This window comes from Rattus rattus, chromosome 2 (genome assembly GCF_011064425.1).
Source record: "Rattus rattus isolate New Zealand chromosome 2, Rrattus_CSIRO_v1, whole genome shotgun sequence".
Classification (NCBI taxonomy): domain Eukaryota; kingdom Metazoa; phylum Chordata; class Mammalia; order Rodentia; family Muridae; genus Rattus; species Rattus rattus.
In genome coordinates, this window is record NC_046155.1 from 169,220,494 (window position 1) to 169,281,071 (window position 60,578).

Genomic DNA, 60,578 nt, shown 5'->3' on the forward strand with positions numbered 1-60,578 from the left:
AAATGAGTCTCGCGACCAAAGGTCCAGCCAACATGCAAAGTGTCTGTCTGCTCTCAGTCCAAGCCGTGCACTCATGGGACAAAGGGGGGGGCCATGGTTACAGAGGCCATGCAGGGCTGCTGGTCTCACCTGCCCTACTCCTTCTGCTGCCTTTTTGGGTTCCTTTGCCTGGAAGCTGAGTGAAATCAAAGACCCAGATGACATTGAATTCACAGTTCCATTTGTGTGGAGACATATGGACTCCCCTGTCTTTGAGACCTTGGGATTCCTTCCTCTGTTACCCCGCTCTTTGGGGACTGCACACCACTGTACTTTCTTCTGTTATGTCTATGCTAATCTAACTCAGACACTTGCTGGAGAAATAAAGGGGTAGCTGTTTTTTTTTTTTTTTATTTGCACCCCATGCGCTCATGCCCTGGTGAGATATGGGCTCATTTTATGGAGCTGAGCGCATCCCACAGTCCAAAAGAAACCAAGTGGCTTTGTTGCCATCTTGGCTGTTGCCTTCATTAAGGTAGAGGTGACCATGTGACCTGGCCATTAGCCTGGCTAGCAACATTATCAAAACGGTGACAACTGCGATGTTTTCCAGTATCACAGAGCCCTCAGAGGATCACTGCATCCCTGGGACTTCCTGTGCCACCGGCAATCAGACACACGTCCTGATCCTTCACTGTGTTTCCCGTTTTATTTCATCTCCCTGTGGAGATGGGATTCCTAATGGGATCATGGGATTGGGGGACCCGGAAGAGACTCCGACATGGGCTCTATCACCACATGACAAGAGTCAAACATTTCCTGTATAGTTGAAGGGAGCAGTAACACAATCGTTTTGGGATGGTGCACTGTTTTGCATGATGTATTTACTGCTTTCTAGAGAAGACTTAAGATTGTTTTCCCAGCCATCTGCCTCCAACATGAGGCAGCTACCAACAGGAACTGACACTTTCAAATGACTAAACCTGGGAAGACATTTTTAGCAGCGGACAAACCAAGTGCACAGGACCCAAAGGATACCCAGACACCAGACAAGTTGCTGCTAGTGGGCACCCCAGTGCAAAGATGGATCAGCCTGCTTAGGCAGCAGGCTTAAGGCATTGACTTTGCACATGCTGGCGAGGATGTGGAGAAAGGAGGACACTCCTCCATTGCTGGTGGGATGGCAAACTTGTACAACCACTCTATAAATCAATCTGGTGGTTTTTCAGAAAATTGGAAATGGTTCTGCCTCAAGACCAAGATATACCACTCCTGGGCATACACCCAAAAGAAACTCCACCATCCCCCCAGGGCACGTTCTCTACTATGCTCATAGCAGCTTTATTTGTAATAGCTGGAAACTGAAAACAACCCAGATGTCCCCCAAAAGAAGAACGGATACAGAAAATGTGGTTCATTGGCACTATGAACACTTTACTATTCAGCTCTTAAAAACGAGGACATCATGAATTTCGCCAGCGAATAGATGGAACTAGAAAATATCATATTGAGTGAAGTAATCCAGACCCAAAAGGACGTGCATGGTATGTACTCATGATAGAAGACCCAAAGAAGATAAGTGAGAAGGAAGGCCCAAGCAAGGATGGTCGAATCACACTTAGAAGGGGAAACAAAACAGTTACAGGGGGCGGATGGAGGGAGGACTGGGAGGGAAAGGGGAGGAGGAGGAGAAGGAGAAGGAGGGAGGATGGGTAGCCAGGATCAGATTCAGGGAAAGACAGGAGAGAGGCCCAGAGGGCCAGAAGAATGAGTAGAAATCTGGAGCTGTGTGTATGGAGGGCGGTGTCTCTAGGGAGTCCAGAGACCTGGGATAGGGGAGGCTCCCAGGAGTCCATGAGGGTGACCTTAGCAGAGAAGCCTAACATTGGGACCATGGAACCTGAAAAGGCCACCTCTCGTAGCCAGGCAGGAACCCAATGGAGATAAGAACACCAACCCATTAATAAAATTTTTGACCCTAAATTTTATCCTGTCAAAAAGAAGTGCAGGGATGGAGCAGAGACCAAATGAAAGGACAACTAATAACCGGGCCAGCTCAACACCCATCCCACGGACCAGCACCAATCCCTGCATTATTTTTTTTTCTTCTTTTCTTTTTTTTCAGAGCTGGGGACCGAACCCAGGGCCTTGCGCTTGCTAGGCAAGCGCTCTACCACTGAGCTAAATCCCCAACCCCGCAATCCCTGTATTATTAATGATACTTTGTTACTGACCAAGCCAGCCCAGTCAGCAAACAGGGTCTCAAGGGAGGGAGTGAGGAAGAGAAAGAGAGAGAATTAGACAACATTATAACATGACTTCAGCCAGTTCTGAGGCTGAAGCGGGTTTTTTTTCCCCCAGTCTGCTTTTATACCATTCTAGGTACATACAAAGTACAGGGTCAGTTCCTAGATCAATGACAAAGTGGTCAAGGAACAAACAAAGCAGTCAAACAAGGCCATAAACAAAGTCCCATCAGGATGATCAACATAAAAGGAACATGATACATTCCTCGGCTGTATTTACCTTGAGCCTTGTATTAGCCCAATGTAAACATTCCTATCTGAGCCACTTCCTTGTCCTCCTTGACCAAAGTAAATATTCTTGCCAATGTCCTCGAAGCAGCACCAAGGGCTCTCCATGTGTTATGCTTGCAGACAGGAGCCTAGCGAAACTGTTCTAAAGAGAAGCTCTACCCAGCAGCTGGCTGAAACAGATGCAGATACCCAGTCAGCATTAACAAAGTTGGGGACGTTTATGGAAGAGATGGGGGAGGAGTTGAAGGCCCTGAAGTAGATGAGAACCCTACAGGGAGACAAATAGAATTAACAAATCTCTGAGCCACCAACCGAAGAACATGTGTGGGCTGGAATAAGGCCCCAGGCACATGTGTAGCAGACAGATAGTTCAGTCTTCACGGCTGCCTTGTCTGGTCTCAGCGGGAGAGGATGCACCGAATCTGGCAGAGACTTGATGTGCCAGGGTGGGGAAATACCCAGGGGAAGGAGCCCACCCTCTCAGAGGAGATGGGGGAGGGACGAGGGACTCTGTGAGGAAGGGACCAGGAAGGAGAGCATCGTTTGGGAGGTAAATAAATTGACAAATTTAAAACAAGGTACTGGCTCTGCTACATCTTAAAGTCTGCTCTTTCTGCTCTGATTTTCTCTAAGGTGAAATATTCTTTACATTCTCAAGACTCCTATGTTCTGCATGGATTGACTGTTTTTGTTTCTTTCTTTCTTTCTTTCTTTCTTTCTTTTATTTATTCTTTTTTTCGGAGCTGGGGACCGAACCCAGGGCCTTGCACTTGCTAGGCAAGCGCTCTACCACTGAGCTGAATCCCCAACCCCCTGTTTTTGTTTCTGTTGCCTCCCTGTGAACCCTCAGTACCCTTGTGTCTCAGTCACTGTCCTACTGCTGTCAAGAGACACCATGACCAAGATGACCCTTGTAAAAGAAAGCATTTAATTGGGCCTTGCTGACAGTTTCAGATGTTAGTCCGTTAGCGTTCTACACCCTGACTGATAGGCAGGAAGAAAGGCACTGGGTTTGGCATGGGCTTTTGAACCCTCAAAGCTCACCTCCAGAAACACACTTCCTCCCACAAAGCGGGAGCTCCTAATCCTTCTAATCCTTTTTAACAATGCCACTCTCTGGTGAGTAAACATTTAAAAACATGAGCCTTCCAGGACCGTTCTCATTCAAACCACCACACCTAGCTTCTGTTTTACTTTACAATGACATCACAGGCTCAGGAAAGAAAAGTCTGCTGGTTGATTTTTTTTCTTTCAGATGTTGCTTTTTGTGTTCTGTAGTCTCTGAATTACAAGTAGTAAATAAATAATAATCAAATTAAATGACTGTTGACAGTCACTCCATGGAGAGGATACTGAGAGAACCGTCCTACTAGAAAAATCAGAACATGGCTAATAAATGTCACAATAAAAACTTGGACACTTATAGAAATGTAAATAATGATAATAATAATAATAATATTAATAATAAATGAAAATAATCACTCTCATAACTTTTGAAGAGGAATGGGAGGCCAGGAATTTTTTCCTGTGGATCCTACCAGGAACTTCTGATAGATTTAAGCATGAACCAGAGGTGGAGAAAATGACTTTTCTTCATGGGGCTAGGCATTCATCTCTATTGTAATTTAAACGAAGGGAACACATGCCTTCTATGAGCTAAAACTGCAATTATAGTTAACCTGTTAGTATTTTTCAGTCTATGTGCCTCAGGGTTTCCACTGCTGTGAAGAGACACCGTGACCAAGGCAACTCGTATAAGGACAACATTGAATCGGGGCTGGCTTACAGGTTCCGAGGTTCAGTCCGTCATCATCAAGGCAGGAGCATGGCAGCATGCAGGCAGACACGGCACTGGAGGAGCTGAGAGTTCCACATCTTGTTCCAGAGGCAAACAGGAGAAGACTGACTCTTCCACACGGGGCAGAGCTTCAAAGCCCACCCCACAGCGACACAGTTCCTTCAGCAAGGTCACTAAGAGCGGCACTCCCTGTGGGGTAGGCACACTGAAACCCCCACATCCTGTGTGCCTTCTTGTCTACCTTTTGTTGACAACGTCATATGATATTTATGGCACACGTACATGTTTTAAAATATGCACATGTGGCACATTTGATAACGTGCCAAGGCTCTTACTAAAATATGAACATTTTTTTTTCTCTAATTCTCAGGTTCTTTGAGACCACAAAACTGGGATATAAAACTCCAAGCGAAGGGTGTTACCTCCTACTTGCATCAGAGGAAGCTTGGTGACTAAAGTGTGTTGGAGGCCATCTTAATGTGTTACAAGAATCTACCATATAGTTTGGATTCCGCTTTCTTTTAGAAGGAGGTGTTGCACAGGGCTCTCTTCTGAGCCCTTTCCAGATCCATGACTGTTTGGAAGAGACAAGCAGCCGGGCTCGTTGGGAGCTGGTTCTGTGAGAGGACAGACAAGATGGACAGACCCTTGGCTCAACCAACCAGAAGGAAGAAAGAGAGAACCCAAATGAATAGAATCACAAATGAATAAGGAAACATCGCAATAGACATCAAAGAAATTCAGAACGTTATAAGGGAGTACTTTAAAAATCTGTACCCCATCAAGTTGGAAAAGTCTAAAAGAAATGGGTGGATTTCTAAATTCACCTGCAGCACCATATTTAAACCAAGAAGAGATCAGTCAATGTAACCAGACTTGTAACAACAGGGTAGGATTCTCTGTAATGGCAATTTTAAAAAGTTCTTCTCTACCCATGGCTAGCTCCTAAATGAATGAGACGGAGATAATTAGATTTATTTAACCAAGCTTTACTGCATAATACCTGGGTAGTTATTGATCTATTTTAATCCTCTGAGATAATCTGGCTGCCAGCCAACCCCACCCCCCAGTATTTACATGTTAGTACTTGTCTGGCTTTCTGTGTTTCAGATGGGCTTTCCATATCTCTCTCCTCACCCTCCTCATGGCTGGATATCCCTTACTCTTCTCAGTCTCCTTCTACCCAGCCATTGGCTAATCAGCTTTTATTGACAAGGCGTAGAATAAGTGGTAAACATAGTTTACATTAACTTGAAACAGGAAATATTTGGAATGAGCATTACAATGCCGTGTCCAGATTGCAACAGGTTATGAGGACAGAGAGGTCAGCATTTGATTGTCTTTACATAGGGCACAAACACATCATGCCTGCATTGGCCCCTTTGTGTCCAATAAAAGACTCTCACTCAGATAATAATGATCTATACACAATAATAACTATTATGAAGACTATCAGGTAAGATTGATATAATAATATCTAGTACACATGTATTTGGTAATTTTACTACTATCTATACTATTGGTGAGTATTCTACTATCTATACTATTGGTGAGTTCAGAGTTCTGTACCTAAATAATTTTCTAATCATAAGTTGCATTACTAAACGAAAAACATCTATTTAAATCTTTAAAAACTTAAATTTCTATATGAGACTATAACTATAGAGTCTTCAATCCTGTCATAGATTTGAGAAGGAATAAAATTATCTGAGTATGCAGGAAGTGCAGAGCAAGCAGCTTCCAAAACTATAGAAATGAGAGCTATAGCTGACCGTCTGAACAGTCTCCCACAAATGTCGCTATAACGCTGGACCATCTGTCTTCATCCTTGTGGCCTAGAATATCTGATAGACCTGTTTGTGTAGCAAGAATTATGAAGGACTGCTTACCGTGTCTTGTCAAAGCTCAGCAGTTGACTTCCCTGCATTCTGTTTGTCCAGTTTGGACTGCATTCTGTCTGCAGCTGAATCAAGGGGCAGTTTTCTGCCCAGTGGCTGCTGGCCACATTTGAAGTGAACTCTGGAAATTCATCTCCTTTGAAGTGGACTGGGAGTACTGCCAGGATCGACCTGTCTCATAACAAAAAAGAGGTTTTAATAATAAAACAACTTTAAATACCATAGTCTGTGGATCTCTGAGGTTTTTACAAACCATCTATAGTATATCTGAATTGTCAAACATTGTTTGCTCTTAACTACTTACTATCTTAATAGCCTTAGAAACACCTTACTGTAATTAACTAGACTAGAATCCAACATAACCATGAGCTTGATTATTTGACTGTTAACTTGCATTTCTTACTTATCCTCAACAGTTTACAATAGCAGCTTTCAAGAGGACTAGAACTTTACATTTTTAAGAATTCTATAGATACAATACCTCAAATAAAATTGAAAACATATACATAGTATGTTGAGGTAAAATATAACCTCAATTTTGTATCAACATACAAAGGTCTATACGAATGTAACAAGAAATAATCTTGGTATATATCAATACACAAAGATCGATACAAATGTGGCATTTATGGCTTATTAATGCAGTTTAGACTGAAAGTAGATTCAATAATCTAGCCATTACTTTTATAGTTCCATAATTATTCTATATCCCCCTTTTTCTTTTTATCCTTTCTGCCCCCTTCTCCCCTAGCACTAGACAGGAGAGAAAAGATGAAGAAGAGAAAAGGAAATCCCTAAATCTAACCTCTCTATTTTATTTCCTCCCTGTCTAAGAACTTGTGACCATCCCCCTCAAACCATCACAAAAGTCCAGCACCCGTTGAACGACCAAAAGTCATCTCCCCAACTTCTTGGGAATGGGACATAGTTCTCTTAAAATTGCTTCCTGCTAATTCGGAACATTACTTCTCTTTGTTGGGGAGGCAAGAAATTGGGAAAATTGTTAGTCCTTAAGAAAGTTAGCTGTAATAGCTGTTGTTCAGTCTCTGTATGCTGTGAATATGCAGGCTTAAATGAAGTCCTGATCGGAACAGTCTGAAAGGCTCGACCAAGTGTGCTAGCCGCTTTGAAGCTGTCCCAGAAGCAAGTCTTTTGAGTTAATAGCGTTGAGGCCGTGTGAGGTAGGATCAGGCAGCATGCTGGAACGATATGCCTCAGCGTTTCATTCTCTGAGAGTGAAACTTCTCAGGGCTGTATTGACTTCATTGGTGTCTGTAAGCATATACAGTCTCATAAGTAATATACAGGTCTGCATTAACATATGTATAAGGTGTGCAACATGCACGATTCAGGTAAGGAGGATTTTTTTGCTCTTTTATATGAACAGGAAATGCATGTGTCTTTTTTTATAGGTTAGCTTGGATTATACAACCAAACTACAACCTGCATTCTGATCTATGCCATTCGTGAGGACAGCACGATAAGTTCTGAGGATATTGTAGCCAAAGATTCACTAGCTATGCACAGCTGAGGCTCTGGTTGGAGACATTGTTATGCCTCAGTCAGCTTCAGAGTTGTTCCCACAGGAAGGGGTCAGCAAAGTATGTGACCCGTTCTTTTTTATTTATTTCTTCTTGTCTGTAGCCAAGGGGGGTCTCCCGGGGGTCTTCCTCTGTCATATCTAATTTTTGTTAATTTAGAAGGACTCCAATTTTTTTCTTCTGTGAACATATGCAAAACCCTCTCCCCAATGCAGCACATTTCCTGCTTCCCACTCTGATGTTAGACATCTTTAAAACGAGCAGGTCGATTTGATTCAGCTTTTTTTCTTCTATAATCCGATGGCTCTCAGCAGCTGTTGTTTTACATCATCAGCATTCAAGAAACTTAAAGTCACTCAAGCGTTATGCAATCTGCTTTTCAGGGTCTTTGACAGCCCTCTCTGTTAAGCATCTCTTTTAACGTACGATTGGATCTCTCAACAACTGCCATTCCCGTAGGACTGTGTGGTGTGCCTGTAACATGTTTCATGTTACAATATGTAAAAATGTCTCGTTAAGCGACATATGCTGGAGCGCTGTCAGCCTTAATTTGTTTAGGTGTTCCCACAATTGCCATGACTTCTAACAAATGTGTGATTGCAGAATTGGCCGTCTCAGAACTGAAAGCACTTGTCCACTGAAATCCGGAATCTGCCTTTACAGAATGACGCACGTATTTCAGTTTACCAAACTCTGCAAAATGAAACACATCTGTCTGATCAAGTTTCCTTTCTCTGGTTACCTTTAGGCTTATTTCCTGCAGACAGTACAGTTTGGTTAGATAGAGAACGGGTAGGACATTTCTTTACAGTTTCCTTGGCTTCTTGCCACGTGATAGTAAAACTTTTCTATAGACCTTTCCTGTTAACACGGTGGCTTTTTATAAAATTTTGAAGCCTCTAGCACACTCCCTCGCAATGGCTGATCAATCTCATCATTATCTTGTTCCAGAAGGCCCAGTAGACCCACATGTATCTGACATGTGTTATGTACAGGAGATAATTTTTTTTTTTCTTTTTTTCGGAGCTGGGGACCGAACCCAGGACCTTGTGCTTGCTAGGCAAGCGCTTTACCACTGAGCTAAATTCCCCAACCCCAGGAGATAATTTCTATTTCTGACCATTTGTTGTGGTTGAAAATACAGTGAATTTAATTTGGAATCAGCTCAGAAGTTCCTATAGGCAACCGACTAACTTTCTGCAGGTCAGGAGTCTGGCACTGTATTAAGAGATTCTTGAAAATCTAATAATACCGTAAGAATGGCATATGGCTTTGGTTTTTTGAACCCAATCATAAGGACTCTTGACCACTTATAAAGGAATTGCGAAAAAGCAATCCTTTATTTAAATTATTATGATAGGCCATTCCAAATTTGGCATTGGCCGAGTAATTTTATTAATTGCTCTCAGAGCTGTCAACATCCTCCATTTGCCAGACTACTTTTTAATGACAAATACAGGAGAATTCCAAGGCTGGTGGATTTTCCTACACGATGAGCCTCCAGCTGTCCTTGGATTAGTGTCTGCAAATCTTCCTTAGTCAAAGATCCTTGTTCAGTCCAAATCAGCTGCCCTTAACCACCTTAACGGCAAGGCTGTTGGTGTGTTCCCAGCAGTAGCTACCCAGGGTCAACTTGAAGAGTCGGCATCCGAGGGGCTCTGTTCATGGACAGCTTAGATAACTTGTAGCCGTCTTTAATAACATTTTTACTTTTTTAAAGTTAGAACTATCATTAATTTTAATGGCCCCTCAAGTTGGAGGGATGCTAATTTGTGTTTTCCATTGCTGTAATCGATCTCTTCCCTGTAAGTTTTTGGCTATATATGGCCATGTATGGCCTTCGTTTTTTCTTTTTTTTTTTTTTTTGGTTCTTTTTTTCGAGCTGGGGACCAACCTAGGGCCTTGCGCTTTCCAGGCAAGCGCTCTACCACTGAGCTAAATCCCCAACCCCTGGCCTTCGTTTTTCTATTTGACATTCTGGCCCTGTACATTTAAGCCATCTGACACGTTGCTTCATCTGGGATAAAGTTCTAACCCCTTGACACTGGACATCTATCTCTTGAAGTGGCCTAGATTATTCTGGAGAGATAATATGTACATCTGCTCCACTGTCGACCACTCCTTCAATTTCAATATTATTTATAAATTCCTTTAGTCTTGGCCTCTGGTTATAAAAGTTTGCCAAACTATTCATTTTTGGCCCTTACTGTTTTTTGTTTGTTTTTGTTTGTTTGTTTGTTTTTAACCTATGGAAGTTGCTCTGACTTTGATATCTGGGTTTTTAATGTCTTATTTCCAGAGTAGTGGTGTTTAATTGTTTTATGGACGAGTATCTCTGATGTTTAGCATTGGGGCCTATGAGAACCCCCCTCTGGGCCGTTATTGATAAGGGGCTGCTCCATCTGTCGTTGATCTACACTCGCTAGTCCACTATCAGCCTTTGCCACATCTTTTGCATATTACAGAAAACAGATGCTTTTGTTTGGAATTTTTTCAGTTCTTTCTGAAACAACCTTTACTCACCAGAGTTAAGACATTTGAGAGTTTGGATCTTCTCAAAACCTATTGATGGCTTCTTATTGATGGTCATCTCAGGTGAGTGAGGTCTAATATCAATTTTATTTCTAATCCATTCATCGATAGGTAACGACCTTGCCCTTAGCGGTCTGACCACCTCTTTGCGCTCGACATTAGCATTTTCAAAAGCCAGTGGTTGAGTTAATGCCTTCCTAGCTAGTGGATCTGATTTCTTTCCATCTACGGCTGAAGTTAATCTTTAGAAAGTCAAGCGAATGTTTCTTTTGGACCTTGTATAACCTAGGTCCATTTCTTCAATCTCGTCCCAGGCATTTAAGGCTGCCACTGCCAAGCAACACAATGCCACGGTTTCTTCGTCACCTGTGACCGGCATCTCTGTCTCCGCGTGTCGCGCTCCAGGTGGTATTTGGAAATGTGAGCGGCCCTGGCTCTACCTTTCTGTGCTGTCTCCCTGGCTGCTTCTCGCCACCACGAGCGCCATCGTAACTGCGGCTCAGGCTCTAATATTGCTCTTCTTGCAAATTTCAGGTCTTGCGGGATTATTCTATTTTTGAGCATCAAAGTAGTCAAGATTTGTTGTATGAGCGGGGAGCGTATTCAAAATTTTTAACATTTTCTTTAAATTTTCAAAAACCCAGCACACGCGCAGGGTGCCATTCATATTCTCTATAAATGTGCACCCTTCGTTGTGCGCTGACCGATAAGCTAAGGTTGGTTCCCTTCTTACCTCCTGTCTCTACCCGAGCGTTTTCCTGATTTCTTATTTATTAATATTTTAAGCTCCTCTCTAAAGATATGGGTCCATATTTCGTACCTTTCTTGTGCTTGTATCTCCCATCCTAGCATTTTGTTCAGCCTGATTTATTATAATTTTGTAACTTCTTGTCTTCCTGTCTCATTTCTCTGTTATTCATTTTGATCTGTAAGTTTTTGTACCTTCTGTTCTTTTTTTTTTTTTTTTTTTTTTTTTTTTGATGGGGATTTTAACCCAGGGCCTTGCGCTTCCTTTATTTTGATTTCTACCATGAGCTAAATCCCCAGCCCCGTCTTCTGTTCTAAGTCTGCTTCCATATTTTTTCTTTTTCGTATCTCTGATATTTTAATTCCTTCTTTATTTTGATTTATTAATTTTAGTATGGTCTCCTCTAAGCCTTGCCCTCATATTTTCTCTCTCTCTCTCTCTCTCTCTCTCTCTCTCTCTCTCTCTCTCTCTCTCTCTGCTGCTCATCTGACCTGTAAACCTCTTCCACTTTTCTCCCAAGGCTTGTCTTATTCTTTCATATTTCTCCCTTTCTTCTTCATTTTTAATTATAAAATTTTTAAAACTTTTCCCAAGGCTCTTTGTTTTAAAAGGCACAGAGGGTTGGGGATTTAGCTCAGTGGTAGAGCGCTTGCCTAGCAAGCACTTTGTTCGGTTCCGGAAAAAAAAAAAAAAAGAAGGCACAGAAAACCATTTATGATTCTCAAGCGTTACTAACATGGCAATATTCCTAAATGACAAATGTCCATCTCAGCCAAGTCACCCCTTTTGTCTCCATCCCGAAGCCACCTAAAACGACATTGTTTAAAGCTCTGAATCTCTGTACCATCGTGTCTTTCCCCTTCCTTTCTTCCATCTGTGCGTTTGTTTTTAATTATAAATTTCTAAGTATTTATATTAATTATGATGTTTCCTACTTCGTTCCTTTTGGTTTCAGCATAGAAGCACGATTTTTAAACAATTTTATCAAGTCAGCAGTTCAGCGGCTTTGGATTGCTTCTGTGCGTCTTTTCTCAGTGTGTGTTTGTGGTTCAGCTCAGAGGCTGTGCTGGGCTTGGCCTTGTCCCTGTCTCTCAGCTCACAGACAAGAGGTGTTTCCGTCTTCCACTACTTCCAGCTACTCTTGTGTCTTATACAAAGATAGAGAAAAGCCAGGGATATATTTGGTGGAAGCGCGGTATGGTGAGGTGGAACGGGGTGTCTCTGTGAGCCCATGCTGAGACATCCCTTCCTCCTGGGGGAGCAGCCACATGGTGGTATAGTATAGACTAGGAGGAGGGGGGGGGAGAGGGAGGGAGGAGGAACAGGAGGAGGGGAAGAGGAGGGAAGGGGGAGGAGGAGGGGAGAGGGAGGGGGAGGAAGAGGAGGAGGAGGAGGAGGAGGAGGGGAGGAGGGGAATGGGAAGAGAGGAGGAAGAGGGTAGGGGACCAGGAGAAAAAGGAGAAGGGTCGAGCAAGAGAGTGAGTAGGTGGCAAGCAGCCCCTTTTATAGTGACTTAGGCACACCTAGGCGCACCTGGGGTGGAGACAGACAAAATGCAACAGCTCCCTCATTGGATCAGATCCTGACTCCTCTGCTCTGGGAAGTTGTCAGACCTTGGTGTTTTGTCCTCTGGCCAACATAAGTCCCCTCAGCTGGGGTCTAACAAGCGGCTTTTGCCCTGCTCAGGTAAACTTTTGGCCCAAGACAGCAGCTCCATCAACCTCCCACCCCACCCTCCAACCCCCACAGGCGACAGTTAAAAAGCCGGGATTTGTTGGCTGTTGTTGCAGCCTCTTTTGGGTTACTACAGTTCTTCTCTGGCAGACACCTTGCTGCACCTCGAGAAGTCAGTTCTATAAGCCCCGGAGCGATTGGCCTTTGAGAAACAGTAGTTGCTAGGTAACCGCCGCTTTGCGCACGGCAGGAGTCTCTTCTGCGGTCACGTGCTTGATCCCTCCTTTTGCAGCGCGCAGGCCTCTCTGCTTGGTATCTCTCCAAAGGGAGCAAATCGCCTAGTTCCATGCCAGCTGTCAGCCTAACTCTGTCGAGCAGGCAAGGCCCTAGCACGTAGGCTGTTGCAGCTCGGTATCCCACGTGCAATCCCGCCCAGTGGCAGCAGGCTGTGGGCGTTCCCAGGCCCAGGCTGCAGCAAATGGCTCGAGGCCTCTTATCTCGGCATGAGCTCTGCCTTCTCTGCTTTCTACCCCGAACTCTTGTCTAATATTCTGAACATGGATTTTAAAGGTATGGCTAATATGCCCCATGCTGGGCACCAAATATACTGGCAAGTTTAAAAGTCGTCTAGTTTTGTTTTGTTTTTTGTCTTCTATTCATTCTCCCACAGGAATTCTTATGCAGAGATTAGGTAATATCTTAGAATGCATATTTTTTTTAGCACACAGAGTTAGAAATTAAAGACCTATGGAGAAAGGTTTCTGAATTGATTCAGAGAGAGAGAGAGAGAGAGAGAGAGAGAGAGAGAGAGAGAGAGAGAGAGAGAGAGAGATCATCAAATTAGCAGAAAACAGGCCCAGCAAAAATTGTGGTACCATAGGGCTGGAGAGATGGCTCAGTGGTTAAGAGCACTGACTGCTCTTCTAGAGGTCCTGAGTTCAATTCCCAGCAACCATACGGTGGCTCACAACCTTCTATAACGGGATGCAGTACCCTCTTCTGGTGTGTCTGAAGACAACGACAGTGTACCCACATACAATTAAAAAAAAATCATGGAGTTGGGGATTTAGCTCAGCGGTAGAGCGCTTGCCTAGCAAACACAAGGCCCTGGGTTCGGTCCTCAGCTCCGGGAAAAAAAAAAAAAAGAGAGAGAGAAAAAAATCATAACAGTTAATAGTAGAAAACAGGTTGTAGACCTGTTTAGCAGTAGTTCTTTGGGACAATTCCAATCTTAATTGTCAGCAGCCCAGTCCTCCAGCAAAACACCAGCTGTGTCAGACACCAGCATGTATCAGCAGCTGCAGTCCATTTTGTAGCCTTGTGGTCTGAGTCTGCAGAAGCAGCAAGAAGCCACAGGAATATCACGAGACGTTCTTTGGCAAGTTACTCTACCCAGACACAACAAGGGAAGACTGCCCTGGTTCCTGAGGCCAGCCACCAGCCAGGCTGCTCGCACTTCCCAGGCCGTCCACCCCCTGTGGCTAGCCTGCAGAAAGCCAGCTACGGCTAGCTCAGATCCCCTGAGCCCAGTAAAATGCTAACTCCAGAGACTTGTGGTATGCCAGCCAGTCTTACAACGGTAAATCTCCAACCCCCAAATGCCCACACAAAGAACACAAAACTCAATTGATATAAATTCAAGCTGCACACCTAGACTGGACAAATGAATCCTACATTACTCTATCGCCCATCTATGAACTCCCCAGTTACTTATGGCTCCTAGGGTCACGTGGCTCCAGTTCATCATCTTCTCCTGGTTCCGTCTTGTCTCTCCCATCTCTGACTCATCAGACCTCTACCTCCTTTTTCCCCTCTCTGGAACTTTCCGATTTGCCCCCTCCTTCCACTGCCCAATCACAGGCTTGAGCCTTATCTGATCCATTATGATTTCACCTGAGAACAGGCACCCTTTTGAGGGAGCAAAGAAAAAGAATACAGCGATCCACATAAGACTCTAGAAGTTCGAACCGACACAGTCGTGTTGAACAGGATTTCCATCTTGCCTCACACTGAACATTACTCCGCTGGCCGTGGTGATCGCAGAGACCCCCACGGCCTGTAGACAAATCTGTGGTGTGTTTTCTTGACTTATAATCGATGTCATGTGGCCTTGAATTGTATAAAAAAAGGAGTTTGAACAAGCCTTGGGAACAAGCCAGAAAGCAGCAGTCTCCCATGGCCCGTGCTTCAGTTTCTGCTATGACCTCCGTTCAAAATGGACTGTAAGACCCTTCTTACCCTAGTGGCTTTGCTCGTGGGGTTTATCACAGCAATAGAAACGAGGACACCTCGTTTTCAACAGTCCCAATGGCTAGAGGCATCTCTCACAAGCTTACCCTGGCATGGCCTCCTTCCCGGGTCTCTGAGGATATTATATTACTTTGCAGTCACTCACAAGAAAAGACAGGGTGATCACAGGGAAGTCACCTAGACAAATGACAAAGATGTCCCAGAAAGGTCAAGAGGACGAGAACAGACCCCAGCTACAGTTCAATCCGCACAGGAAGTTAGTATGTCTCCCTGAGACCATTCACAGGATGGAGAAGTCCACGTTCTCTTGGTAGGACACACAAGTCACCTCCTCCTGACCATCCAGGACATGAAACTTCTAAGACAACTGTTCCTGGGCTTCTATTCCCGAATCAGAAACTACTTGGTGACACGGGTGACACCCCCTTTCCATTCATCTCTCAGCTGGCCCCTGTCCAGCCCTCCCAGACATCTCTGTCACCTTCCTGCTGGGAGTAGGTCCCACCTTCCCAGAACACTGAGAGTACAGGGCAGACTGGGCTCACAAGAGGAAATAAACCACTGGGTTTAGGAAGCACAGGGGCTCCCTCTGAGGCTAACAGGACCGGGGCCAAGATACGGCCGAGGTCAGCCCTGGGGTAAGCTGTTCTCGCAGGTCAAGTGATCCTGATTAACCTTTCTACTCGAAGTGTTTTCTAGAGGACTGGGCCACGAAAAGAGAAAGGGAGAGACGACTGGAAGGCCACACTGAGAGCCGAAGAGGTTAGGGACACAGACCCTGCCTTCAACCCATGTGACTATGGGAGGTGCTGCTGCCTGCCTGAAATTTCAGCTTCAAAGAAGGACAACAAACTCCACACCAGAGCAGCAGGGCATAGGAGCGGTGCTGGAACTGAAGTGTTTCTCTACAGAAAGAGGACAGATCAAGCAGAAGAGACCATGCCATTCCTGTCTTTCAACCCCATGGCGCACTGAGTGTGTCCCCTACCAGGGACTCCCACTCACAAATGAAGGGTTTATCCACTGGAAATGGTTGGAAGAAGGAAGCAGAGAGCCTGGGGCCTCCTAGGAAGGACAAGAACCTGAGAGGGAACACAGGGCTTTTGTATGGGGTTAAGAGCACCGACTGCTCTCCCAGAGGTCCTGAGTTCAATTCCCAGCAACCACATGGTGGCTCACAACCATCTGTAATGAGGCATCAAGGGAGATGAGACAGAGGAACAGAGGCTCGGGCAAGAGGAAGCCCTCACAGACAAGGGATTGGTATGGGGAGGAGTTTTCTCTCTTTTGCCGGAATAAAGACCATGACCAAAAGCAACTTGATGGGGAAGGGTTTGTTTGGCTCACATATATCAAGGCATACCTCTCCTCTGAGAGAGCCTGGAGGCAGAACTGAAGCAGAGGCCACAGGGGAGTACTGCTTACTGGCTTGCTCCTTCTAGCTTACTCAGTCTGCTTTCTTTAACAACCCAAGACCCGGGCAGCACTGAGCCCTTTCACACATCAGCTATTAAAAAAAAAAAATGCCCCTGGGGTTGGGGATTTAGCTCAGTGGTAGAGCGCTTGCCTAGCATGCGCAAGGCCCTGAGTTCGGTCCCCAGCTCCGGAAAAAAAGAAAAAAGAAAAAACAAACAAACAAAATGCCCCTGCAACTTGCCTATAGGCAAATCTTAGGCCTTTCCTCGGTTTCCTGATGAATTTAGTGACAGAGAACCAAGCAGCACAGGGAGGAGCAGCACAGGGAGGGGCCAGTGACCCGATTCTGTCTGGGTAACTCTCCACACAAAGCAAACTTGGGTATAAAACATTCTCCGTGGGTACCACCTAAGAAACGGGTAAATAAACTCCTTGAAACTCAGAGTTCTGGACCACTCATTTGTGGGGCAATGGACTGGGCCAGGAAACTTGGTAAGGCTGAGTGGGAAACCATGGCACCACGTACCTGAAAATGGTAGGTGTTTCATCCACTCCTGACCAGATTCCTGGCCTGGAATATGGGACCCCCAACTCTCCATATAAAGAATGTGACCCCTGGTTAGGTAGCACACAACACAAGAGTTTTCCGTGCTAATGAGGTGTCTTTCCCGGACACCCCTCCCTGAAGAAGGTACTTAATCTCTGGTCCAACCCTGAGGAAGTTGTATGGAACCAAGGACCGTCTCTCTCATCAAGAACCGCTGTGGAAGGAAGCCTTCGTCATACAGAAGGCCCCTCCATACTCCCAGACATTCAGCCCTGTAGCGTGTAATTTTAAACACTCGCTAGCTCTTTCGAGAGCTCTTTCCGTGCTTCTGGCTAGGCTCTGTGATCAGCAGCCGCCCACCTCACCCGGCCCTGCCATGGTTAGCTTTGTCAGTCTGCCCAGTCTCACTCAGCCCCGCCAGTTGCCAGCTGGCATTTTCCCGAGAACCCCGCCCGTTCCTCCGGCTGGCTTTGCCAAGCTGCCACCAACCACCCTTCCGGAAAACGCTGGGAGCTGCTGTTTGCGTACTACCTGCTACCCACTCTCTTCTCCTGCCCCTTTTAACCCTGAAGAAGAAAAACACTAGAGATTTTTATTATTTTAAAACTGACCAGATAACTCAATGGCTGGGCAAAGAATTTCCTGTCCTAATCTTAACCTTTTCCATCCGCCTTGGCCTCTGCTAGTGGCAAAGGCTACATACTATAGGTGCCAGGAGAGACCTACATGTCCGCCACTTCCTATCCGCTCAACAGCCTGGTCCGACCCCACCCTTCCCCCTCCTCTTCCTCCTGGGACCCGGAAATCCCGCCTTTTCTCTTTGCCCAGCAATTGGCTTCTGCCATGTTTATTGGCATAATCAAGAAACAATTAGGGAACCAGACTTTAATATCAGCCCCTTCCCCTCCACACCCCCTAAGCTAAGCTGGAGTTCCCCATCTCCACCCACCTCCTGCTAGAGGCCCGTCCTCATCGCAGGCCTGCAAACCCCGCCTTGTTCCGGACTCCACGTGGTTTCCAGTGGGATCTGGACTCCCAGGAGACTGGAAACCCCTGACTCTTCAGCCTCAGCCTATGCTGTTTCTCACCCAGGCTGGAGGCCCCATCTTAGGCTGTGTTTTCCCACCCCCTGAGTGTTGTCTCAGCGCTTCCCACAAGCCCTGCTTCCCACAAGCCCAACCCCTGCTGGCAGTGTAGGGTAAAACCCGAGCACCCCAGCAGACGGAACACAGAACCACACTCATTCATTCACCCATAGAGTCTGAGCCTGCTGTAGACAGTAGCTTCGATAACGATCAGACCAGTGCTGTCCTCACAAAGCCAGAGTTCTAGTAGACAGGAAGGCCATCTGGAGGGTGAGGTCAGGGGTTGACAAGAATCATGGTGGGAAGAACAAGGAGAGCTCAGGATAGAACACTAAAGGCTCCAGATGAGGAGGCCAAGGAAGGTATTCTCTAACCTGACATACGGCTCAAACATTCTGGGTGTGAGCAGGGATCTGAAGGTACCGAGGGGGAGTTGTAAGATATCCAAGAAGAGAGTTCTAAACAGAGCAAAGACGAGACCAGAGGCACCAAAGGGATGAAGGCCACACTGGCAGACTTCTACCCAGGAGCCAGCAAACACACACACACACACGCATGCATACACACACACACACACACGCATGCATACACATACCACACACACACACACACACACACACACACACACACACGCGCATGCATACACATACCCGTGTGTGTACACAAACACACCAAAGCAGAATGATGAACACACCTGCTCAGACCTGGGCCCATCTTTCTAACAAATAACAATGTCTTCTCAAATAATCACTCCAGTGGAGACCTGACCCTTCCGTGGAGCAGCAAGGACCCCTGTCATTGCTGGCACCGGGGACGCCAACTGCGATTCCATTCTTCCTGTGGAAATTGAGCCTCCTCAACCTTCCCTATTCGCTCACCTCTGAAACGTTCTGAGCGTCTCCACTAAGTAGATGCTCCCTTACCCCTGATGCCCTGAGAACTGAGAACCCTGACCTTCCTGCAACACGGACCACTCGGCTCCCATCCTCTGTCTGCAGGATGTGGGGCTGCAGACAGCTTTGCCCTGGGAAGGCTATGCCCTTCCCCATCTCACAGGATCCTAGTTGTGCAAACAGGAGATGGTGAATATGACCCTACACAGAACTAGGCCTTTTGTAAGTGGCAGATACGATGACGGTCATGACTTCACTTATGTCCTCCATGTGTCTGAGGAGCCCTTGAGGCAAGAAGATACAGGGCAGCTAGTGGGAGAATAAATGACCGTCGAGTGTTTGGCCCTAACAGAGCTTCTATGTAGCCCACTCCATGGCTCAGGCAACATCATGGAAGAGATTTAATAGTGAGAGGCTTGGAGGATGGGAGGAGTGAGGCAAAATGGTGTCTCTTGTGCATGATATGGCCGTCAACTCACGAAATCAGAGCAGCACAAGACCCATGTAAGAATGGCTCATAAATAGCACAGCAAGGGCCAGACAGGGGCTTGAGAGGACACGCCCATCCCTCAGAGTCCATTGGCAATAACTGACTACTAAGGGGTGGAATTAATTTTCTTTAGCGTCCAATTGCCTATACTATGGAAACTGACTGCCCATGCTCATGTAACAAAACCTAGTTAAACAGTGGGCAACACAGAAAAGGACACAGGCAAGCCTGGTGACCTGAGACTAATCTCCAGAATTTGCGTAATTATGGAAGGAGAGAGTCAACTCCTGAAAGTTCTCATCTGACCTCTGCACACTGTGGTGCACACACGCATAGACACACAAGTATATGTAGAACAATAATAAATTACAAGTACATACAAGAAATACTGCAACTTCAATCTTTTCAGAGTTTTTTTTTAAAGATTTATTTATTATATATGAGTACACTGTAGCTGTCCTCAGACACACCAGAAGAGGGCATCAAATCTCATTACAGATGGCTCTGAACCACCATGTGGTTGCTAGGATTTGGACTCAGGACCTCTGGAAGAGCAGTCAGTGCTCTCAACCACTGAGCCAGCTCTCCAGTCCCCAGAGTTTACTTTTAATGATGATCCTTAAACACTTTAACCCCCCTTTTGGCCCACCACCCACCAGAGGGAGTGGAAAAGAAAGGATACGGAGAAGTGGACCTGTTTAGAAATGGTTCTTTGAAGGAAATCCTATCTGCATTGTCAAGAAATCAGCAGCTCAGTTCACAGGAGTCAGTGGCTCCGTCCACTTGCAAACTTTTACAGATGCACCAGCAGTCCAGCTCGGTAGAGCCGGGGTAGCAAACAATAATCAGCAGCCGTGGCACTACCTAGCAGAGACACAGGGCTGAGGCAGGCCTCAGCCTCAGCACAAGTCAGCAGGAGGGACCAGGGCCAAGAGGAGCACCAGGAAAAGTTCTCATCTGTGCCTCTCTCAGGGAAGGGAAGATCAGGGAAGGCCAACAAGCGTTGCACAGCTTTCTCTAAGAGCTAGCCAAGGTCAGCCACCACCGCCATCCGTCGAGTCCATTTTATACTCCTCCAAACATTACGTGTCCTTCATGGGTTTTACCTCAGCAGTTGATATCTCTCTGCCAATCAATCTGAGTCCACTGAAGTGACAAGAAACTGTAGCACACAACCAGAAGGTTTTTTTTTTTTTTTTTTTTTTGGCGTGTTTCTCTCTATGGAGTCACAACAAATGTAGTTCAACTGCACAGTGTAAGGCGGACCAATGCATGTGGTCATTAGCGAAGAATCCCTCGCCATGCGTCCTTTCACGTGCGTGCGAGAGTGGAGCATCCTCTCTCCTGTGTCTGCTTCAGCTAAACGTTCCTTCGCGAGTCTGACTGAGCCTTTCCACCTGTGTCCACGTCAGGAAAACACTTCTTCATGTGTTTGCCCCAGCAAAACACCAGCCAACACAACTGACTCTCTAAAGAATCCTCACGTTTCCACTTCAAAATCTGCAGCAGGGGAGCATTTTAGGAAGAAGGGTTCAGCAGGTGTGGGAGGTGGGGAGGGAGGGATAGTAACACAGCGACAGTAACCCCAAGACAGACACATAGTTTATGAATTAAAACTACAGACAGAAGTGACAATCCGCAGAGCAGGAAACCATATTTATAAGCTGTATTCATAACAAATAACCGGTACATCTCAGAACAGAAAAAAAATACCTAGTTATCAGAGAGATGCAAATTAAAACTACTGTGAGAGACCAGCCCACCCCAGTCAGAATAGCTACAATCAAAATAACTGAGAACAGATGTTGGGAGAGACCTTGGTGGCTTTTTTTCTTTTTTCTTTTTTTCGGAGCTGGGGACCGAACCCAGGGCCTTGCGGTTGCTAGGCAAGCGCTCTACCACTGAGCTAAATCCCCAACCCCACCTTGGTGGCTTTTAAATAAATGTCTTTCTCTTTACCCAAGTAGCACCTCCCAAATAATTGAGACTGGACTGTTAGATTTATTTAAAAGCTTTAAGGGCACAACTGAGTGAGGTTTCTCTATTTTAACCCTCTATGCTAATCTGGCTGCCTCCCAGCCCAAATCTCTGAGATTCATGCATTCTACGGCTTTCTCTGTTCCATGATCTCATGGACTCTCTCCCCTGGGCTAATCCTTCCTCTCTTTCTCCTCTCTGTTTCCCTCTCTCCCTCCCTCCCCGGCTGAGAGGAAGTCCAGTCCTACTCTATACCCCCTGCTCAGTCATTGGCTGATCAGCTTTTTTATTGACAAGTCAGAAAATAAACGAGGACCAATGCTTACACAGCACAGAAGCAGGAGCTACAATAAGGATTCACGGGGGGGCACAGAAATCAGCCTTCGAATAACAAGGATAATCGTCACCCAATGCACAATAACATTACGCCTACAGAGAGAATGTGGGGGAAGAGAAGCACCTATTCGCTGCTAGTGGGTGTGCGAATTAATAGAACCGTTATACAGAGATGTGTGGAAGGAAGTCTCTCAAAGGATTAGCAATACCACATAACTCAGCCATCTCACTGGACATATACCCAGAGAACCTGTAGCCTACCGTTGACATATCTGCCCCCTACGGTTATGGCTGCTCCATCCCAGACAGCAAGGAAGCGGAACCACCCCAGATCTCCATCGGCAGAGGAATGCACAATGCGAGTCTACCGCACATACAGAGTGAAACAGTGTTCGTCTCTACTGAAAGACGAACCACAAAATTTACAGGAAGGTGGATGGACTCAGAAGGTAACATGTTAAATGAGATAATAATTTATCTCATAATTTCAGGAAGAAAAAAATCATATGTTCTTTCTTGTATGTGGATCCTGGCCTCTAATGTATGCATGTACGTATGTAATTAGATATGTGGAGATGCAGTACAACATTAAGGAAGGAGAACATGAAGGAGTTTGGTTTGGTGTGGTTTTCAAGACAGGGTTTCTCTGTGTAGCCCTGGCTGTCCTGGAACTCACTCTGTAGACCAGGCTGGCCTTGAACTCACAGAGATCGGCCTGCCTCTGCCTCCTGAGTGCTGGGGTAAAGGTGTGTGCCCACCACCTGGCAATGACGAGGTAATTTTAAAGAGACAAACGCTCCCTAATGAGCTCACATACATGCTATGCTGTGCTTTGTGTGGGTCCTTTGAATGCTCTCTCGACGTGTAACACGTGTCTGCTTGGGACTCCATGCAGGGCTGCTACTGGAGGCCTGGATTTGAAGTTCTGCTTTTCATTGTTTGAATGTTCATGTACAGTGTGGGTCTTGTTAGTAGCACAACTTAGGGTACATTATTTTTTAAACAAGAATTCCAGCTATAAAAATTATAGAGTGAAGACACTCAGAAGTATGCTTCAATAGTTATAATTATGAATTCTTTTTAAATTCCAAGGGATGCGGGGTTGGGGATTTAGCTCAGTGGTAGAGCGCTTGCCTAGCGAGCACAAGGCCCTGGGTTCGGTCCCCAGCTCTGAAAAAAAGAAAAAAGAAAAAGAAAAAAAAATTCCAAGGGATGCTGACTTACTGCAACTGAATCTCAAATACTAACACATCAGGAATTACAAACACAGAGAGGCTTCCGGGTTTTTTTTTTATTTTATTTTGTTTTGTTTTGTTTTTATTTTAATGTTACAGTTCTAAACTATGTTATTTTTGGTGAATGAATGTACTTTGCTTTAAAATTTAAAAGTCATAATAAATCAATTTTAGAGAGAACAAAGTTCTGGATATTCCTGCTCCTGAACAAGATGTACAAATGAGCTACTAGGCACATGGGGAAGGGGGTTCAACGTCATTAGTCATCGTGGAACTGCAGATAAAAATGGCAGCGAGTCTCACTTCACTGCTATAAAAGTCTCTAGCAAAACGCTGAGTGGATCCTCAAAGGACCTGGGCTTTTCTGGTGCTCAGTTCCACCACAGCCTTGGGAGCCTGGTTACCATCCTTAGGGTAGCCTAGACATGAGCTGCAGCTCTCGTCATGAACACCAGGGGGAGCCATTGAACCATATAATCAGCAGGAAAAACTCCTAGGGCATGAACCTAGCTTGCAGCCTGGTTTCTATCTCAGTTCCGACAGACTTGAAGTTAGCTCCCTCACATAACCATACTCTCCTACTGGCTCATTCCTGTATTTCTGAGAACTCCATTCTGCAAGGACACCCTATGTAATCCCTTCCGTCTTCCATCATCCATGGGGAAAGATGGGAGATCCTACAGTGTTCACCAAGAACAAAGGCATCCCGTGAAGACCAGGGAGGACATGGGCAGACCTGAATCACATTCAGCCAGCACAGGACTCCATGAGACAACTTGTATCCTTGGATCAGACACCTAATTGGTGTCACCACTGACAACGGATCAGGGTCCTACCCCGTCACCACTTATCTAGGCCTCTCCCAACCCTAGAGATAACTCTGCCACTTCCTGCCGGGAGAAAACTCCACCTTCCCCAAGCACTGAGAACACAGGGCATACAGGGCTCCCCTGGAGTTTTGTGTCACTCTAGGCTATTGGAAGGGCAGGAATTCCTGCTGCTGCTGCTGGCCACAAGGCCAGGGCACAGGACACTTCTCAGCCTTGCTGCTCAAAGTATGTTCTAGAACACTGAACGGGAAAGAGAGGAACAGAAGGATGAGAGTCCAGCACTGAGAGAACAGCATTGTCAGAGTCGCAGGCTCCACCCCCAGCCCACGTGACTCTGGGAGGTGCCCTCCTCTGGGAGGAGACTCGGTTCTGCTATGAAAAGCAGGGTGGCTACCAGAGCAGCCAGGCTTGGCAGGCAGCCGTGTTGGAGCCAAATCTCTTCCCCAGAGAAGAACCTAGCAGGCAGCAGAGACTATGGAGCTAGCCTCGGCTCGTCTCCTCAGAGGGCAGATTCCCTGGACAGGACTACTGCTCACAGGTAAGGAGACATTCCTCGCGGTAGAGAGCAGGGGAGCTCTGAGACTGGATGGGGTCTTCTGGGAGAGGAAAGGAACCTGAGGAGGGACATCTGGCTTCTGCTTGAAGCCTGACAGCAACAGGAAGCTCTGGGTGAATGTGAAGGGGCAAGTGGGGAGGAGAAACTCCGTTGTTCCCCGTTGTTAAGTTTATCGCACTGGCCAGGGCATCCTGAAGACTGAAGTCCACAGCTCTGTCAGGGTGACCCCGTGTAAAACCCAACTGGGGCAAGTAAATAGCATCATCGGATGCCACCCTGAGAAGTTTGCAAATAAACCCTAGCCTCCGGGACACTGATTCTCACGCAGGTATATGAGCCTGTGCCAGGCAGCGGGGGTTAAGCCAAAATCAAACTGGTCCTCCTCACAGCCCTGGTTCTCCTGAGCAGAGAGACAGACCAGCGAGGACATCTAGAAGGTGGGGTCGGGTGGACAAACACTTCAAGAGAAACGAAGCAGGCAAAGGTCAGAAAATGAAGACGCGGGGTCTTTAGAGGAGGAGGTCAGAGAAGATACCCTACACTCAGCAAAGATTCTGTGTGTGAGCAGGGATCTGAGGGCAGTGAGCAGGACCTGTGTGAACTCCGAGAGACCATTTCCTACAGGGGGAAGGGTCAGCACTGCTGAGGAACGGAGGTGATGCTGGCCGCCACCCAGTAGGACACTCACAGCAAGGCCGAGAGTTGCAAAGGTTCTGATATTGATCTTTCTCTCCTCCCTCTTAGCCTCACTTTTAACTTACTGGAGCCCTCTCACAATTGCCCAAGTCACCGTAGAAGCTGTGCCACCCAACGTTGTTGAGGAGAAGAGCGTTCTTTTACTCGCTCACAATCTGCTGCAGGAGTTCCAAGTCTTTTACTGGTACAAGGTAACCACTACGGGTTTAAACAGTGAAATTGCACGATATATAAGATCTGATAATACGAATAAAACAGGACCTGCATACAGCGGCAGAGAGACAATATACAGCAATGGATCCTTGTTCTTCCAAAATGTCAACAAGACTGACGAGGGAACCTACACACTATCTGTGATAGATCAAGACTATAATCCTATACAAACGTCTGTGCAATTTCGTGTATACTGTAAGTATTTCTCTGTAACCTCCGGGTCGTGGGTTCACACACAGAACTGCCAATCCTAGATGACTCTACTATGCCCCCCACATTGTGGATCGAGCACTTAGTACAGGACATGGAAACAAACCTGGATGCCTCGCTTGGACCCACTCTTTCAGAGAAGAGACGGTGAACTCAGCCTGAGGATGTCAGACTCTGCCCAGTATCTTAGGACGCTTATCCTGAACGTGGCCTTGAGAAGGACCCTTCAGGACTCAGGCTGGCCTGGCTGAGGGAAGCATGAGATTCTCCCAGAGGCTTTGCTCCAGACCCCGTCCCAGCCTGGATGCCGGGAGCCTGGGAGGCTTTGAGACTGGGCTGAAATTTGACCTCTTGTCAGAGCTGACAGGGACAATGGCCTATCTGCTGGTGACAGTCACCTAGTGAGAGCCATGTCTGAGGCAGCTCACCTGGGTATCTCCTTCTGAGACTCAGTGTGCTCACATAGGTGGAGAGGTATGAAAGCCGGCCAGCCAACTGTTCCAATGCTCTATGAGATGTCACCGAGAGCCCTGAAAAGACGGGAGGGGACAGTGCACAGTGGCAGCTCCTTGCTCTCCAGGGTGTCCAGCCCAGGGATCATTTCCTGTGTCCACAAGTAGTCACCGACTCTGGTTCATGGAAGGTCAGGTCGTTGTTCCTGTTGAAGGTTAATTCCCAGGCATGGCAATGATCATTTACCATGTGTCTTGTTAGAGGGAAACTGAGGCAGGGTCACACAGGCCCTGGATGGCACGAGCTTATCTGTCCAGGGCCACACCCTGCAGACCTTATTAGGTACTCTTTACTCTTTTAGATAATTTCTTGAACTTGGGTTTCTCTTTTTAGGGATCTCTGATTCATGTCAGTCAGCATCAAACACCTGACAAGAATGCCCCCCTTGTGGCCCAGCCCAACCTGAATGCCAGGCAGATTCAGGTCTCTTGTGTGAGCTATCTGACAGGCTGTGAGGTTTCTCAGGGAAGCTCAGTGGGAAGCATCATCACTATCTATCTGTAGGGCAGCCCTGAACAGCAAAGGCTTCGGGGGCACCTGTCTGCACTGAGCAGTAGAGGCCCTGGCAGCTGGACCCATTGTGTCTCGAGGCATCCAGTGAATCAGTGAGCACCAGGAGATAAAATTAGGTCTCTGATTCCGAGTCTTGAATCTGTCCATCACCAAACTGCAGCTCAATTTACTCATGAGAAAGCCCTTGCTTCTCCCACACACAGTTCAGGAAGCCCTGTCATCTCTGAGCACTCAGCTACTCCATGTGCCTGTAATTTGTCTCCTGCCTGGTTCTTTAAGGATCTGGGTTGGCAGGGAGAGATCAGCTCAGATTGAAAGAGGCCGTTGTAAGGATCAGAGGTATCATACAGGGCAATCTTCTCTCTGTTTTCTGCACAGCCGCATTACAAAAGCCCAACGTCACAGGTAACAACTCCAATCCCATGGAGGGTGAGCCCTTTGTATCATTAATGTGTGAACCTTACACTAACAATACCAGCTACCTGTGGAGCAGAAATGGTGAAAGCCTCTCAGAAGGTGACAGGGTGACGTTCTCTGAGGGCAACAGGACTCTCACTTTACTCAACATCAGGAGGACCGACAAAGGATACTATGAGTGTGAAGCCCGGAACCCAGCGACTTTCAATCGAAGTGACCCATTCAACCTGGACGTTATCTGTGAGTAAATGTCTTTCCCATGTTTGCTACAACTGCCTAAATACAGAGGGCTAGCGCAGGACACACAGTCGCTCCTGGGTTCATGGCCGACCCACCACATATCTATCTAGGTGGGTCATGGTACACTGGCCAGCCCAAGCACGTGAAGTCAGGCCCAGCACTGAGCTGGAATGGGCTGGAGGGATTACTCTTGTCTAGAGAGTCTTGCCATGATGGAGACACAGGGGACATCTTGGACACAGGCTCAACGAACACTTGAATGTCCAGTGGGGTTGTCGTGTGTGTGTGTGCTTGTGATGGATCAGGGCCCATACACGCTACATGAGTCCCCGCTACTAACCTGCACCCAGGCTCTGTCTGGGCCCTGCTTAACTGAAGTCATAGCACAGGTACTGTAGCCTTCTATAGACCAGGATTCGCCGCCCCCCCCCCTCTTGCATTTGTTGACGTCGCATGTGGCTTTATTCTGTTTGCTCCAGATGGTCCGGACGCCCCGGTTATATCCCCCCCAGATATTTATTTGCATCAAGGTTCAAACCTCAACCTCTCCTGCCATGCAGACTCTAACCCTCCTGCACAGTACTTTTGGCTTATCAATGAGAAGCTCCAGGCATCCTCCCAACAGCTCTTTATCTCCAACATCACTACTAACAATAGCGGAACCTATGCCTGCTTCGTCAATAACACTGCCACTGGCCTCAGTCGTACCACGGTCAAGAACATTACAGTCTTTGGTAAGTGGCTCTCTGAAGGGTTGGAGTGGACTCTTTTGTGTTCTGGGAAGATGCAAAACAACGTGGTTTCCAGCCCGTTTCTACGGCAACAAGCAGAACTCAATCCTCCCCAGAGCGTCTTCCTCCATCATATGTCGAACCCTTTTCTGCTTCTCCTGGCTCATCTGGGATTGAGCTTGGAGTCGGGGAGCCTCAGGTGGTGTAAGGGACTTTCCAGGGGAGGGAGGGTTCCTTCCTCCACTTCCATTTTCTTTCTACGATCTCTGTGACCCACAAGGAACAGTCAGGGCTTTGAACTATGCTCACATTCATTTTCTCCAAGGGGGAGGAGAAAAATTCCCTAGGATCCGGCAGCCCTGAGCTCTGTTCCTGTCTCACTGGGCGGGCGGTTGGGAAGACTGGGCTACAGGAGATGATCTGGGAGCCCTGTTCTGAGCCATGCCACTGGCGATTTGATGATTCTCTTTCACTTGCTCCTCTCGGGGTTTAAAAAATAGATGTAGGCAGAGTGTGGTGGTACACATCCTTAAGCCCAGCACTAAGGAGGCAGAGGCAGGAGGAGATTTATGAATTTGAGGCCAGCCTGGTCTACATAGTGAGTTCCAGGCCAGCCAAAGCTACATAGTGAGATCCTGCTTCAAAAAAACAAAACAAAACATGCAAAACAACTAATGTAAAATAAAAGGTCACTGATGGACAGCAAAGAGTCCATGGGGTTTTGCTTGTTCCCAAAGACTGGAAAAGTGAAAAAGTGAACTTTGGGGCGGTTGGCTCTGAACCGTGTCCTGATCTAAAGGTCCAGTGGTGTGAGTTCTGGACACCAGCATGTGCCGATCACTGAGAACAGTGAGGGACAGTGGCCTGCAGAACAGAGACCTTCATGCTGAGTTTCTGTGTAGAGGAACAGACAAGAAAAGCACCAAGAGATCTCTGCAGTAAGGCCCACGTGTGGTGGTGCACACCTCTAATCCCAGCACTCAGGAGGCTGAAGCAGGTGGGTCTCTGAGTTTAAGGACAGCCTGGTCTACAGAGCGAGTTGCAGGCTAGCCAGGACTGTACAGTGAGACCTTGCCTTGAAAAGAAACCCATAGTGAGGATGAGAACGGCAAGCTGTTGTTAACACTGCGACCGTTTACTCCCTCGCTGTGGTATTTAATCCATACCTGTGCAGCCAGGAGACAACGTCTCTCTCTTAATAGAAATTCCTTAGTTTGGGATTCTCCCCATCCCGAGATCTAGGCTTTAACATCTTTAAGATTAGCTGGGCCATCTTAACCATGACAAATTATCTACAACATAGAAAGATATTTTATAATGAAAGTACCTGACACCACACTCCCTGAAAGACTTCGCACAAAAATCAACGGGAAAAACATCCCCTCCCCGCCCCCCTCCCCAGCGAGGTTTCTGGACCTATGGGATGGAGAGGTTCCTGGGGAGGAATCTACAGATACCCTGAGTCAAGATTCACTGTGGGTGATCTGGGTAGGAGGAATTTACATCTCTCTCTTCACAGATCTTATTTTAAACCCAAACTTGTGACCTTACAGAGGGCCGTTTCCCTCTGTGAGCTGGTTGAGATCTCTGAGGATGAAGGCCTCTGAGCTGGTCTTCTCTGTTTGTCCACAGAGCCAGTGACTCAGCCCTCCATCCAAATCATCAACACCACAGTCAAAGAACTAAGCTCTGTGACCCTGACCTGCTTCTCAAAGGACACTGGAGTCTCCGTCCGATGGCTCTTCAATAGCCAGAGTCTGCAGCTCACAGACAGGATGATGCTCTCCCAGGACAACAGCACCCTCAGAATAGACCCTATTAAGAGAGAAGATGCCGGGGAGTATCAGTGTGAGATCTCCAACCCGGTCAGTTTCAGGATAAGTCACCCAATCAAGCTGGATGTAATACGTAAGTGCTCTCCACCTGTCTTACTCCACAGTGCTGAGGGTGGGTGCAATTTCTTTACCAAGGGTGTGCAAAATGGGTAAAAGTTACAGGGAGAAAAATACAGTTCTAGAGACAAATACAACCGCCACGGTGATGGATGTGAATCAGTTCACAGTAAAACACAAGGCAAGCTAAGCATGGTGCCTTGAATCCTGCACACCAGGGGCAGAGACCTGTAGGTCTCTGTGAGTTCCCAAGCAGCCTTGCCTACGTATCAAGTTCCGGGCTAGCCTGGAACTACAGGCTACATAGTAAGACCCTGGAGAGAGAGAAAGAGAGAGAGAGGGGTGGGAGGGCAGAGGGAGAGACAGAGAGAGACAGAGAGACAGAGACAGAGAGACAGAGACAGAGAGACAGAGACAGACAGAGAGAGAGAAAGACAGACAGACAGAGACAGAGAGAAAGAGAGAGAGAGAGAGACAGAGACAGAGACAGAGACAGAGATAGAGACAGAGAGAGAACGAAGCAGGGGTAGGGGGATAGGAGTACAAGGCCAGCCAGGTTACATTGTGAGACCCTGTCAAAATATAGTAAATAGAACTGCAAAGTGATTTAAGAGTTTAGGGTCTGAGTCAGACAGAGAACCCTTAGAACATAGTAAAACACTCGCGCTACCCTGCACATGCTCACACACACTCAAACCTTACATTATTTCCAATACATAGTATGAATACTACACAAACACTAATCTTAACCGTCCAAGACAGCAGGGAACCAGACATTTTTTGCTGTAACATTTTTTTTTCTGAGTAGTTTAGATCCAAGGCTTGTTTGATTCATGCGCGTAAAATCCACAGATGGCAGGGACCTGTACTGAGTCTCTCACTACATTTGCATCCTTCACTTTGTATGCGCGGACCACGCCCAGGAGCGGAGGTCAGAGGGCGCTTTGTGAGAGCCAGTTCTCTGGAGATTGGGCATTGAACTCAGGTGGGTTAGGCTCGGCAGCAAGCGTGGGACCTGCTAAGCCATCTCGCTTACCCACATTTGTTTATACATTCGCTGAAGTGTGGCGGTGGGGAGCAGGGACTGACGGGCACCCTTACCAGCTAAGCCGTCTCGTTGACCCACACACTGAGTTTTTTATGCTTCTACTGGCATTCACAGTGGGGCCTCTCTGTATAAGACCGTTTTTTCTGATACCTTTCATTGGTGTGCAGTAGTGTGTATGCATATGGTTTATGGGACTGGGGAGGTGACTGCTCTTCCCAAGGTGAGGGTTCAACACCCACACCGACATGGCAGCTTGTGCCCTGTATCTGCAGTTTCAAGGGATTCGGCACTGTCTTCTGTTCCCTCAGACACCAGGCACACATGTGGTAACGGAAATACATGCAGGCAAAACACCCCTACCCCCAAAATTTAATTTTTTTTTGGTCTAATATTTTTTTATTAACTTGAGTATTTCTTATTTACATTTCGAGTGTTATTCCCTTTCCTGGTTTCCGGGCAAACATCCCCCTAACACCTTCCCCTCCCCTTCCTTATGGGTGTTCCTCCCCACCCTCCCCCCATTGCCGCCCTCCCCCCAACAGTCTAGTTCACTGGGGGTTCAGTCTTAGCAGGACCCAGGGCTTCCCCTTCCACTGGTGCTCTTACTAGGATATTCATTGCAACCTATGAGGTCAGAGTCCAGGGTCAGTCCATGCATAGTCTTTAGGTAGTGGCTTAGTCCCTGGAAGCTCTGGTTGCTTGGCATTGTTGTTCATATGGGGTCTCGAGCCCCCAAAATTTAATTTTTAAGATTCACCATTTTTTCTAAAACGTACAGGTCAGCGACATAAAGCCTCCATGCTGCTCTGTCACCACCACCACTGACCATTCCCAAAACTTACTTTAAACCAGCTCCACCCTCTACAGTCCTGGGGTTTTTTTTTCTTTTGCGGTGCCACAATGCTATGTCTCATGGTTACATTTTACCCTCCAGATCTATCTTTTTTTTTATATATATATATGTTCCAAAACTCCTGTTTTCTGTTTGGTTTTTTAAAGGTATCTATTCTAAGACATGTATTTTATTGTGATTTTGATTTCCCTTTTGCTTATGACTGAGAAATGAAGTGGGACATCTTTTATGTGCTTGCTGGCCACTTAAACACTTTTTTTTTTTTTTTTTTTTTTTTTTTTTGGAAACTATTCACGTCCTTTCCTTGTTTTTAAGTTGGGATGTTTGGGGGTTTTTTGTTTGTTTTTCTACTAGTGTTGGAGTTTCCTACGCATTCTGAATATATTAGCCTCTTGTCAGATGTTTTATTTATAAGTATTTTCTGCTATTCTGGAAGTGGACTCTTCACTTTCCTGGTAAAATCCTTTGTTTATTGTTCGTGATGGTGTTTAAATTGATGTAATAATTGAATGCATTTAGGAGAAATACTATCTAGCTTCTGTTTTGAATGATTAAACCAAGATGACTGGCATGTCTCTAACTTCTTTTAGCATTGTCTTATGCTAAGACGTTTGAAATTTATCGTTCGTTCCTTTGCAGTACCTTACGGTGGATTGTAACTGTCCTGATGGGTCATACCTCTCAAACTTAACTTCCGGTCTATCTTAAACCTTGTGCCCTGGCCAGCAACTCCCCACCCCCTCCTGCCCCACGCAGTCTCTGGTCGCCTTCCTTCTGCTCTCTACCCCCACAGACATCAGAATCTATTTGTGCTATCTACTGTGCTATCAAAATTTATTTCCTATTGATGACCCCGAGTTATTACTATGTTTCACCTGGGCTGCTCTTAACTCCAGTCCCCAGAGCCATGGTTTCTTGACTCCTAACCCGTGATGACTTTTCCCCTATCTTCTTCCTTATCTTCTTCTTCCTTCTCTCTCCACCACCCCCCCCCATTATCCCTGGACCCCCTAAGGAGAGACAGACCCACCTCTGTCTCTCCTGCCCAGCTATTGGCTGTTGGCATCTTTATTTACCAATCAGAAATGATTTGGGGGTCACATAGCTCCACCTGAGTCCACTGCAGACTCTCTGGACTCTGGGGCAAGCAGGTCTTGGTGGGGGGCACACTTAGCATTTCAGTACACAGCAAATTGGCTGCAGCCAATTACTGGAGGGATTAGGGGTAGGTGGGCTTGGAGTGACCTGGTTGGAGGAGAGATGGGGGTTTGGGAGCGTGAGGGGGAGATGGACCATGAGCAGATGGCCAGGACAGATAGCAAGCATCTGGGGTTCACCGCTGGGAAGGTAGCCAGGCCAGCAGCAGAAGAGTAGATTTGGGGTGACCCCGTAGTAATTGTCAAAGCCAAATAAAATAGCCATAGCCTGAGTCTCCTTTAATATGCAAGCCAGTCGGGGATGAGCTTAAATAGATTGTACTACAATTATGAAATCATAAAGGATGTTCATGCAATTTTGCTTTTCCATTTCAAGATACTGTGAAGGTTGGGTGTGATGGCACTTCCCTCAAGCGGCAGATCGCAGGAGGCAGAGACAGGCGGATCTCAGAGAGTTCGAGGGCAGTCTAGTCTCTCTAGTGAGTTCTAGGACAGCTAGAGTAGATTTCCTTCTATTTCTGTATAAAATGCCACCGGAGTTGTAATCCAATGTGCGTAGAACTGATAGAGTACTTCAGTAATATCAGCATCTAGTTAAACACACCTTTCAGACAGGCTGCCTCGTGACGGTCAACAGCAGCCACTTGAGAAGCTAAGGCAGGGGGTTGGGGATTTAGCTCAGTGCGCAAGGCCCTGGGTTCGGTCCCCAGCTCTGAAAAAAAGAAAAAAGAAAAGAAAAGAAAAAAAAAGCTAACGCATAAGTACCAACTAGGAGTGCCTAACGCAGCTAGTTCAAGGCCACCCTGAGCAATTCAGTGACACCCTGTTTCAAAAAGTTAAAAGGCAGATCTCGGAATACAGCTCAGTGGTAGAACATTTGCTTACTGTGCACAAGGCCCTGGGCTCAACCTCCAGTCACGAAACAATAATATTGAGATTTGCCTCCCAGCCCTCGAACCTGGCGTCTCTCACTTCCTATCTTCTTTCCTCGTCTGTCACAGCAGTGTTCGGTAGTGCGAGCCTTTTATCTCTTTGTCGGAGTCGATTCGAAGTATTTATTCTTTTCGTTGCTCTCCTAAATAAAATACTTCCTTAATTTCCTTCCAGATAGTTCACTGTGAAGGGTGGGACTATCGCTCAGTGGCTGAACTCTTGCATACCACCCTAGGTTCAATCTCTAGAACTCCCAGGAAAAAGAAAAGGAACTCTGATTGTTCGTGGTCAGTATTAATATGCAGAAATACAGCTCATTTGGGTATGTTGATTTTGCTAGCCGACATTTTGCTGGGTTTGCTAGTTTGGTTCTGAGAACATTCTGTAGAATGTTAAGGATCTTCTACAAACAAGTTTGTGTCTTCTACAGATATCTGTCTCTTTTTTTACCACTTTATAGTTGGGCACTTTTATGTCATTGTCTAGACTCATAGTTCTGTGTAGGGCTCCTAAGAATCTCTTGAACAGAAGTGGTTACAGCAGGATCCTGTGTTCTTCCTGGTCTTAGAGGGAAGGCTGTCAGTGGCCCCATTGTGTACCATATTGGCTGTGCATTTCCACGTGTGCCTTTGTGACACTGAGCTAGACCAGTGTTCAGCGATTTTGTCAGTAAAAACTGTGAAGTTTCGTCATCTTTTTTTATTGATCTAATCGTATTGGTTATATATCTGTTCAGTTTTCTTTCTTCCCCTTCCCTCTCTGCAGAGTCCAGGATTCTAGGACTTTGTTGCATCGAGGCTACTCGACTGTTAGCACATAAGTGTTGAGTGCCCTTAGCATTCTTAGTATTCTGAAGAGTGGATGTTAGTAAGGTCTCAAATTTCAGTAACAGCTACCTCACTTTTCAAAGTTAATCTGGGGAAAGGGTGCGTCGTTATCATTTTTGAACTTCCGGTATGTCGGCTTTCTGTAGGCTAGTCTCGACTTGTCATCTTCATTCCCATCTCCACTTCCTTCCTTCCTTCCTCTAGTTTAATGGAGCTTTGTGAGACAGAGTCTCATTATCTAACCCAGACTCTTCTCAAACTCACAATCCTCCTGCCTCAGCCTCTGAATGCTAGGATTCTAGGCTGCATTATATCCTATATATAGTATATGGCTCATAGTAGTTTTAAGTATTTAATACGATAACCAAGTAACCCTTTGGGCACGCTCCCACACACACGCAGGGAGTAAGAAGATGTTAGCTATACTTGTTCCCTACCATTAGTGTTAGCCTTGACATCAGGTAGCTAGGCTTACCTCTGATTGACCACAGAGTTACGTACTTTAGAAAAAGAAAAAAAAAAACCTTTTTAAGCCTCAGTTATCTTCACTCTTTAGATGGAAGTAATTTCAATGTGATAGACTCACCATATAGATAAAAAACAGATACAAGTACGGGCCAGCTATATCATAAACACTGTTACCACGATTACCAACATTAGCGTTAATATTCACTCGAGCAAACTGGCTAGGGTTGAACCTCAAATGACTGCATACAACAAAGAGTAAAGAGGTGAGAGGTGAGGTAAAGAGGTGTAATTACATCAGGGGTATGGGGACACACGTGTCATCCAAAATGTGAAACCACATGGCTGCTAAGTGAAAAATGAGAGAGAAAAAGGGAGTGGGTCTGATGCAAAATCTCAAACCTGGTAAGTTACTAGTTTTCATTTTCCAGGATATAGCTTTTATGAGCTTAGTCTGTGACGGTGAGCCTGGGCTAGCCCTCAGGCCATATGCAGATAGGATCTCACGGAAGCAGAGGAGGAGGTGTGTCTTCAAGCGTGGTACAACTCAGTTCCTGCAAAGTTAGGACTGAGTACCTGCAGTCACACAGCAAGAGAAAGGGGCTCTCACAGAGTCTGCCTTGCATTCCTACCCCACTGCAGAGAGCGTGGTCTCTGTGCCTTCTGGCAATCAGATTGCAGCCATGAGGGACCACTTACCCATGACTGCCACAACTGAGACGCCATGGAACGGATACAGCCGTGAAAACACTGCAAGTTTTAACATCCACAATAGCAGTCACCCTGTCTCACATTCCCTCAGCTTCAGGTGATTGCCAGAATAAACTCGATGGAACTGGGGGACTGGAAGGAAGAGGGAGAACCAACCTAGGGCACGGTGCGAAGGGAAGAGGCATTTTGCTAACTCAGCCAATCAACCTCCCCACAGACAACATATTCCCCAAAGGGGCAAACAGAAATAAAGTCATGCTGGAAGCTCTCCGGGATGCACCACTGGAAAATGCTTTCACTTCATTCCTTCTTGTCTTTTCTTTCTCTGACAGCTGATCCAACACAAGGAAGTTCTGGCCTCTCGGAGGGTGCCATTGCAGGCATTGTGATTGGATCTGTGGCTGGAGTGGCCCTAATAGCAGCGCTGGCATACTTCCTTTATTCCAGGAAGACTGGCGGGTAGGACGGTCTTTCCTTTTTTGTTTTCTCCAGGTCTTAGTGTCATGCTTGGGAGTGGGCAAGGACTTCTCTCCTGCCTCTGAGCTAGAGCGCTTCCTCTCCACTCCTAAGCCTCTGCTTCTCAGCATGGATCCTGTGAGCTCAGCTTCCCTGCTTTTATGGTTCCTGAATGCCTCTATTCTTTGGAGTCCATTCCCACCTACTTAAAGAACAGATTCAACTATGTCCTTGTATTCTCTGGTCAGGAAGCCAAGGTCCAAGAAGAGAGAGAGAAGTGAGGCACTCCAAGAAACAGCAAGACTAAGCAGGTAGCAGGTCCTGCTGACGGAAGCAGCAGCAGGAGGGACAGAGGATAGGTTGAGAAGAGACCCTAAGACGAAGAAGAAAAGACGCATTAAAGGCCTCTTGGTCAAAAAAATGAGTAGAAACAAAAGATCTAGAGCCACCTTGGGGAAACCAAGCAGGACAGATGTAACCTAGGGCGGGTGCAGAAGCAGCAGAGATAAGAAGCTACAACCTTAGGGATACAGTTCAAAAACAATAAAGTGCCAGCCCTGGGTGTGGCCATGGCACCCGGGGGCAAAGGAAAGCAAACTGAGTCTGGCAAGGAGGGGAGAGCAAACACTAGCCGGGTCACGCTGCGATCATGCACTGAGGCACCAGGAGGGAAGGTGGTGCCAAGTTGATGTGATGTGGCCTCATCACTGCCACCAAGGAGCCCCCAGGAATAAGCTGCCCACAGCGTCCTCCCCGACTCCAGGAGCAAAGGCCCCGTGTGCGGGAATAGTAGTCACAGTGTCTGATATTTATTTAGGGGAAGTGACCAGCGAGATCTCACAGAGCACAAACCCTCAACCTCCAGCCACAGTAAGTAAAGCCAACCACACAACGAGAATTGGTGTCCTGCCATGTAGCACGCTCTCCCAGGGGATTCTGGGACCATTGACCATGCCTTCCTTTTACTGAAGGTAACACTACTTCCCAATGCTAAGGACCCCACAAATCACCCCCTTCCGAGCTTCAGAAGAACGGCACAAGAGAGCCCTGGAGAGGGGCTCATTCCTCCTAGGCTAGGCAGGCCATAAAGAAGTCACGTTTCTCAGAGCCACACTAATGCCTCCTTCCCTACCTCTGTTACAAATGTGGGAATTCTACCTCGGGGAAACTTTCTTTGTTTTGTGGAATATCTGGTGCCGTGGCCTCCATGTTCCTCCTTGCCACTGGTGCATGCTGCTGGCAATCAATTCTGGGCATCTTGTGACCTGGGTAAAGCAGAAATGGCTCTGTACTGCTCCTCCTCTGGCACCAATGCAGTGGGTCTAGACCAGACTCTGGGGGAAGCTAGTTTCTGAACTGACTGTGGGTCACTAACCCCCCCAGCCAACCCCTCCACCTGCTAGAAACCATACAGCCTTATTTACATGCACTGATGAGTCTCTCTTGCTCCCCTAGATCTGGGTCCTTCTGATGACTCTCCTAACAAGGTAAGCACTGCCGCTTTCGCTAGCTGTTTGCTCTAGAAAATGTCTCTGAGGAAAGTCGGGGACCTGTATTGTTTTGGTTGGTTGGCTGGTTGGTTTGAGACAGTGTCTCACCATGCAGCCTTGGCAACCTTTGAACTATGTAACCGAGGCTGGCCTTGAAATTGTGGCCACCCTCTTTCTTGCCTTAGCCTTTCACGTGCCGGGCTGACAAGCGTGTCACCGCACCAAGCTGAGAATGAGGTAGTTTTGGAGACAACTGTGAAAGCCAGTTCGGGTCTACATTCCTCAATGCCGCCGAGCAAAGAGAGATTGGTTAATGAGTCCCATGGGCCTAGTACAAGAGCGTGCGTTGGGATAATCTCCACCCTGTGTTTAATTTCTGGCTATGACTCCTAGGATTCTGTGGGCCTTGTTAAGGAACTTGAACTGTGTGATCCTCGAGTTTTGTCACCAGGGCAATGGGCATTCTGCCTACCTCAGAAAGAGACTAAAAGAATTAAGCAAGTTGACGTGCACACGGCACTGCCCACACAAAGTAGCACGTCACCCTCTGTCCTTCAGTCTAGACCTGCACTCTCTGTCCTTCAGTCTAGACCTGCTCTGACATCAAAGAATGGGTTCCATTCCGATGGGCCTGAGACCCTGTTCCTTCATTTTATAACAATTTTACCAAAATTTTATCATTTAAGCCTTTCAACAGAGTACACACAAAGAGTGCCAAAGAGTGCTTTAAGTCATAAGGACACTTTCACAGTGTCAACTCTTGAAGGTGGAACCCACCCACAGGGAGCACACAAACCAGTCCTCCCCCTCAGACACCCTTGGCTGTCACGTTCCCTGCGAAGGGCAAAGGCAGTCGGGCGGTGCACATCCTCGAGCACATCTGGCTTTCATTCAGTACTGCTCTGTCGCACATCTGGATGGCTGACTGTGACAGGAGCCCCCTCCCACAGCTCAGCTTGCGCAGAGGTCACAGCACAGCGGTGCCAGATCACCAGCAAGGTGATGCCTGACCTTTGGTGCTGATGTCACTGAGGTGCTGATGTCACTGACTAACACTCATACTTGCAGGTGGATGACGTCTCATACTCTGTCCTGAGCTTCAATGCCCAGCAATCCAAACGACCAACTTCAGCCTCTTCAAGCCCCACAGAAACAGTTTATTCGGAAGTCAAAAAGAAGTGACATTGTCTGTCCTGCTGACTGCACCAGTGATGCATTCCCAGATTCTCTCCCTCACGGGAGAGTCCCTGCACACACACGCACGTGTGCGTGCACACACACACACACACACACATGCATACACACACATGCATACACACACATGCACACACACATGCACACACACACGCACGCACGCACGCACACATGCATAAACTCTATTGACTCCTTCCGTGTTAATAGAAGAAAAGGTGTATCCTGGAGCCTACAGAAAGAAAACCCAACCCTTTCTAGGCATTAAAATTTGGCCGAGAGAGAGGAACCAAAACGGCCCACCCCTTCACTTTTCTGTTTTAAATTGATGTATTCTGAGCACATTCACTCCTCCACCCAACTCCAAGTCCTGCCCTGTCAGAGTCTGACTTGAATTTCGATAAACCTCGGAGGTCACCTAAGTGCTTATGCCAAAAACCACAAAACCAAACAAAGCAAAACGGAAGCAGGAAATGGCCGATCCCATGTCTTTAAAGGCTGATGCGAAGCCACCACACATGAAGATCAAAGCTATAGGCATTCGTTCGCTGGGCAGTCCGCACACCAGACAACTGTCACACTTACTGTGACATTAGAGTCTCTGAACCTTGGGTCTTCACGCCTGAGCCCTTCTCCAGGAAACCCACTCAGAGCAACTAGAAAAACTTGGCAGCAAACACCAGCAATTGCTAAGCAGGGTGCAGAAGAAAAGATGACGTTTCTCACATCTACCAGGATGGCGCCCAGAAAAGCAGGGCTGGTGGCTTTGGACTGACAGACATTTGGAATTTGAAAAGGGGACAGAGAGATACCCTTTGTGGAGTGTCGAAATTATTTTAAAAGAAGCCATATTTGGAGCGTTGGAATTTTCCTCTTCCTAAGACAATCCACTATTTGACATTTGTAGCTGCTGACTTTCCTTTCGATGGGCGAGCTGATCAGTTTGCCTTAGGGTAACTAAATCTCACGTCTCCCTTGGCCCCCCGCACGCAAGCCCTTTGGATCGTGAGCTCCAAACCAAAAATAAATAAGTGAATCGTGAGGCGGTCCCTTGCAGAACCACTGTCATGGGTCAGGCTCCTACTTTTCTGTATTAGTCAAGAAAAGCCTGAGTTTTCCTTTCTCGTTTTTATCCTGTCGTTCTGGCCACAGCCCGGACAGTCTTCCTCTGAGATCTCTAGCTTGTCTACCTTCTTGTGTTTCTTTTAAACTCTCACGAAACTGCTTAACTTCAAAAAGTAAAATAATAACTTTCCTCATCTACACCAGAAAGAGACCCAACTCCGTTTCTGGAAACCTAGGATCAGCCTCCAGCTGCCCTCTGAACTTTCTGCCTTGTTTCCCCTTTCTTTTGACTCTAATACCTCGTGCAGTGTCCTACCTGTTAGGATGACAGCACAGGCCACTAGGCCTGGCCACCCGTACATTCTGTCTGCCCTGCACTCTCAGGAAACCTTGGCCTCTGTCTGTTTGGTTCATGTGAAGTGTGCCCTTAAAGGAACAGTCACTCATGCCGGAGGCATTGTTTACAGCCTGGAACATTCTACACAGTGCGTCACTGGAAATGGGCTGCTAGCAGGGTTCTCGTACCCAGCCATGACCTTTCTGTAGCCTCGGAAACCTGCCTTTTCCACCAGGGATGAGTCCCAGCAGCCGAGAAAAGGCAAACGTAGTCTCAGGAACCCGCTGTTCAAAGGCACACCCTCTGTGCCTGTTAACCAAAGGTTGTATTTGATATCGAGTATTTGGTCTCATGCCATGCCTAACAGGCTTCTGAGAGAATTGTTTAGTTCTCCCACTCAGGGATTTCTTTCAGGGATTTCCAGCCCTAACATGACCTGTGTATATTTTGCTTCACCCACGCAATGCTGGGTTATTTCATTTTGCCTGGCTAAAGCCAAAACGGAGTTATTTGTAAATTTGCTCTATGTTCATAATAAAAATTTATATATCACTGATACCACTTGGTGGGTTTTTCTGTTTCTTGTTTTTGGTTTTGCCACACTTTGGATAGAAGCCAGGGTCTTGTATATGCCCGACACGTGCTCTATGACTGACAGGATAGTCACAGGAAGGAAACAGGGGTGCTGGAGAGAGGCAGTGTGAGGGAGCATGTGGCTTGCGACTGCCTTTGATTACTGGAGCCGCCTGGGCAGGAGGAGTTGTTTACTGTGCTAGAATACCCAAGGGGCTTCAGCACTCCAAGGTAGCAAAGCAGCCTTCAACGCAGAACGATCTCCATGTGGTTTGTTTGGTTTTTTTTCACACTGAACTCTCCCTAGCATCTCCTGTTCCCTCCTTGTTAAATTCCCTGTCTGTCCTCTTAAACCTCTGACCTGAATAAGTCCCAGGCATGAATTCCGTTGAGAGTTACCCTGTCATCTGATTTCCTTCATTTGCAAGCCATGGAAATGCATGTGTGGCCTGCCCTTCCCTGTCCCTTGTACACACCCAAGACACTGGAGACGGCACAGGCTCACTGTCCATTCTGGGATGGGGTCGAGGGTGTGCTACCCTCACACTTGAGCTTTCCAGCACCAGCGCCATTTTGCCCTGACACCAGTCACTCCTCAGATGCTGTCGGTGTGCCCTTATCCTACCGTCTGCTCGGCTCCAAAGATCTCTGCAGATGGCTCCTGCATGCGTTTCTCTAGCCCCTCCCAACCTCTTCCCGGAAGTCACGGCAGTGCCTCCGAGTGAATACTCCTTTAAAAAGGCTCATCCCCCTGGGCACAACGATTCCTTTGTTTCACATTTATTTTATGTGTTTGTTTAACTGTTTGTTTTTTTTTTTTAAAACAGTCTCCGTGTGTTTTCACTTCCCCATCACCCCCTCAGATAATTCCCTACTTCTCATCAGATGTGTCTCCTACACATGCCGTCCCTCTACCCTATGCACACATATGAACCTTAGCCCCGGTGCCGCGCCTAAGATACCAAGCGGCGCGATTTCTCCACTGTGTTCGCTGTGCTTACCCACGCCCTTCGTCAAAAGCAATTTCACATAGCGCAGTCAAATGAGGACATCAGATTCAGGCAGGACACCAACTGTGTGGTTGACAATGTCTTCCTGATGGCCCAACTCACATATTCATGAGAGAGAGAGAAGTGAGAAGATGGCTCCTGACCCGAGGAAAAATAAATCCCTAAGAGGACAGTGAAATGAACAATTATACAAAACTGGAAAGGGACAAATACCTCAGAAAAGACAGAGAAATGAGAGCTGAGGGGACAGCCCAGACACAAAGCACTTGCCCGGGAGGGCTAGGCTCTGTGTTTGATCCCCAGAACCGAAGGAGTGTACAGAGAAGGCCAATGGAAAACAGAAAATACGGCTACCTGCTAGAATCATTGAGAAATCTGTTAACCGTGCTCAGGCCCCATTCACAAACTCTAATTTAGTTGTTCTGAAAGGGAACACAAATGTCGGTCACTTTTAAACCTCCCAAGGTGCTATTAGTGGGCAATGGTGATGGTTAGTGCTAGCCGTCACCTCGAGAGAACTGAGAATCACCTAGGAGACAAAGCCTCCGGGCCCATCTGTGACATTGTCTAAATCAGGTTAACCTATACGAATGTCTGCGAGGAATGTCTTGGTTAAACGACTTGAAGTGGGAAGTCTCAACCTCCTTGTGAAGGGGCTCCCTGTGCGGTGTGTCCTGGACTGTGTAGATGGAGAGGGCGATGGGTGACACCAAGCGTCTGTCTCTCTGTGCTTCCTGGGTGTGGATCGGATGCGACCAGCTGCTTCAAGCTCCTCCCACTGTAACTCTCCCGCCACGGCCGGACTTGATCCACGAGCCCAAATAAACCTTCAGTTGCTTTTCTCCATCTATTATCGCATCAGTGGAAAAAAGAAACTGTGACAACGTTCAAGACGGAGGCTCCCTGCTAGAGTAGGTAGAAGTGGGGCCATGGCTTTTAGCTAGGGTCGTACATCATTTAGGGAATTTCTCAACATGATAAGTCTTGAAGCACAGAGATGGAGATGAGAGGGTGAGAGAGCACACAGTGCAATGGATGTAACACACGTGTGCACTCAATGTGACGGGCGTGACGGGCGAGAGCTGTTCTTTGAGGTGCAAACAGAAAGGTCCTCAGGAAGAAACTGTTGACAAAGAGCTCCGTTTTAAAGACTGACATTCCAAGTGTGATGAGCGAGGGAGGGATGTGAGATTAGGCGCTGCACACTCGCGGCACTGTGAAGACCTCCACTGGTACAATCGCTCTAGAACAGAGTTAGATACGCTCCCATCACGTCAAATAAACACGTCTACGACCCAGCCATCTCACTCCAAAAATAAAAAATAAATATACAAAGATTTGCCTATGAACGTTCGCAGCATTATAAATTTATAACCAATGTATTTTTAAATTCACCATCAGATGAACTGAACAAACATGTGTCCATAGGATAAAACACTAATCTACCGTGAAATCGATGTAAAATGAAATTTGTGATTCTTGCTGGATGCTGTGGTGAGCACTTGAGCCCAGCAGGTCTAAGCCATCCTAAACAAAGCAAATTCCCATCTCAATAAACAGAAGGTGAGGAGGTGCTGAGAGGGGCCCAGGGTGAAGAAGACTTGCTGCTCTGGCCAAGGGCCACGTTTAGTTCCCAGCACACGTTAGACGGCTCACAACCGAAGTGGAACCGAAGGGCTCTTTGGAGAGTCGGCTGGATTCTGTTTTGCTGGGCCAGGCACGTGAAGGAAGGTTTCTTTAAAGTGGACACAGATGTGAAGGCTAACGCAGACTCGTGAAGGAACGTTCAGCTGAAGCAGACGGGAGAGAGGATGTTGTGCAGGAGAGAGGATGTTGTGCTAAGGCAAGCGAGAGAAAGGACACGTGATGCAAGGTTCTTTGCTAAGGACACACATGCATTGGTCCACCTCACATTGCATATGTAGCTGAGCTGCATCTGTCAGGACTCCGTGGAGAGAAACTCACCAAAAACTCTGGTGGTGTGCCGTAGTTTGTTGCCACTTCCAAGGTCTCGGGCTAATTGGATGCACGTGCTGAGGCAAGACACGTGATGTCTGGAGGGTATAAACAGGACTCCATGGAGTGGTGGAGACAGAGCTTGGCTTGCCGGTACAGCTGGCTGTGCAACGCTTGCAGGTCTTGAGACCTCCCTGATCTTTGCCTTCCTGAGAGAGGGAGCTTCTCCTGGTGTTCCCATCGGTCCCTCCTACTGATGGTGCTGAGGCTGAGGCCTGGCTGTCTGTGCTAGGTCCTGTCACCATTGTTGCTTACCCAATTCTACCTAACGGGACGGCTGGTGTATCCGTGAAGTGTTTGCCAGTGGATCGAGCTGCCACAGCCCGCTAACCTGTCACTGAACTGCCGATTTCCAGACAACTCACATGGGAGTTGCTCCAAAGAACCTTTCTAACAGGTCCACTTCCCCCGTATCCGTTCTTTTCTACTACCTGTGGTGGGTGGTGGACTAAAAGGAGGTTAAAGCATGTAAGAACCATCATTAAAAAATAGGATTTGAAAGAAATTAAAGTTACACACAATCTACCTATGACTACAGTGCCAGATGATCAAACACCCTTTTCTGGCCTCTGTGTACACACACACACACACACACACACACACACACACACACACACACACACCCGGTAATTAAGAAATATTTTAAGAAATATTTTAAGAAAAGGTGGAATTTGGCAGTAGTGTGCTATTCGCAGCAAGTCAGACACACAAAAAGCACATGATGCCATCTACATCGTGGACAGTGGACAATTCTAATTAATAGTGCTAAGAATTCACACTTGTGGGGCTGGAGAGATGGCTCAGGTAAACAGCACTGGATGCTCTTCCAGAGGACCCATGTTCCATTCCCAGTGCCCACTTGATGGCTCACAAGTGTCTATGACTGCAGTTCCTGGAGCTCCAGCTCCTAGCCTCCTCAGACACCAAGCCCCTTGTGATCGCAGGCAAGCATGCAGACAAACGCTCTCTCACACACAAAGTGTTTTAATCAGTTTTAAGGAACGGACCGTGAAGGCGGGATCTGCTGCAAGTGATCCCAAGGGACTTGAGGGTCAGGGACCACACATCGTAAGTCCAACAGCATCGCACATTGACCAAACCCAGGTTGTAAGTCGAGGTGGTCTGTGCCTGCCAGTTAGTGAGGAGGCCGATGCAGGAGGATCGTCTGAGCTAAGAGCTTGAGACCAGCATAGGCAACAGAGCAAGACCCTCATGACAAAAGGGAAAAAATATACAGACTAGAGAGTGGTCCAGAGAGGACGCACGCTTAACACACAGGAGGCTCGGAGAGTGAGACCTGCACCATAGAAGCAACGTCACAGCACCACAACCCCGATTCACGTCGGCAGATTTTAGTTTTACCTCAGTTTCTCTCTATATACGTGTGTTTATATGGGGAGGGGTGCACGTGACATAGCATTAATGTGGAGGTCAGAGGGCAACTTGTGAGAATCGGTTCTCTTCTTCTACCATGTGGGGTCCAGGGATCCACTCAGGTAGGTCGTGAGGCTTGGTGGCAAGTGCGTTCAAGGGCTGAGCCATCTCCATACTCCTCTACCTCAGTTTATTTTATATACACACATAGATGTATATATACACATATATGTCTGTATATACACATACATGTCTGTATATACACACGTGTGTATATACAGTTGTGTGTGTGTGTGTGTGTGTGTGTGTGTGTGTGTGTGTGTGTGTGTGTGACATCCCTCTGGATCTGTAATTTTCTTCCACTATTCAGGGTCTGGGTGAGCCTGAACTCCCTGAAGTCCGTATCACCCAGCCCCCACCTCTGGAATAGCTAGGGTCACAGGCATGTGTACCTCGCCACTTTATTTTTGGGTGGGGATCGAACTCCCTGGTATGTGAGGCCCTGGGCTGCTATCCACTGAGCTACACAGCCAGCACGTTAGGACCATGTGCAGATGCTTCAATAACACTTGTTCCTTCACCAGTTCAGTTCTCTGCAGTGACAGATTGGGGGCAACTTTACCCTGGTCACAGGTGGAGAGTCATCTAGGGTCTTACTTGGCCTATGTCTCCTTCATTTAAGCAAAGGAAAGCTCCCTCCCACATCTCCAATATCCTGCCTCCCGCCCTCAACACAAGCCAGTGAAAACTCCCTGGTTTTGAAAGGTCTATTTCAGTAGATTCTACCCTCACAGACGATCTCTTCATGATTAATCAAAACTGGTGTAAGACATAAATATACCTTCCAAATCCCGACCGCACAAGACAATGTAGTGGTGGACATAGGCGGTATCTGAATAGCATTCTAGTTTCGGGGCAGACAGCAGCCAAGGGCTCTGTGTAGCACAGCACCTCATGACCACCCTGTTCTGAAGCCCTCATACAGTCCTGGTCTGCAGGACACGGGGTGAAGGATTCAAACATGTGAGTGTGATGTAATGTGAGACAGGAGACTGCCGCTCTGTCCTATTGTCATGCCAAAGTGCCACAAAGCTGGGGATCGTGCTATGCACCTGTGGTCCCAGTATTTGAGAAGCTGATACAGGAGGATTACCTCAAGTATCAGGTCATTCTGATCTACATAGTGGAAACCAAACCAGCCAACCAAGACACTGTCTCAAACAAACAAACAAAAAATGACAAACAAACAAAATAACCGGCACACTTAGAAAGCATAAAGTTTGCATACATACAACTAGGTGTATGTACATAAGAGTGCATGTATGTACATACTAGTACAGGCATGTGCGTGCAAATACATGTGTGTGCATATGAGTGCATGTGTGCTCATGTAAGTGCATGGGAATACATATGATTGCGTGTATATACATGTGATTGCACGTGTGCACATACAAGTACATGTGTGAACATACAAGTGTATGAGACACAAAGTGTCAGCAAATTTGGCTGCTCACTTTCATCTTCCTTTAGTAAATATTTTAAGTAAAATTTTGCAATAGCCAAAATATAATTATAAATAATTTCTCTCTTCTCCTTCCTCCAGTCCCTTCCTATATAACAGCCTCCCCCATCAGCTCCTTTCAAACTCATGGGCTCTTTTAAATGAAATTTATTTTTAATTGATATAAAGACATAAAACTGTACAGATTAGTGGAGTACAATATGATGTTTTGATACATTGTACAACATTCAGATACAATTGAACATATAGGCAGCTCGGACTCTAACGCACCCCCATGCAAGCGCTGAGGACCTGAGTTCAAATCCCCAGCACACACAAAAGCCACGCATGGCGCCATGCACCTGTATCCCAAGCAGGGGGCCGAGGGTAGAGACAGACAGATCTGAAGGCCCCACTGGTCAGACTATCTGGGTAAAATAGTGATCTCTGGGTTCACAGAAAGACCCTGCCTCAGAAAACACGGTGGAGGACCTGGAGACACGGCTCCATGGTGAGAAGCACAGACGACCCAGGTTTGACTCCCAAGCCCTGCACGGTGGCTCACAACCATTGACCACTCTAATCTCAGGGATCTGATGCCCTCTTTTGACCTCTGCGAGCACTGGGCATGCATGTGACACACATGCACATACAAATAAAAATAAATCTCAAATTTTTTTTAAAAATTGAGGTGGAGGAAGACACCCTGATCAATCTCTGGCCTCTACACATGCATATACAGATGAGTTCACATATACACACACTCACCATACACACGCATGTGTATATATACTCACGCATATATGTATATACAGACACACCATACACACACAGAGACACACACAAGCACATACATACACACTCACACACATGCATATACAGATAGACACACAGACACACACACACACACACACACACACACACACACACTAAATGCAGAAAGGATCCAATGCAAGAGGACAAAGGATCAAGCCAATGCTATCAGCAAGCATTTAAACTGACCACTAAAAGTTAAAGTTGTGAGATGTTGAAGGCTTACTTAGCCTCATTACACCAACAAACCAAAAAGAGGAGTCCAGTGACAGCTCAGTGAGCACAGCATAAGGGCCTGGACCTGCTCTTATTAAATAATGATAATAATAATAATAATAATAATAATAATAATAATAATGACAACAACAACAACAACCAGGGCATTGTGGCTGTAATACCACACCACTGGGAGAAGCAAAGACGGTCAAAGTCCAGTGTCTCCCTGACCAATCAGCCTACAGGAATGGGTGAGTTCCAGGGTCAAAGAGAGATCCATTCAGTCTCAATAAAAAAGAAAGAGGAAACAGAGGGAAGAAAGGAAGTGAGGGATGGAGGGAGAGAGGGAGAGAGTCCGGGAGAGAGAAAGGGAGGAAGGGAAGGAGAGAGGGAGAGAGGGAGGGAGGGAGAAAGGGAGGGAGAGAAGGAGGAAGGTTAGGAGGTTAGGAAGAAAGGAGGGACAGGGGGTCTCTGAGTTCAAGCCCAGCAGAGTCTATGGAGCGTGTTCCGGCTATGACTACATCGTAAGATGCTCTCTCAAAAAGAAAAGGAGAGGGAAAAAGAAAGCAGTGGCTCAGTGGTTGGAGCACTGGCTGCTCTCGCAGAGCCCCTGAGTTCAGTGATCCCAACTCCATGTGGAGGCTCACGATCGTCCGTAACCCCAGTTCCGAGGATGGAATCTGATGCCCTCTTCTGAACTCCGTGGGCACCAAGCGCGCACAGGATACACGGATGTACCTGCAAGCACCCATATGCAAATTCACAAATAAATCTTTTTCTAAAAACTCCAGATTTGCTTGGGGAACTCAAAGAGAAGAGAAAGGCACGGGTGAGTGAGTGCACTTGGCAATGAAGACAATGAAGGCTGGAATGAGAGATGATTCATTCACGTTCATTTGGAACTTAAGTCCCTGCTCTCTAGAAGCTGATGAAACAGTCAGACAGTCAGACACCTGGACAAACAAAAGTGCTGAGCTAGGCAAACCACCTCCCTGTGACCAGGACAGCGAAGAAGGAGATAGCAATCTGCCTTTGACCAGGTTGGACAGAGCATCCCAGGCCAAAGGGCAGGTAGGAAGGAGGGCAGCAATGGCACCACGTCTGCCCACTGCATGACTTACTTGCAGCCACACTGGTTAAGTGCACAAGACGCTGAGCCCGTCCACCTGTGCCGGAATCCTGCTCCTGAGTCCCCAGCGCGGGGAGACCTCAGGCAAACTCAGTATGTCTCTGCTCGTTGGATTTTTATAAAGCAATAACCATCGCCGTTTATACTTAAGGTGGACTGCCTCGAAGGACAAGAAATTAATCATTGAGCAAACACTTAGAAGACAGTTGGCAGGTAATAAACGTTACTTATCAACCTAGTGGCAGAAAAAGAAACACTTTTTGAAAACCCCAACTCATTTGTTGGTTACATATTTCCCTTTTCGTTAAGCTAAACGTTTGTAGAAACTAACTTTTTAAGGAAGACTTGATTGAAGGGGAGGGGACATGTCACCGACTACATGTGGAGGTCAGAGAGCGACTTTGGCTTTTCCCTCTCACATTTACATTGGTCCGAGTCATCCAAATCAGGCCACGAGACTTGCATGGCAAGCATCTTAACCCACTAAGGCATCTCGCCAGCCCCGTAGAGACTACCTTTGAAGTGTCTCTTTATCTCCAGAACTTAGCCTATGTGCATACACATAACAGGCCCTGCAGGTAAGTCTCCTTCCAGGAGACAAGGGAGGGACCCCCAACCTCTGTCTAATAACCTCCTTATTGCAGTTGCGCTCCAATCCTGCCATTCTTGAGCTTCCTTTGCCTTTCTTCCTAGTCTGGCTACTGTGCACCAGGGATACTGACTGAGTAGCTGTGTGCTCTGCTCCCTTCCCTGGGAGGTTTCCTGCTCTCCATAGGTGCAACTGCTGCCATTATAAGTAAAAGATTTTACAAATAAATTTAAACATTTTTATCAATCGTTCCATTCATTTACACCTCAAACGATATCCTCCTTGCCGTTAAAAAAAACAAAAAACAAAAACAAACAAACAAACAAACAAAAAACAAACGCCTTCTGCATCAGAGCTGGAGAGACGGCAAAGAGCACTGGACGCATTTGCAGAGGACTGGGTTTAGTTCCCAACACTCACATAGTACCTCCTAACTGCCTGTAGCTCCATTTCCATGGGCTCCATAACCTCCGACGCCCTCTTCTGGACCCTGCAGGCACTGCACATGTGGTACACATAAACTCATACACACAGACACATTAACAGGAAAATCAGTCAATGGAGACAGAGGAGGCTGGACTTGTAGATCACTGGCCCCACACACATTCAGGAGACGTAACCAGCTCCATTGTCAGACTGTGGGGCTTCAGGCCTGAGGGAATCCTGCACATACACTTGGGTTATCAGGTGACACTATGCTGTGGTACTCCAAGGTTGAGAAATGGCTGGGGAGAGGAAGGAAATGCAACAAGCATGGTGGGGGAAGCCTTCTGTGAACGCTTCCCTTGTATATGCCAAGGTTTCGTTTGCCCTGCTCACAGACACTCTCACTTTGACCCCAAGACTAGACATGGGTAACATAAGGACCCAGAGCGTGAGAACTGGGAGGAGACAAAACGATGAGCTGCTAGACTTTAAAGTTGAAGCAAAAAAGGTCAAAGGCAAGTTCCTCTGTGTACAACATGCCCTCTGGCCTGAGCCTCTAGACAGAGGCTGGACCATGACCCCGGTCTCCCCAAGAAGATGGATTACTGGGAGATCATTAACTAACCGCCTGGCCACAGAAGGAAACTCAGGCCTCTAAAAACTTCCCTCTGCTCATTTCCCCCAAGTAGTCACTGAGAAGACGGGTCAGGCTGCACCCTCCGCGCTGGAGTTTGGGAGCTCTTTGCTGTGAAGGTGACAGGAGGAAATCACGAAGCAGGACTGGGTTCTGGGGAGAATGTCCACAAATGGCAGGCGGGGCATGATTTGTTTAAAGGTCAAAGTCTCATGAAGTGAACCCCAGACTTCCTTCACAGTCCGGGCTGCGTGTGATGAGAGCTTTGTGTCACAACTGGAGCCCAGAAGGAACCTGGAGTTCTCCATGCTTGGAACGACAGCAAAGGAGATCAAGAAGGCCAATAGATACAAATATTCGGCAGCCAGTAACACCCGGGCGTGACTATAGTCAATGAACCTGACTTTATTCTACATGGGTCTACATAGGCCTACCACCCTACATGGTATGTGATCAGAATGCTTTGGATACTGTGATGGTTTTCAAGCATTTACAAACCATCACAGATACTGACAGAGGAATCTAAGTAGATTGACAAGGTCTGCCCAGTGGCTCTCAGAATAAGGGCCAATTGCCACCCGGTCTGACCCGAGTTTGATCCTTGGGGCCCACATGGTAAAGAGAAAGAATCAACTCTGGGAGGTTGTCTGTTCTCTGATCGCTACATATAAGTAAACCAATGTAACAAAAAATGCATTTATAATAAAAAAAATTACAAATGTATTATTAGGTACATTTATTCCTGGGGAACTATTTTAGGGCACCCACATTTATCAGAATATGGTGTGTCTGTGAATGGGGTCTAGTGGGAACCCTCATATCCTTCATACTTTGTTACTTCCTTATGCTAATTTTACATAGGGCCCAGGAAGAGTAGAATATTGACAGCGGCTGGAGGAGGCCACATCCCCCGTGGAAGCTTTCCTGGGTGACTGCATCCACAAACCCTGTTTGGTTCAAAGCAGAAGGTTGGGAGAAGTGGGCAGAACTAGAACTGCATTGTCCCTCACTGATAAGAAGACCCTCACGCCTTCCTTATCCCACACAGAACACGTAAGCCTTGCTCCTTGGTTGACTACTTCACTTGCATTGCAATGCCTAAAGAAATGCCATTGTACGCTAGGCATCCATCTTGGTACCCAGCAGCCATTTGTCTCAGACCTCAGCCCCTGGAAGATACATCCCCAGTGACCCTGACTGTGATCCTCACCCAAAACTGAAGGGCCATGAGTATCTACTCGTAATGACATGACTGAATGATTTTTCTTTTTTTGTCTCTTGTAACTTGCTCATGCAGATACCCTAAGATAGTTCTGAGTTGCATTCACCTCTTAACTTGGCGGAACAGACCAGTGTTTGTTTGCTTGTGTAGATATTAAAGGTCTTCTTGTGGTTTTCCCCTTTAAAAATCCTTCCCTTGACCCCTTTCTCCTGGCAATCTCAAATTTGGCAGATTGCTCATCCTGCTAGCAACTAATCCATACATCTTTAATTATAATTGCCTTGAGTCTATGGTCTTTTCCCAGGAATCACAGAGAAGAGAAGGTCACCTGACTACAGGACAAAGAGAGAAAACAAAACGGACCAAGAAAAGATATTGTGTGATTTAAAATAACTAAAATATAAACTTTCTGTGCTTTCAGATGTATAAGCTTATTGCATACGGTTAAGAATATTCAAAGCAAAATCCATAAAGAAAACAAAAAACACGTTGCCAATATTTTCTGAGTTCCTGAAGAAGTCTGGTTTTTATCGTTTTCTGTTTCATGGTCTGTAGGTTACAGATCCTTAGATTACTCTGCAATTTAATGAGACTGAAAAAGTGTACCAAGCTTTTGAGGTTGTCTGCCTCCATTTGCAGGCACAAACAAACCCTTACAATCTCTCTATAGGGGCTGGAGAGATGGCTCAGTGGTTACGAGCACCGACTGCGCTTCCAGAGGTCCTGAGTTCAATTCCCAGCAACCACATGGTGGCTCACAGCCATCTGTAATGGGATCCGATGCCCTCTTCCGGTGTGTCTGAAGACAGCTACAGTGTACTCATAAAATAAATAAACCTTAAAAAAAATCTCTCTATAACAGCCAAGCAATGGTGGCACATGCCTTTAGTCCAAGCAATCGGGAGGCAAAGGAAGGCAGGTCTCTGGGAGTTCAAGGCCAGCCTGCTCTACAGAATGCGTTTTGGGACAGCCAGGGCCACACAGAGAAACCTTCTCTTGAAAAACAAACAAAGAAAACAAAACAAAGTAACCCACAACTCTCCCTATTAACTCCGGACATTGCCTGTTTGAAATAATCTAAGCTGAGCTCGTTAGAAGTTAGAGGTCCCCTGGCCTTCACCTAAGCATTCAGCCACCCGTCCTCACTAGTTAGCCCTAATTACAATAGGCCTCAAAGTTTTCCGGGAAATCTAGGGTGTGCAGGCTAAATGCTAAGAATAAGGAGGGGTTCCAGCTACGCTACAATGTGGGGAATCTCCAGACACTGTCTAATATCTCCTTAGGAAAAATTTCATACAGTAAGTGGTACATGTCTTTGTTAACTGTCATTTCTCATGTTATTTAATTATTTAATTGAAAAAAATGTATATAAAAACCAAGGTGGCTGAACACAACCGCAGATTATGTCCAGCTCCTTGGCTTCCTCTCTCTCCCTTTCTTGGTTATTATTTACAAAACAGTGTTGGTGTGTTCAAGGTCAGGGCTATTCGAAGTTCTTGCCGAAATGTAAACTTTCTCTCAGGATATGTAAGACCACTGGAGGTGGGGAGAGAGACATGTAAAATTCCAAGCAAAATGTTAACTTATAACTTGTGACAAAAATATTAATAGTTAAAAAAAAACCCTATACACAGGCAATCTTAATTGCACGTTTATATGAAAGTTAAAATCAGGTCCTGTTTTCTCCTCTTGAAACTAAGGAGACAACAGGTCTCTGACATACTTTAGACTAGGATGGATATTTTATATGATGATTTTTATCCTAAAAATTTTAGATCAAAAACAACACGTATTTAATAAATAAAATGCATTTGATAAATAAAGTCTACTTAGGTTAACAGTAACCGACTTGAAGATATCTGTCTGGCTTGTTGGTCTCTGCTCACTAAGCTTTGGCTGTTTGGATAAGACGAGTCTTGGAAGACTGTGATATTCTGCAAGGTTGTACGGAGAAGGGGTAAGGGAAGGCAGGCTCCCAACCTCTCTGTGGACTCCACTTATGATTTTATACAACTCCCGGTCTCTCTATGGGCTCTGCGATTTAAAGTTTCATTTTGATACTAAGAGACCTTCAGTTCAAAACTTATAATTTTAAGGCTAAAACTTAACAGGAATAAAACCGTGGCATCCTGATTCTGTAAGAGCTGCTAACCTGACAGCCATGATGGCCGGATCCAGCCCCTCAGACACGCTGGTAAGCTCTGGAGAGAAAAAGGCCAAGCTGAGGACTTGAAAACCCACCAATCCCTGAGCTCACCCCAAACTCAGGATATGAAATCTCACCAATCCCCACCCTGGAAAACTTTACCCCACCACCACCACTAAGAAACCCGATATAAGCCTGCTTCCCAGAGGTGGCCGCACGCTAGTGTGTTCCCCAATATGTCTGTTCTGTGAGGTTTGTTGTACAATGTGATTTTGTGTTGGTCCTTGGCTCCGCTCCAAACTCTCAGGATGCCTTTTCCCTCGGGGCTGTAACTCTTGCAGAGAGGGTCTGAGAAAATGATTTAAAGTTTGCAAATGCAAGTTATAAAGGTCTAAAATCAAGTCATTGGGTCCCCTTGAACTGGAGTTACAGATGATTGTGAGCCACCATCTGGGCGTTTGGGAACAGATCCCAGGGCCTCTGGAAGAGCGGCCAGTGCTGGGAATCCCTGAGCCATCCTCATCTCTCCAGCCCAAACTCAGCCTTCTCAACCCAGTGTGCCAGTCCCACAGTATCTGCCCTGCGTCCTTCCGACCCATGTCCCCATGCGCTCTGTTGCAATACTCACAGCTGCTTGCAGCCGCCTGGTGTTGTCCGGTCATGGAGTACACATGCTGTGCTTAAAAGGCCCTTCCCTCGGCTCTCATTCCTCACTGAGAATTCAGCTCTTTAAATAGACAAGCAGGCTGCACATGGTGGTCTTTAATCCCAGCCCTCAGGAGGCAGAGGCAGGAGGATCTCTAAGTTCAAAGGCAGCCTAGTCCAGGCCAGCTTTACAGGACCACAGAGTAAAATGTTTATATGGTGGGAATTCTCTAGCTAGCCTCATGCCAGCACTCCAGGTTCAGTTAGGAAACCCTTCCCTGTATTCCTGCAGCACCCTCTGTGTTTCAATCTACAACCGTCTGTTTATTTGGCCGTCTCCCTCACAGAGCCGTGAATCCCTTAAGACAAACCACATTTACCACATGAAGTAGCCGATGTGGTACTTCATGCAGCGCTTAGTGCCTGGAGACATTTGGGAAACTGATGTTTAAAAAGAGAGTACGTGAAGAGAGGAAGGAAGGGATCTAGGTATAAGGCATGTGAAATGTTCGCAATATCTATTTTTAATAAAAAATGTATTTACTTAGAAGCATTCAGAATGTCAACAAAACAGCCGCCATTATTTTTTTTTTTTTTTTTTGCTATTACAGAGTTGCACTCAGTTAACAAAACTACAGTTATCTCTGTAGAAGCTGCATCAGAGACAACTGAGGATGGAAAAAAACAAAACAAAAACAAAACCAAACTCCTGTCCCCATACATAACTAATTTGTGCTGTGCACCAATAAGAACCTACTTTATTTCCATGCCAGTTTCCACCCCCAGACTGTACCAGGCAAGGTTAGTGGCTATGGAAGACACCACCAGGACAGGGCTAGCTAAAGACACACTCGGTAGTGTGTTAACTGTACATGAAAAGACACCGTGCAGCTTACAAACAAATCTGACACAGCCTTACATTTCAATTATTTTCTTTAAAAGACGTGAGTTGTGTACAGGGGGGTTAAATGCTTTATAGACAAGAAAAAACTGTGCTAGAACCAACTTCTTCATCATCTTCCTCCTCATCCTCTTCATACTCCTCATCTTCCTCTTCTTTTTCCTGCTCGCCTCAGCCTTGACCACCCCACCCCACCCCCCACTTTTGCTGCACCAGGCTCTCCTTCAGCTCTGTAGGCAGCAATGTCCTTCTCGTACTTCTCCTTCAGCGTGGCGGCCTTCTCATAGGGCTGCTCATCATCTGCGGCAGAGCTGGCCCACATCTCTCCTAGTTTCTTTGCACATCACCAATGATCAGCCAGGATGCTCGCCTTTGATTTTGGGGCGGCACTCAGAACAGAGCAAGAAGAGGCCGAAGGAGGCTTCTTGGGGGCACTGGGGTCCTTGAACTTCCTTTGGTCTCCCCTTTAGGGGAGATGTAGGTTTCCACTTCTCTTCCATAGCGAGCCTGGGCAGCCTTTGCCATGTCTTCACATTTCCCCTTTTCTTTAGCGCACATGGTCTTCCACCTCTCTGAGCACTTCTTGGACAACTCTGAGAAGCTGACAGAGTTGGGTCAGCTTCTTCTTGTGCTCCTCCCGGCAGGTTTGCACAAAGAATGCATGTGAGGACATTTTGCCTCTCGGCTTCTTAGGATCTCCTTTGCCCATGTTTAGTTGATTTTCCTCTGTGAGGCACAGAGTCGCCCAGTGCCCGTCGGCTCTCGCTGTCTCTGTGGAGCTCAATGTACTGTAATGGCCGTCAATATCTATCTTTTAATTCATTTATCTTAGACATACAGGTTTGTTTTTTGTTTTTGCCTGCCCACATGTATGTGCACTGTGTTCATGCCAAGGAAACCAGAAGAGGGTGTCAGATCCTCAGGACAGTTGTGAGTCACCATGTGGTGCTGGAGACCAAATCCAGGTCCTCTGCAAGAACAGCAAATGCTCTTCCTCACCGAGCCATGTCTGCAGCCCCCAGTTTTCAATTTCACCAACGTGTATTGCGTATTTCTAATGGAGACAGCATCTCACCAGATGCCAACAGAAGTCAGAAGGGAAACACAGTCTCGGAGAAATGCAGAGAAGAGAAGCACCCGGTGAACGAGCAAACCGTGCAGCAGGAACCTTGGAGCTGCAGGGGGGAAACAAGATTCCACCACGGGAAGACATGGTGGGTCATCTCGGCTCAGCAGAGCCAAGATGACTAATGCTTTCAATGGAAATGGAAAAACAAGAGCAAGAAAAGACACGGGAGTTTCGGAGAAGATGCTCGCCTGCCAGGAGCAAAGTCTAAGCACAGGGTAAGAGCGGACTGCAGGGCCTGTTCCGGGGCCAGACTGAGACTCTTGGAACCCCAGTCTGCTCCCAGCAGGCTCAGCCCGACTGACCCTTTACAGCAGCTCCGTAGCTGCCAGGCAATGTTGTTTGTTCAGATTTACTTTAAGCATATGTATTTTGTCTGCATGTCTGTACCTGTGCCACGTGTGCGCCTGGTGCCCAGAAGTCAGGAGAAGGCACTGGGTTTCGTGGAACGGGAGTGATGGGTGGTTGTGAGCTATAGATGGTTGCTGGGAGTCGAACCCTGGTCCTCTGCAAGAGCAGCCAGTGCTCCCTGTGCACTGTGGGCCCCCCGTCGTCAGCCTGCACTAAACTGCGGCCTGAACTGCAGCAACGCCACCCAGGAAAGTCCACATTTCTCTTGCCTCCTGAAACTCACCTTTTTTTGTTTTATTTTTCTTTTGGGGGGAGTGGTGGTTTTATTTTGTTTTTACAATGCTAGGAAACAAGCATTTAACCTTTCTAGAACATAACACATAGCATTACCTGTTAGAGATTGGTTCTAATGCTTTGGTTCAATCAGGAATCTGCGTTTCCAGACGCTAAAGGTCCTTATCCCCAATTGTTTTTTGATCGATCAATGAAGATGCCAGCGGCCAATGGCTGGGCAAAGGGAGATGGGGCGGGACCCTCAGAGTTCTGCAGGTTAGGACACAGGGGGAGGAGAAGGAAGATCTCCATGATGCAGTGAGAAATAAATCAGATTTAGAGCTGCAGGAGAGAGCCCATAAGCCATGTGAAAATTCAGGTAAGTGGCCACTGGCTACTTCCCCACCAGGCCTGGGAGAGCAGGGGGAGGATTAGAACTGCCCAGCCATTGAGCTAGACAGCATATTAAAAATAAGTTAGTGTGTGTGTGTGTGTGTGTGTGTGTGTGTGTGTGTGTGTGTGTGTGTGTGTGTGTGTGTGTGTGTGTGTATCTGTGTGTGTGTGTGTGTGTGTGTGTCTTTCGTTCATAGATCCAGGGAGCTGCTGAGCGGGTGGCTGGAGGAACGCACCCGACAAGGAGCATAAAGAGGAGAAGCTAAAAACTCATGCTACATTTACCTTTGCCAGACGGTTCTATCTTCAGGGAACCTTCTCTCCTTCTCCATCTCCTCCTCCATTTTTGGTTGTAAGCAATGAAGCCCAGGGCCTTTAGCATTGTAGGCTAGTGCTTTAACAGTGAGCTACATTCCCTCTAAGGATCTTATTGGTTTCTGCTGAAGATAACGTCTGGGCCAGGTTCCAAAACAAATTCTGTCTTTCCAAGGTCTTGCTTGTCGTGGGCTGGGAATGCAGCTCAGTGCCAGGGCCCTTGCCTGAGAAAGCTGATGTGCATTCCCAGCATCATATGTGTAGACATATGTCCATGCATAGACACACACACACACACACACACATAAACACACACATGCACACACATATACACACACATGCACACACACATGCACACACATAAAAATACACACACATATGCATACATGCACACATACAGATACACACACATGCACACGCACATGCACACACATACACACACATGCACACGCATATACACACATACACATATACACATACACACATATACACACGCATACACACATACACACACACACACACACACACACACACACACACACATACTCATTACACTTACCCTTACTAAAACAATAGCCACTTCATTGCCCAGTTCAAAACCCTTTCTCTTCCCCTCTGTCAGTGGGAATTCAAGTCATTTTAACGACACTGGGAAATGGTTTCAGATTATCCTAGAGAGCCGGCCACTTCCCAGCAAATGACTCTCCAGCCTTCAACCACAGCCTTGGAGAAATGGCCAGAAATGGGAAATAAACCTAAGACGAGCACACAATCATCACAGCAGCCCTTATCAGAGGAAAACTGGAAACAACCAGACTGCGAACAACCCTCCAACATCTGACACTGCTTCTGACACAGGGGCTCACGTAGCCCAAGTGTCTTCGAAGCTAAGGATGGCCTTGAACCCTGGTCTTTCTGCCTCTGCTTCCCAAGTGCAGAGAGGACAGATACGCCCACCTCTCCTGGCTGTTCTGTTTGATTTAGATTTCAAGATGAAGTCTCACTCTGTGGCCCAAGCTTTCCTGGAGCTGGAGGCAATGACCCCAGCCTCATCGTCGAGCATGCGGGGGTCACAGGCAGGGGCCACCACACCCAGCTCAAAATCTGAAACTCTCGGAGTGCCCTGTGACAGCAAACGGCTCCAGGGCTGTTCTCATGAGACCATCTCCCTCACAAAGCCAGTGTGATCCCCATCTCAGCACTCCTTAGCTGCCATTAGCTCTCTGCGGGGCTGCGCATGCCCAGATTCCCTCGGGAAAGCAAACACAAATGGCAGTACAAGGGGCTGGGTGTGGATCTAATGCAGGACTCGCAGACACCCACGGTGCCCACGTGTGGCCAGTCCCTACCTGCACCGTTCACTGTGTGCTGTTGCTTACCCTGCGCTGTGCAGAGCGGTGTTGCTGAAAGTGCCAAAGACGGCGGGTATGCTGTCTCACATCGGTAATATAAATACTCAGGAGACTGAGGCAGGAGGATGGCAAACGAGGTCAGCCTGAGTGGCACAGCAAGACCCTATCTCAAAACGAGCAGCTGTTGAAAGACTCGGAAGTCACCCCTGTGGTTAACAGTCAGAGAAAGGGAGGACATGTTTATATGTCGGTTGGAGAAACTGGGCGGGGCTGTGTGAAATGTCTTACAGAAGAATATTGCTGGGCTGGAGAGATGGCTCAGTGGTTAGAGCACTGACTGCTCCTCCAGAGGTCCTGAGTTCAATTCCCAGCACCCACATGATGGCTCACAACCATCTGTAATGAGATCCGATGCCCTCTTCTGGCACACAGAGGCCTCTTCTGCATGTGCTGATAGAGGACTCATATACAGAAATAAATAAATCTTTAAAAAATATATTCTTTTTTTTGTTTGTTTGTTTTCTTTTTTTCGGAGCTGGGGACCGAACCCAGGGCCTTGCACTTCCTAGGTAAGCGCTCTACCACTGAGCTAAATCCCCAGCCCCTAAAAAATATATTCTTGAATGACTATCATATAGGGCTGGGACAGACAACAGGAAAAACTGAGTCCACGTTTAAAGTGATGAATAGAAGTTAATGGGAGGGTGACAAACATTGAGTGAAGCTGACAGTGACGGTCTCCGTTGTCAGCATCATCGCCAGCAGATGCCACCACACAGGACACTAATGACAAAAGCAGCAGAGAGCCCAGGATGTGCTGAAAATGGAAGGTATTGGGAGAGCTCAACAGGCCAGCGGCAGAGACTTAAAACACGGCACTGTGGACAGCACTGAACTCAAATATGGTTTTGTATCCTTACTAACAAGTGTCTTTCTAATTGTGTGCTTGAACTTTTAATGACTGAACTGCCTCCCAGACCTGCTGGATCTTTTTGAAAAAGCCAAGTTCTCAGCTTGCCTGTTAGGAAACTACTGTAGACCTTCAAGGCTTTAGAGAGGGCTGGGGAGATGACTCCATGGTGACAGCATTTGTTGCTCCTGCAGAGAACCTGAGATTAGTACCTGACACAGAGCCAGGAACCACAGCTCCAGGGGACCCAACTCCTCCCTGCCTCCTGGGGCACCTGCATTCACCTACACAGAAATACATGTGTACACATAATTGAAAACTAAAATAAACTACTCTGTGTCTCCCAGTACTCTCTCCCTCCACCCTCTTCCTCTGACCTCTAC

The 60,578-nt window shown here is 46.8% G+C and overlaps 1 protein-coding gene across 1 annotated transcript; it reads left to right on the forward strand.

Moving 5' to 3' along the window:
* Positions 1–24,123: 24,123 nt before the first annotated feature.
* On the forward strand, positions 24,124–40,838 carry Ceacam1 (CEA cell adhesion molecule 1). Its single transcript, XM_032894175.1, has 9 exons — positions 24,124–24,304; positions 25,067–25,426; positions 26,846–27,124; positions 27,604–27,858; positions 29,488–29,763; positions 36,074–36,200; positions 37,015–37,067; positions 37,653–37,684; positions 38,756–40,838. Exons 1-9 carry the CDS (start codon positions 24,241–24,243, stop codon positions 38,867–38,869), a joined length of 1,560 nt encoding a protein of 519 aa, XP_032750066.1. The 5' UTR covers positions 24,124–24,240; the 3' UTR covers positions 38,870–40,838.
* The last annotated feature ends 19,740 nt before the right edge of the window (positions 40,839–60,578 follow it).

Excerpts from the sequence above, each read along its gene's own strand:
- Ceacam1 (XM_032894175.1), top strand. The coding sequence starts at position 24,241 with ATGGAGCTAGCCTCGGCTCGTCTCCTCAGAGGGCAGATTCCCTGGACA. Across the intron at positions 27,125-27,603 it reads ATTCAACCTGGACGTTATCT|ATGGTCCGGACGCCCCGGTT; the intron begins GTGAGTAAATGT and ends TGTTTGCTCCAG. Across the intron at positions 29,764-36,073 it reads AATCAAGCTGGATGTAATAC|CTGATCCAACACAAGGAAGT; the intron begins GTAAGTGCTCTC and ends TTTCTCTGACAG.